The 72,089-nt window shown below is 36.9% G+C and overlaps 2 pseudogenes; one reads left to right on the top strand and one right to left on the bottom strand.

Moving 5' to 3' along the window:
* Positions 1 to 24,442: 24,442 nt before the first annotated feature.
* Positions 24,443 to 26,672, bottom strand: LOC119506826 (annotated as a pseudogene).
* Positions 26,673 to 39,036: 12,364 nt separating this feature from the next.
* LOC119506825 lies at positions 39,037 to 39,686 on the top strand (annotated as a pseudogene).
* Positions 39,687 to 72,089: the final 32,403 nt, after the last annotated feature.

Here is a 72,089-nt window from a genome sequence, read left to right as displayed (position 1 = left end):
TCTCCCTCATTTTTAAAGAACAGTTTTGTTGGATAAGGAATTCTTGGCTGGCAGTTTTTCTCTTTCAGTATCTTACATGTATCATATCACTGCCTTCTCACCTCCATGGTTTCTGATGAGAAATCAGCAATTCACCTTATTGTAGTTCCCTTGTACATTACAAATCACTTTTCTCTTGCTGCTTTCAGGATTCTCTCTTTATCTTTGGCATTTGACATTCTGATTAGTATGTGTCTCAGAGTAAGCCTATTATGATTTATTCTGTTTGGGGTACACTGTGCTTCTTGAACATGTATATTTATGTCTTTCATAAGAGTTGGGAAATTTTCCACCACTATTTTCTCAAACATTTTTTCTGGCCCCTTTCCATTCTCTTCTCGTTCTGGGACACCTATGATGTGCATGTTTGTGTGCCTCATGCTGTCATTCAAATCCCTGACACCTAGCTTAATTTTTCCCATTCTTTTCTCTGTCTGTCCTTCTGTTATAAGATTCTAATTGTCCTGTAATCTAGCACCCTGATTCTTCTGCCTGTTCAAATCTGTTGTTGTGAGCATCTAGTGTATTTTTAATCCTTTCCATTGTGTCTTTCATTCCCATCATTTCTGTTATGGTTCTTTTATACGTCCAAATTCTGCTTTATGCTCACAGTGTCTTCTTATTATCTTTCATCTCTTTAGCCATATTTTCCTTCATCTCCTTGAATTGATTTAGGAGACTTGTTTGAACATCTCTGATTAATTGTTCCAAATTCTGTTTCACCTCTGAAGTTTTGATTTGTTCCTTTGACTGGGCCATATCTTCCTGTTTCTTAGTATAGATGTAACTTTTTGCTGATGTCTAGGCATCTGATTATCTTGATGAGTTTACTCTGGAGGCCCATTTCTCTCTCTTGCTTAGGGTTTTATTGTTGATTGGCTTTGCATTAAGGCCCTTATTTGATACTTGGTTTAAATTATGATAGACCTTTAGAATAGCTCACGTTTAACTGATCATATTCTTTTTTGCTCTTCTTCTGATTCTTGCCCTGGATAAAGAGTATAATTTTTGAGATTGCACTATTTGTGTAGTTGTCTCACCCCTGGAGAAAACTTCTTTGCTCAATTTCCTCTGTTCCTTCTCCAGAAATATTGACCTGTTCTGTTTGCTTTTTATTTGACTCTATAATTTTTAACCCTCCTATTATTGTCTCTAGCTGATTTTTCCTGGAGGGCAAATTCGGGGAGGATGGTTGCTCTGGAGAGGACATTCCCAAGTCAGTATCTCCCAGTCATAACAGGGCCAGGGACCCATGAAGGAGCTTTAGACCAGTTCCAAAGTGCCCTGGGAAGGAGACCAGGAAAGATGCCAAATGTCTCTTTGATGTCTCCCCAATTCTGTGCTTTTCTTTCTGCCCAGCAGATGGTGCTCTTCCTTACAGTCCTAAGCAGGCACTGTGCCTTTAAGGCTCCACTGACTCCACCCCTTTTACAGGTAGGGTAGAAACAGAGGCTGCTGACTGCTTTTGTCTGGGGTCAGGTTCAAACTGTAGCTCAGAACTGGGACCAAGAGATCTGAATTCACTAATCAAAAGCCATGGTCAGTGCTTGGCTATCCTATCCCCTCCTCATCACTATATTTTTAAAGTTAGATATAAATGTAAGTTTTCTCACTCCTTCTTTTTCTCTCCGGCATCATATTCCAATATGAAACTTGCTATTTTGATTCACCATGAGTTAGTGGGCTCTATCTTGTTATTCCATCTTATTTACCACATTTCTGTTCTTCATATTCATAAAAGGAAGTGAATGAAAGATATTCTTCTTGTCTGTTTTAAATAGAAATGTGTCAGGACCTCATATACTGAAGTATTAAATAAGCAAAGCAAATTATACTGTGATAGTAATTTGGTAGAACTGACTTTGTTATTCTTCTTTTCCTGAAGTAATGACCATAAAGAGCTTTTTGGTGATAGTAATTATTTCTCATAAATCTTGGATATAGGAGTACTCCATATGTTTTAAAATGAATTCATAGATGTTTATGACAGTCATATTCCAATATGACTATTTCCAATGCTGTGATATGAAGCTAATGAGGGAGATATCATTCACTGTTCAGGAAATCCTTAATGGATATTGAGGAAACATATTTTGAACATATTACACTTTTTTCAGAAGATGTAATTTGTAATAATTCTGCTATAAACATGCAAGATTAAACTCTATGTGTCAGAGATTGCCAGCTGTTTGAAAAACTCATTTCTTCTCCTTTCTTGACCAGAGCAGACTATATTTTTCAGCCTCCCTTGAAATTAGATATGGCCATGTAACTTCTATTCAATAGAATGTGAATGGAAATGGAGTTGCTACCTCCCGGCATGGCCAAAGAAGTTTCCTGTGTGTTATCCTCCATGCTCTTTCCCCATCTGTTGCTTCAGAGAAAGCAGAACTACAAGATGGAAGGAGCTAGAACCTTGAATGGATAGCCACCCATTTGAAATTGCTATTCAAGATTTCATGTGAGCACTAGATAGTCTTCTATTGTACTGAGAATAATAAAAGAAAAAGTTTCACTTCTGATATATCTAAGCTCCTACTAGAACAACTGTCCCAAAGATAATAACTATAAACCTCTGACAAAATACAAAAAATAATTACCTGAAGGCCTTAGAGAGTGGATAAAAGCAGGCAGATTCTGTACAGGAGTCAAAACTCAGAAGAAACAAAATAACATGAGAAGGGTTTCCTGATGATTTTTAGCCTGAGGATAGAACGCAGTTGGCACTATGCATGGTGGCTGAGATGCCTATAGGAAATCCTGGCCTTTCTGGTCTAAAAAGCCAGAGTACAGATTTCTGGAAAGTGAAAGGCAAATCTCAGAAAAGAGGGAAATAGAGAAGGGGAGCCACAAATTCTGTAAAGCCCACTGGCAGATCCCTGAATTATCCATGCACATGACCGATTCAAAGCATCTCAGGTACAGATAAAAGAACTGAACTGAAATTTAACTACCACCCAATAGACAGTTTTTTCTATCCAAGTTAATTTTCTGCTAAACCAAATATAAATAAATAAACACTCTGAAAGTTAGAATCCAGAGTCTCCATGAACTCTCATAATATCCAGGATACAATCTAAAACTCTTTAATATACAAAAGAGATTGGCAAATAAGACCCATCTCAAGAGAAAAGAATAATAAAAGAATAGCAGTTTTGTTTAAAATAATAATGAATATATATGTTAAGGCAATGCTATCTGCTGACAGATAAAAATCTCCGCATCTAGCATTAGCTCAACTAATGCTCATTGCCCATCTTCATTAAAGACTAAAATTTAATTTCTTTGTAGAGAGACAAATGAGATAAGTTCACCAAAATTTATTTTTGTAACCTAAGCACAGAAATATTTTTAAAACTCTCCCCTCCCGCATATATGCAAAATATGAATAAAGGAAGACCACAGAGGAGAGTAACAGTATAAGTTTTTTATGTAAGACAGGAATAGATTGTATCATGTTAAAACTATCATTTGTTGAATGTATCATATATTCCAGACACTGCTAAGTGGTTTGGGGAAACAATATAATATTATAAATATAGATACAGATACAGATATAGAGATATAGAGATATAGATATATTTTAACCGTGCAGGATTAAAATGGTCTCTTTATCATTTATTAATTGTATTATGTTCTCATATGTAATACCATGAAAACACTGCAATGCCCATTAGGATTCAATGGAGGAAAGCAGAAACCCTTCTAAGTATTTCCATATGAAAAAGATTTATTACAAGGAATCTGATGCTTACAAGCTCATAAGTGCTGGATGAACAGAGTGATGAACCAAAGTCAGAAGGCTCCTACTAAATTTCAAACCATCCAGTCGCAGTTGCAATGGGTCAGAAAATTGCTGCTGGAATCCAGACATGAGAACCTCCAGGCATAGCTGCCAACTTTCCAACTACTGCACAGTCCTAAAGCTTGGGACCAGTTGATGGAACATTGAGTTAAGTTACTGTAATATTTAACTCTGCAGAAGCCACTGCAGGAGAAACACCTCTCTCTCCTTTCACCTTTCAAATCCTGCAAAAGTAAATCTCAATTACTGAACCTAAATCATTTCTAAAACATGGTAGCAAGGGAGTCAGAGTCTGTGAAATATAGTTCCAAGACTTCTATCCCCTGCAATACAGAAGAATATACACAGAGATTCAGAATGGATACTAATAGTCAACAGAGAACAAAATTAAGGACTATAACCTAATTCACAGAACTATGGATATGAAATGAGGTACAATATATAAAGGACCTCATAAATACCAGTTCTGTTTCCCTTGTCATAAACACAGATATCTAGGTTTCCAGATGAATCTTACTGTCTAACCCTAATAATCTGGTTTTATCTGCTAAATAGATGAAACGATATCCTTTCCTAAAAGAAGAAATAGTTCTGAAGTACCTGGAAGGAAATCATGAAAGTCAGTGAGAGAAAGAGGCAATATGGTTTCTCCTCCCCCAACAGGAAGTAGATTTGATTTGTATGGAGAGAAACTAAAAGAGCAGTTTGGGAAAACATGCTATATCCAAGGAACATGTAGCTCGCAAAGCTTTGGGATCCTTTTAACAATACCAGTCTCAGATTTTCAGAGAGAGATATTTTCTCTATTGCTACCAAAATTGGCTCTAACACAATGAAGAATAGAGGAATGTATAACTATTTGGAAACTGACGGGTTTTACATCTAGGGCAGCATCAGGAGACAGGACTCTGGATGGGGACCACCAGCCTGAAGGATCATCTATACAGTAGAAGCTGCTGCAAGGTGCTTTGTTTCAGGTTGCTTCTACAGGAGTAAATATCAGCAGGAAGGAGGCAATGTAGTAACATGAAAAACTGGTGATAGGTTTATGAAATCTCCCAGAGATTCTGAAAAATAATTGTGATGTTTGAGAGGAGGAGATGAGGACTTCCTTTTATTCAGGTGGGAGGACCTAAGTTAGCAATATAAAGACATTAATCTTAGCATGATTATTCTTTGTTAGTCACATAAATGCAAGATCTGGGGACCCCTGGGTTACACACGTATAGACTCAGCTCAGTTTCTGTGTTTTCTATGAGTAGGCATTAGGCACACATCCTTTGTTACCATTTGAACTAAGTCCTGGTGACATGAACCTGTCTAGAACTACAGTATTTAACCTTTCTTAAGAAATTCTTGCTGGAATATTGGACAAATTCCTCTAGCTCCTGAAAAGAAAATATTCTTTCCCAATGGGCTAGGGTAAAGGACCAAACACAAACTGCTATAGAATAATAATTTGTATTTGAATATGTAAAGAAAGAAACAGATTTGGAGTTCTGGAGAGGAGGCAAAGGCCACAACCACAAATAAGCAGTATTTCCTCTGTGTCTCCTTTTCTTCTGGAAGGGCTTTCTTGTTCTAATTCAAAAGTCAGCCCAGTAGTTTCCTTTGACATGGAATTTAGTGCAAGTTGTAATTCTCCCATTTAATTTTACTATCTTTGAGGTAGTTACTCTTATTATCTGCATTTCACAAGTGCGGAAACAGGCATAGAAAGGTTAAGTAACTGTCCAAATAACCTATTTATGTGGGTTACAAATTACATTTTTCTTAGATGCAGAGAACTGAATATATAAGCTCTTCTGGCTCATACATAATAGAAAAATATACTTAATAGTGGATATGATTTTTTCTACAATGTTCTCTAGACATATCAGAAGGTTTTAGTTCACATTGCTTTTAATTATTAATATCATGATGTAATGATCAAACCCTATCAAGGAGAAATTTGTAGAAATTGAAATTACTCCATAACTCTAAACCAAAAGCCACTGTTTAACAATGTGATATATATTCTTCTGGCTAAATGTGTATGTTTTAATTTGCAGAATATTACATATATATATCTGTGCCATTTTTCCCTTAATCAGTCTCCTTTTGAATTGAATTATTTCTAATTTTTTGCTATTGCCAACAATGCTGCAGTTAATTTTGAAATTTCTTTTAAGCAATTGGTTTATGTATGAAATATTTATTGCATTTTTTTCTATTTAATCTTCAATTATTATGAATTCAAACAAGGACATTCTTTGTTTCCCTTAAACTCCAGTAATATGAGTAAACTATTTGCTATTTAGTAACCAGGGATTTGTTTGCATATCACCAATAAGTGGAAACACAAAGCACTATTTACCTTAATGACTGAAATAAAGCAAAAAGCCATAGATGACCTATAGAAAAAGAAAAGGATGGAGAATAAAAGTACTGTAGAAAAAAATCTGTGTGATTGATTATTTCTATGTTTCCAATGGAGCAAAACCCTTTAATTAAATCTGTTAGAAATGGGATTTTAATTATTGTTTCTACTGAAATTCAACTTCTATAGTTATATGACTAATTTTATGGTCCCTATATAAATCTGTAGCAACATCATGATCAATTCTTCCTATCTGGCAATTAAGTTTAGCACATTTCTGTGAATTAAATCTCTGTAATAATTACAGATTTAGAAGAAAGTATGAGATCAAGTAAAATAGATTGACTACCTGAAAACATGTTCTTGAATAGACTAAAAATGATAAAATATTGATTGTGCACTCCCAGAGAGTATTTTCATAGCAATTTTCTTGTCATTCATACCAATCAGGCAATTTTCTGCCTTCTTAGGGAGAATCAATTTTAAGCCACTATGTCTACCCACAAGATATACAAAACTCAAAAACAGCATGTCCAAAGGCATACTGGCATGAATCCAAAGACTTTTTGAATTTTCAGAATAAGTGGAACAGATATGAGAGAAAGAATACATGGATGAATAAATGTACAGTGGGATGAATGGATGGATGGGTGGATCGATAGATAAAATATACACTAGATTACATTAGATAGATGATAGAGAGAGAGGATATTTTAAATAAAATGTTGATTATATTCCATTCACCATAATAAGGGCTTTACATAAGTTTTTTTAACCTTTACAGATATTCTATGAAGTAGACATCTTAAATGAGATGTGGGAATTGAGGCTTAAATCTGAACTGACAATTATCTCATACTTACTTCATGGCACACAGTATTCAAACTTGAAACTTGAAATCACAGCTCCTCACTCATTCATTCAGTGTAATTTAGTTATACTATATTAACAATTGACAACTATGTGCCAAGCACTCTTCTAGGCTTTGTGGATAAAGCAGGGAAGAAATGAGACCAAGCCTCTACCTTCATACAGCTTCTATTCTACTCACAGGAATGGACCATAAAATATAAGGATAAATTTACAGGAGTTAATGAACACTGTGAGAAAAGTAAAAACAAGGTGAGGGAAGAGAGCATGAGGACAGAGAGTCTAAAACTATTTTTCATAGAGATAGACATTTGAGCAGAGACCTGAATGAAGTGCAGCACTGTTGTCAAGCTCTCTGAATGGAGGGTATTTCTTGCAAAAGGAAAAGTTCAAAGGTTTTTCCTTTGGATGTTTGCCAGATGTGTGAAAACAACTGCAAGGAGGTGTTTAAGGAGGGAGAGCGGTAGGAGGTAAGCGGAGAAGTTAGCAGGGAAAGACCATACACATAGGGATTTTATTCTAAATGATATAGAAAGCCATTTGAGAGCTATGAAAAGAGGGGTGACAGGGTACACTGCAGTTTAATATGATAACTTTGGCTACTATGAGGAGGGGGGCAAAGAAGGCTAGACCAGTGCATAGAGCGATTCCCAACCCCATCAAACCTGGTGCATTATTTTTAATTTAAAAAGAAGTCATTAAAAAAGAATTAAAAAGGAAAAAGAAAGAAAGAAATCATGCCTTCCTTACTAGTCTAAATAAATCTAAACAAACTTTACAACTGATTACTAAAAGAAATCAAAATTTTAAATAATTTAAAAATTTAAAAACCCTATTTATAATACAAAAGAAAATTAATGGCAAATAATTTATGTTAAAAGCCATTTTTCAATAGGTCATTTTTGGCAAGAGTACATTAGAAAACAATGATCAGTGATCACAAGTTGACACCCATATGTATGGCTGCTGAAGACATGAAATCTAAAAGGCCAATGAGGCAGGTTTTTGATATTTGAGACTTAAATACCAAGAACAACATGACCAGGGGCATTTTCTGAAATGGTGAAAAAATCCTGGTAAGGTTTCAAACAGCAAGTATAACATTCCCTCAATTTACTCAGCAGTTACATTCTGGAAAATTTCATGCATGTTTAAAAATACACACACATACACACAAAAACACACTTCAATTTATTAAAAAACAAGTGGAATTAGTTTCTAAGCTCAGAAATTGCCATGAATGTGGGTAATTTAAAAGTAGAGCAGGTAGAGTCAGAAGAAGATGGTGGCATACAGAGGAGTGGAAGCTAGTTAGTCCCCCTGGAACAACTAATAAACAACCAGAAACAACTAGTAAATAATCTGGAATAACTGCTGGGGCACAAATGTGACTGTCCACACATCATACACCAACCTGGATTGGAAGGAATGCCTGAGATCACAGCATAAAATCTGTAAGTAAAAACTGCAGACCTAAGCTGAGAGCCCCTCCCACATGGCATCCCAAACTGCAAAGCCTCACTGTGCTAGAGAGCAGAACTCTGAACAAGCAAATATACCTCAGCCCAGCTCCAACTGAGGTTTTAATTAACAAATGTTGACTGCTCAATACAAGCTATGAATCCCCAAAAAGCAGGCAGAGGCTTTTGGTGATGACTGACCTTGGAGAGCTGGAGGACCTCTCTGGGAGTGAGGGGGAACCCAGAGAACTGAGTGTTATCTCTGGCTGATGGGTAAAACTGAGGGTGGCCAAGGACTGGCCCTGAAGGGGGGCTTTCTGTCCCTTATTTGGCTCAGTGGAGAAAGCCACAGCCATTTTCAGTTCCCAGCACTCTGATCCAGATAAGGGTGGAGATAGCAGAGTCAGAGAGACTATTCAAATACAAATGATATCTTCCCAGGAGGTGTATTTTCCCTAAGAGGAGAAAGGTGGTACAAAGATCTACTACCCACCTTCTATTCAGAACCAGACCCCAGAGCCTGGGGAAAACAGCCACAGGCCACACGTCCTTACACCAGTCTAGAGTGACAGGCTGAGAGGCACCACCTGCTGGGCAGAAAAGCACAGTGGCTTGAGGCCTCAAAGGGTGTATCAATCTTCTAAGACACACCTTCAGGGAGACCTGATACTGAATATTGCCCCCTTCTGAGAGCTGAGCCTGTTCTGGCCTGGGAAAACCACATTGGGGTAACCAAGGAAATCAGATGCCTAGACAACAGAAAACTACAACTAAGAAAATCAAAGATATGGCCCAGTCAAAGGAACAAACTTACACTTCAACTGAGATACAGGAATTAAAACAACTAATGCTAAATCAATTCAAAAAGTTTAGGGAAGATATGGAAAAAGAGATGAAGCATATAATGAAAACACCAGGCGAACATAAGGTAGAAATAGAAAGTTCAAAAAAACAATTGGCAGAATCTATGGAGATGAAAGGCGCAATACAAGAGATGCAAGATAAAATGGAGACATACAACAGCAGATCTCAAGAGGCAGAAGAAAACACTCAGGAACTGGAGAACAAGACACCTGAAAGCCTACACACAGAAGAACAGATAGAGAAAAGAATGGGAAAATATGAGCAATGTCTCCGGGAACTTGAAGACAAAACGAAATGCAGGAATGTACATGACATTGGTGTCCCAGAAGGAGAAGAGAAGGGAAAAGGGGCAGAAGCAATAATAGAGGAAATTATCAATGAAAATTTCCCATCTTTTATGAAAGACATAAAATTACAGATCCAAGAATTACAGCGTACCCCAAACAGAATAAATCTGAATAGGCCTATGCCAAGACACTTAATAATCAGATTATCAAATGTCAAAGATAAAGAGAGAATCCTGAAAGCAGTAAGAGAAAAGCAATGCATCACATACAAAGGAAGCTTGATAAGACTATGTGTGGATTTCTCAGCAGAAATCATGGAGGCAAGAAGGAAGTGGTGTGATATATTTAAGATACTGAAAGAGAAAAATCACCAACCAAGGATCCTATATCTGACAAAACTGTCCTTACAAACATGAGGGGGAGCTTAAAATATTCTCTGACAAACTGACAATGACAGAGTTTTTGAACAAGATACCTGCGCTACAGGAAACACTAAAGGGAGAACTACAGACAGAAAGGAAAAGACAGGTGTTCCAGTTTGCTAATGCTGCCAGAATGCATAACACCAGAAATAGATAAGCTTTTATAAAGGGGGTTTATTTGGTTACACAGTTATAGTCTCAAGGCCATAAAGTTCCAAGGTAACGCATCAACAATTGGGTACCTTCACTGGAGGATGGCCAATGGCATCTGGAAAACTTCTGTTAACTGGGAAGGCATGTGGCTGGCATCTGCTGCAGAGTTCTGGTTTCGAAGTGGCTTTCTCCTAGGACATTCCTCTCTAGCCTACAGTTCCTCAAAAAAGTCACTCTTAGTTGCTCTTGGGGTGTTTTTCCTCTCTTAGCTTCTCCAGAGCAAAAGTCTGCTTTCAATGGCCATCTTCAAACTGTCTCTCATCTGCAGCTCCTCTCTTCTCAGCTCCTGTGCATTCTTCACAGTGTCCCTCTTGGCTGTAGCAAGCTTGCTCCTTCTGTCTGAGCTTATAAAGTGCTCCAGTAAACTAATCAAGGCCCATGCTGAATGGGCGGGGCCACACCTCCATGGAAATCATCCAATGCAAGATCTCACCCACAGTTGAGTGATCACATCTCCATGGAAACATCCAATCAAAAGTCTCCAATCCAATCAACACCAATATGTTTCCTGCCCACACAAGACTGCACCAAAGATAATGGCATTTGAGGGGACATAATACATCTAAACCAGCACAAAAAGAATGAGAGGTTTGGAACACAATTTTGGGAGATAGTAGCAGAGCAATGTAAGTACACTGAACAAAGATTACTGTGAGTATGGTTGGAAGAGGAAGGTTAGGAGCATGTGGGAAACCAGAAGGAAAGAGGAAAGATAAAGACTGGAACTGTATAACTCAATGAAGCCTAGGGTGCTCAACAATTGTGATAAAAGGCATAAATATGTTTTTTACATGAGGTAGAACAAATGAATGTCAACATTGCAAGGTGTTAAAAATAGGGTGGGATTGGGGGAAAATTACAATCAATGCCAACTGTAGACTATAATTAACAGAAACACTGTATTACCCTTCCTTTAATGTGACAAAGGCAATATACCAAAGCTAAATGCATATGGGGGGGGGGCATAGGGAAGGGATCTGGGACTCTTGGCCTTGGGGATGTTGTCTGACTCTATTCTACTTTAAGTTAATGCTGTCTTTCCTTTTGTCGCTTCCTAGCTGTCATGTGTTTTTTTGTTGTTGTTGTTTTTTCTTTTTTCTTTCTTTTTTTTCTTTTGTCTCTCTAACTTCTTTGACTCTTCCTCCTCCTTTGTGGAAGAAATGGAGATGTCCTTATATAGATAGTGATGATGGTGGTGAATACATAAATCTGTGACTATACAGAGAACTGATTGTTTATTTAAGATGGAATGTACGGTGTGTGAACAAAACTGTCTTAAAAAAATGGGTTGATGAAGAAACCTTGAGGGCACTATATTGAGTGAAACAGACAGACACATAAGGACAAATGTTGCATGTTCTCACTGATATGAACTAGTTACAATATGTAAATTCATAGTCATGAAAGTTACCAGGATATAGAACAGGCTAAAGAATGTGGAGCAGTTGCTTATTGTGAGTAGAATGTTCAACTGGGGTGAACGTAAACGTTTGGAAATGGACAGAGGTGATGGCAGCACATTGTGAGAATGACTAACAGTGCTAAATGGTGTGTGAATGTGGTGGAAAGGGTAAGCTCAGAGTCATGTATGTCATCAGAAGGAAAGGTGGAGGTTAAAACATGGGAATGTATAAAACAGTGAATCTTGTGGTGGAAAAAAAAAGTAGAGCGGGTGCAGGATAATTATTTATGTTGGAGGACCATCCTGTGCATTGAAGGATTTTTAGCACCCCTGGCTCCTACCCACTAAAGGATTATCCTCTTCTTCAAACCCACTGGCCAATAAATATGTCCCCATAGGTTTTGAAACTGCTACCAAGGGAAGTTATCACCCATACTGGGAATCACTGAACAAGGAAGCAAAAAGAAAAGGCCAGGTGAAAGACGATGATAATGGAGGTGGTATAAGTGGCAGATTCTGGATATGAAGCTAGAATTTACAGAATTTGCCAATGAATGGATGTAGGGCATGACGGAAATGGAGGATTCAAGGATGACTCCAAGTATTCTGGCCTAAGAAACTTGAGAGTGGAGTTGCCACAAACAGAATGGGAGCTCTGAATGGCTGTATCATGCCACCATATATGAGAATTATGAAGCTATTGGGAAGGATGCTCCTGATCAAAACACTTCCTCACCAACTGTATTTAATGCCTAAAAATGCCTAGAACACTTGTTAAATTATGGCAAATATCTTCTACAATAGAGTAAATTTGATTAAAATTCTCCACAATAATATTCCTTTAATACCAAGCAGAAGTAAAGACATTGAAGAAATGACTATTTGGTTGGGGAAAAAATAAGAACTGGATATGTACTTTCAAAACACAGAAATTGTTCTGGTTAGGGTCTGCATGAGGATTGGAAACAGGCACTGAATGTGGGAAGAAAAATATGAAAAGGAATGTAGAAAGGAGAAGTGTTTGAAACAGATTTTGTCAGCTTCACTATTTTGCTTAAGACTGGTCATAATCAATATTCTAGCTATGGTGATTCTGGCACATGGCAGCTAGACTTTACTTAGTGCTAACTCATCCCCAATGCAAAGGAAATTAACTTCAAATCATGAAAAACAGACAGTGTCTCAGTTTCCCACATGAATCCATAACAGAAGGGGCCCTCATCCACCTTCAAAGGACAGCAGGATGTAGGAACAAGCTATTGTAAATCGTGACACAGTGGTCTGTGAGTCTACAATGCATTCTCTTATAGGTCAGGGAAGGTTATTAAATTCTTTCTTTGACCTGCCCCTGGACCAACCATAGGCATAACAAAGGAGAGAAAACAAGTCCAAGAAAGTCTTTCTGGGTTATTACCATTCTCCACCCTCTGAGGTCATATGTCTTGTAAATTTGCATAAGAGAAAAGAATAGAAGTCAACATTTTAATTTCAATATATTGTCTAAATCTTTCCACATATGGATCACTCTCAACTAATATGTGGTTATTATTTCTCAGAACACTTGAAAATAAAATCTGATTTCCCTTCATTTTCACTGGGTCAGTTTGATTTACATAAAAATATTGGCTGTAAAAAGGAATTCCTTGATGGTGAGAGAACTCCAGAAGCTGAAATAAAAAAATAAAAAAATAAAAAACACAGAAGTACAGGATATAAACCACTGCAAAATCCCACATTTTCTCTGTTTGACAGAGGGTAATATCATACTTTTTTCTGTTTGACAAGTGTGATGCTGAACTGCATTAAATATTAATTTGTATAATGCAGTAGTCATATACAACTAGGCATAAAACACAGCAGGGGAAATTGCATTTTCTTACTGTTAAAACTATTGTTACAGTCTTGTGGTACCTCACGCTGTCATCCTACTTAGTAGATTGATGTTTATTTTCCCAGCCACACATTGACTGTCATCAATAGCGTTACTAACTTGTCTACTGTTACATTGCCCTCAGAAGTAGTAAATCTTGCTGACTGCAAAAGGGTCTTTAGATACAAGAGACTACTCATAATCTTCTGACATGAATTTAATCAAAATTCAGAAATGTTGCATGAACGCTTGATTCTAGCAAACACAGTTTATGTTAAACCCAGGCACAGCTTTAATATTGATCTATAACTCATTTCATATTGTAGGAGTAAGATCAGGGATAACTAGACTTCAAAGTACTATTCTCCCTCATTTTCACAAGTGCAGTCCTTATAAATAAATGCCTCAGTTCTTTCCTAAGTACCACTGAAGAAGGGTATCTTTCAAATTGGCTGATTCAACTTTCCCCTATTCATTCTCTGTTTACTCCTTAATCTTGTTCTTGTCATAAGTCATGAAACTATTATTTTGACTCAGTCTTTTTAGAAAACATACAACATTGTTCTACAAAAACTCCAAATATCAAGAACATGATTTAAATACAACTTCTTTCATCATTTATATTTGGCTCCGCTGCTGTCTTCTTTATTCTTGACTCTATATCTATTCACATCCACAAAGCCACCTCTCAACCTCCCCTTTCAGACAAGGCTTGCCTCAGGCATTCTACCATGGGAACACATCTTTAGACTTTCAGCTGCTATAAAGCAAGAAAAAGTCACTCAGAAGGAGATGATTACAAAGCTGATCAGGCTAGCTTTTATTTCTTCACCCTCCCCCATCCACCTTGGTCAAATGTGGCCTTTCTTAATCTTTATTTCTACTTTAGAAGTAATTTAAAGTCTGAGGCTCATTCTTCACTCATATCTAAATAAAGCAGAAGAAAGAACAGGCATGGAATTTCAGAATTGCAGAGAAAAGAGGATATTCTGATGTCCTTGCTTTAAAACATATATTCATATTGCATGGATAGCATAGTGAGATTCAAGAAGTAAGCTCAGGAATTAAGGACCTGGAAAGTAAGTATTCAATTATGAACTCCTGAGGAATTGCCTAATTCCACCTGGATTTTGAAGGATAAAAGGCAGATTCTCTCTTTTGGGCAAAACTACACCCAGACTTTCCAATTAGCTAAGATTTCTTCCTATTTTTAATTTCCCTAAAGAAAAAAAAATCTGCTTTATTCCACCTGTCATTAACATTCTTATCTAGATTTTTGCATTGATTAAAGATGGTGTTCTTTTTTGCTTACTCATCCCATTTATGCAAATACCTTACTTTCTCACAGAAACATTATGTGATACAGAGCAGTGCTCCTCAACTACTGAGCATTCCTAAACAAGAGAAACTTTAGAAATTTAGGCTTGGCAAAGCTCCTTCAATTTCTAAAAGCCACCTTGAGATGTTGAGAATCATTTAATCTGGCAGTTGAAAATCAAACACATATACACATTTCTGTATTCTGCAGGTTTAAAAATTTAAAGCTAGATTAAAATATTTCTGCATTTTATTGCCATTTTATTGCACCCTTTCCTACTAGAAAATCAAGATATCCCAGGTAAAGACTCTTCTTATTTCCCTAAAAAACAAGTCAGCCTGCTAACACTGCTTATTTTAGTATTATTTCAAATAAATTCCTCCTAGATATAAAAATGGAGTTAGAAATGCAAAATCCACATAGGAAGTTTTATCATCTAAACATCTAGAGTTGACTGGTAAATCATCCCATGATACCATGTAAAATATACTAATCCATGGCTTAGTGACATTCAATAAAAACCATCAATGAAAGTCAAAACATGTTGCTCCAAGTTGATTCTAAGTTTTAAATAACCACTTTCAAAATTGCAATTCAAAAGTGTCCTGAACATAAAGAATATTTATGAGTGATGTGTCTCTTTACTCCTTCCAAACAGTGATTGAGTTCTGGTGGACAACACTGGATTTCAATACCATGGTTTTCATTTTTGAAGTCCAACATAAAGAATAATAAAACATATTAAATATACATTAATACTGTCAATCAGAAGTATTGTATTTAAATTTAAAATACACATTTAAAAAATAAGAACACTTCATATGTATATTGGAAAAGATTGAAAGAAGGTGGAAAAAGCAGAAATTCAGAAACATCATCTGGTGATATACTTTAAATAAAGAAAGAAAATTGGAAATACTAAAGTTACCAGCTTAGACAAATGTAAACTCGTTTAGGAGAGTGGCAACAGAGGAGTGTCAAAGCCATGGTATAGTTCTCACAATATCTGATTAAATCTATATACAAATAAACATTAATCAGAAAAAGTTAGGATAGAGAAAAATTTACTTAATTTTGAGATTAATAAAACACTTTAGCACTTTACAAAATCAACAATGGACTCTCCATATTGGAAAGATTTTAAGGATACATTTAAGAATCATCACAATGAAATGGTTTGGCCAGTTTGCTGTGAGCCGGATAGAAACTCCTGCTCCAAATTCTGAGAACCAGATCTCCTCTTCCGTGGGAGCAGTTCATCAATATTTTATATATATATATATATATATATATATATATATATATACATAAAATACTAAAACAATAATTCAAAAGTAAAAATTTTTTAAAATTTTTTTCAAAAATCCCTAAGAGTATTAGCAAGTGTTTTTACTAGATGTGTTTTATGTCAGTTCTAAGCTCAATTCTATAATTATCACAGTGATTGCATTAGAAAATAACCAATCTACTATCATGATGGGGGAAAGGCAATAGATGTTATATGAATATCAATCAATAATAAAATCTCTTAGACTCTCTTCTACTCCTGAATTATTTGTAAATTAAGAGGTATTCATGATGAATTCTCACATTCTAGAAGATGATGCATTTTCAGTGCAATATGGTTTTTTATTCAGATGGATGAAATTCAATACCTTGATAATGTCAATCATTTCTCTTTTGGCATTCCAATATAACTTTTGATGGAATTGCTTCCTCCACATTGAAACTGACTGCACAAAATAGTGTAGTGGCTTCCACTTCACATATAAATAGGAAGCACAAATAGGGAGCATCTAACAAGAGTAAAAACAGTGCTTAGGTCATGAAGTTTAAGCTCCTGGAAAACTTCAGCCATTATTCAAAAGAGAATTGAAATGTACAAGAAAACGGAAGGGGTGTTATTTAGGAAAAATGGAAGTTACTAAGAAAAGACCCATAGAAATTGTTAGCAGACAGAAGGGAATGAATATAATAGAAACTGGTTTGAAAACTGTAACTCTTGGCAGAGAGTTAAGCAATACTATCTCCTAGGGTTAAGAAATAAACTACTAACAAAAACCAAACACAGAATCCCAGAAACCCCCATTATCAATGTTAGCTTTTGGGTTCAAGATATTAATTTTAATAACTGTTCCTAATTTTAAAAATTAAAAATTTCTGTGCTGGACATTAAGAATATTTTTACCATCTTTTTTATTACAGAAATTGTAGGTTTACAGAAAAATCATGCAGAAAATACAGAGCTCCCATATAGCCCCTCTTGCACACAGTTTTCCCTATTATTAACACTGCATTAGCATGGTAAATTTGGGACAGCTAATGAAATAATATTATTATATTTATGCTATTAACTATAGCCCATAGTTTACATTTAGGCTCCCTTTTTCATGTTGTACAGTGCTACAGTTTGTTTATTTTTATTCTAGTTACATATATGCACCCTAAAATTTACCCTTTTAACCATTCAAATGTATAATTCAGCAGTGTTAACTGCATTAACAATGTTGTGCTAACATACCACAATCCATTACCAAAAGTTTCTATCCACCCAACCAGAAGCTCTGTACCAATTAAACATTAACTCCCCATTCCCTATCCACACCCTGGCCCGGGTAACCTATATTCTAATTTCTGACTCTATGGATTTGCTTATTTTAATTATTTCTTATCAGGGAAATCATACAGTATTTATCCTTTTGAGTCTGGCTTATTTCACTCTGTATGATGTCTTCAGGGCACATCCATGTTGTCACAGGTATTAGGACTTCATTCTTTTTATGACTAACTAATATTCCATTATATTTATATTCCACATTTTGTTTACCCATTCATCTGTTAGCGTCCACTTGTGTTGCTGCAATCTTCTGGCAATTATGAATAATGCTGCTATGAACATCAACGTGCAAATATCTGTTTGAGTCCTTGCTTTCAATTATTTTTGGTATATAGAACTGGACTGCTGGATCATATGGTAATTCTATACTTAACTTTATAAGGAAACAGAAAATTGTTTTCCAGAGCAGAGGCAAAATCTTACAGTCCCACTAACAATAGGCAAGTGTTCATATTTCCCCACAACCTCTCCAACACTTTTTATCCATTTTGTTAATAGTAGCCATTCTAGTTTCTAGCAGGTGTGAAATGGTTATCTCATTGAGATTGTGACTTGCATTTTTCTAGTGGCTAATTTGCATGTGCTCATTGGCCATTTGTATATCTTCATTGGAACAATGTCTATTCAAGTCTATTAATTGAGCTGTTTATCTTTTGGTTGTTGAGTTATGGGATTTCTTCATGTATTCTGGATGTTAGACCTTTATAAGAAGTGATTTCAAAATATTTTCTTCCATTCTTTAGGTTGTATTTTTACTTTCATGATGAAGTCCTGGATGCACAAGTTTTTAATTTTGATGAAGTCCCATTTATCTATTTTTTCTTCTGTTGCTTGTGTTTTTAATGTAAAGTACAGAAAACTGATGCCTAAAATAAGACCCTGAAGATGCTCCCTTATGTTTTCTGTTAGGATTTTATAGTTTTGGTTCTTACATTTAGGTCTCTGATCGATGTTGAGTGTATTTTTATATGTGGTGTGAGGTATGGGTCCACCTTCATTCTTTTGCATATTAATATCCAGTATTTCCAGCACCGTTTGTGGAAGACTACTCTTTCCCCATTAAATGGACTTTGCACTATCACAAAAAAATCAATAGGACATAGATGTGAGGGTTTATTTTTCAACTCTGAATTCAATTCCGTTGGTATATATACCTGTCCTTATGCCATTTTCATACTGTTTTGATTACTGTAGCTCTGTAATAAATTTTAAAATCTGAAAGTGTGAGTCTTCCAACTTCCTTCTTTTTCAAGATGGTTTTAGTTGTTCAAGGCCACTTCCCCTCCAATATAGATTTGATAATTGTCTTTTCCATTTCTGCAAAGAAGGTTGTTAGAATTTTAATTGGAATTGTGTTGAATCTGTAAATTATTTTGGGTAGAACTGACATCTTAACAATATTTAGTCTTCCAATTCATGAACACGGAATGTCCTTCCACTTATTTAGGTCTTCTTTGACTTCTTTTAGCATTGAATTGTAGTTTTCTGTGTAGAAGTCCTTTACAGCCTTGGTTAGATTTATTACTAGATATTCAATTCTTCATTTGGATATTGTACACAGAATTTTTTTTTTTGGTTTCTTCTTCAGATTGTTCACTATTCATGTATAGAAATACTACTGATTGTTGATCTTGCACCCTTCCACTTTGCTGATTTTGTTTATGATCTCTGGATTTTTCAGGATCCTGTCATCTTCAAGTAGTGAAAGTTTTACTTCTTCCTTTCGAATCTGGATGCCTTTTATTTCTTTTTCTTGCCCACTTTCTCTGGCCCACAGTAGTGAAAGTGGGCATCCTTCTCTTATACCTGTTCTTAGAGGGAAAGCTTTCAGTGTTTCACCATAAGTATGATGTTAATTGTGGGTTTTTCATATGTCCTTTATTGTGTTGAGGTAGTGTCCTTCTATTCCTAGTTTTCTAAGTGTTCTTTTATTAAGAAGTGGTGCTGGAGTTTGGAAAATTCCTTTTCTGTATCAATTGAAATGATCATGTGGTATTTTTTTCCTTTGTTCTGTTTAAGGTGGTTTATTATACTCACTGATTTTCTTTTGTTGAACCACTCTTGTATACCTGAGATAAATCCTACTTGATCATGTTGTATAATTCTTTTAATGTGCTGTAGGATTTGGTTTGCTAGTATTTTGTTGCATAATTTTGCATCTATATTCATAAAGAATATTCATCTATAATTTTCTTTGCCTGTGTATCTTTATCTAGCTCTGATATTAGGGTGATGTTGGCCTCATAGAATGAGTTACATAGTGTCCTCTCCTCTCAATTTTTTTGGAAGAGTTTGAATGGGGTTGGTGTTAATTTAGGAATGTTTTGGAAAATTCACCAGTGAAGCCAACTTGTCCAGGGTGTTTCTTTTTTGGAAAGATTTTCATGACTGATTCAATCTTTTACTTGTTAATGGTCTGTTGAGATCTTCCATGTCTTTGCAAGTCAGTGTAGGTAGTTTGTGCGTTTCTAGGAATTTGCCCATTTCATATAGGTTATCTAATTTAATAGCATAGTTCATAGTGTCCTCTTAAAATCCCTTTTATTTCTGTGTGATTGGTAGTAATATCCCCCATTCCATTCTGATTTTAGTTATTTGTGTCCTCTCTTTTTTTTCTTTATCAGCCTAGATAAGGTTTGTTGATTTTATTGATTACTTTAAAGCACTAACTTTTGATTTCATTGATTCTGTATATTTTTAATTCTCTATTTTATCTCCACTCTAATCTTTGTTATTTCATTGTTTCTGCTTGCATTGGGTTTACTTTGTTTTTCTTTTTCTAGATCTTCCAGAATTGAGGTTAGGACTTTGAAATCATTCTTCTTTTTAAATATACGCATTTAGATCTATAAATACGCCTCTCAGGACTGCCTTTGCTGCATCCCAAAGTTGTAATATATTGATTTCATTTTTATTTGCCAACATATTGCCTCATATCCCTTATGATTTCTTCTTTGACTCATTGATATTCAAAAGTAGGTTGTTTAATTTCCATGTATCTGTGAATCTTCAATTTCTCCCTCTGTTATTAATTTCTAGCTTCATTGTGGTCAGAGAAGATACACTGTATGATTTCAATACTTTTCAATTTTTTGAGACTTGCTTTGTGACCTAGCATATGGTCTATCCTGAGGAACCACCCACATGCATTAGAGAAAAATGTTCCTTCTCCTCTTGGGTAGTGTTCCATATATGTCTGTTAGGCCTGCTTGGTTTAGAGTATCGAGCAAGCCTTTTATTTTTTTATTTGATATTCTGCCTAGATGTTCTATCCATTTGTGAATGTGGTGTGTTGAAGTCTCCTTTCTCCTCAAATCTGCTAATATTTGCTTTATATATATATATATTTGGGGCTCTGCCATTGGGTGCATATATACCTGTAATTATTATGTCCATTGTTGAATTGACACCTTTATCAGCATATAGTGATTTCTTTATCCCTTGTAATAATTTTTTTATCTTAAATTCTACTTTACCTGATAGTAGTATAGCTACCCTAGCTCTCTTTTGGTTACTATTTGCATAATATACATATGTATATATATATTTTTTCAGCCTTTCAATTTAAACTTACTTTAGGTCTCCTAAAGTTAGTCTCTTATATACATATAATTATGTCATGCTTTGTAAACATTCTGTCAACTCTGCCTTTTGATTGGAGAGATTAATCCATTTACATATAAAATAACTATTGATGAGGCAGCACATTCTTCTGCTATTTTGTTATTTGTTTTTCATGAGCTTTATATCACTTTTGTCCCTCAATTCTTCTATTAATGCCTATCTTCATATTTATTTAACATTTTGTCTAGTACCATTTTGAATCACTTCTCATTTCCTTCCATATATGTTTTTTTTAGATAGTTTATTTGTGGTTACCATAGGGCTTAAATCTAACACCCTACATCTTTCACAATCCTATTTGATTTGATACCAACTTAACTTCAATAACGTATACAAATTGCCCCACTTTTTTGTTGTACTTGTTAGAAGTATATCCTTATACACTGTATGTCAAAATCCATAGATATATCACTTCTAATGTGCATTTGTAGTTTAAAAGCCGTAAGAAGTAAAAAGTGGAATGACACACAAAAAATACAATACAATTGTACTAGCATTTATAATTACCTTTTTGGTTACCATTACCAGAAGTCTTTATTTCTTTATGCCACTTTGATCCACTGTCTAGTGTCCTTTCCTTTCAGTCTCAAGAATGCCCTTTGGTATTGCTTGAAGGGCAGATCTAGTGGTGACAAACTTCCTCAGCTTTTGTGTATCTGGGAATGTTTTAATCTCACCCTCACTTGTGAAAGACAGTCTTGCTGGATATAAAATCCTTGGTTGGCAATTGTTTTCTTTCAGCACTTAAAACATTCTCCCCTGCTGTCTTCTTTCCTCCATGGTTTTGATGAAAAATCATCTTATACATCCCATCTACATAAAGCATTGCTTTTTTGGCAGCTTTCAGAACTCTCTCCTTTTTTATCCTGTTTGTGGGTTTGTCAGTCTTCTTGAATGTGTATATTCACGTCTTTCATTAAATTTGGGAAGTTTTCTGCCATTATTTCTTTGAATATTCCTTCTGCTACTTCTCTTTTTCTTCCTCTTCTGGGACTCCCATGATGTCTATATTGGCATGCTACATGGTGTCCCACAAGTCTCTTAGGCTCTGTTTCAGTTTCCTTGGCTGCTCAAGCAAATGCCATGCAATGGGTCAGCTTGAACAATGGGAATTTATTTTGCCCATGGTTTAGAGCTGAAGAGAAAGCCCATATCAAGGCATAATCAAGGTGATGCTTTCTCCCCAAAGACTGTGGCATTCTGGGTCTGGCTGCTGGAGATTCATGGTCCTTAGCTTGCAACATGTCAAGGTACATGACAGTGTCTCCTGGTCTCTCCTTTCTCTTCCAGGTTTCATTGATGTTCAGTTCTTGGTTGCTCCCTCTGTGGCTTTCTTTCTCTCTCTCTGAATTTCATTTCACTTATAAAGGACTCCAGTAATAGGATTAAGGCCCATCCTGGATGGGCTGAGCCACACCTTAACTAAAGTAAACTCATCAAAAGGCTCTATGTACAATGGGTTCATACCCACACGAATGGATTAAGTTTAAGAACATATTTGTTTCTTTGTTTTTTTCCCTGTGGTACATACTGTTCCAAACTACCACAGACTCTGTTCAATTGTTCATTCTTTTTCTTTATGCTCCTCAGCCAGTATCATTTCAATTTTTTGAGTTCAAGTTCACTGATCCTTTCTTCTGCCAGTTCCAATCTGGCTTTGAAACCCTCTAGGGAATTTTTCATTTCAGTTATTGTGGTCTTCAACTCCAGTATTTCTGTTTGGTTCTGTTTAAAATTTCTAACACGTTATTGAGATTCTCTTATTGTTTATGCATCATTTTCCTGATATCCTTTAGTTCTTTATGTGTTTTCCCTTATCTCCTTGAGCATATTGAGGATTATTTCTTTAAAGTCTTTTTCTGGTATTTCCAAAATCTAGTCTTCTTGGTTGATGGTTTCTGAATTTTTATCTTGTTTCTTGGGATGGGTTGTCATTCCTATTTCTTTGGTTGTCTTGGAATCTTTTATTAAACCATACATTTTAATAACTTAATGTGTTCACTATAGGAGTTAGGACCTGAGCTATTTCACTACAGGAGTTAGGACCTGAGCTATTTGTTCCTTAAGTTTGTATCAACCTATTTATATGATACATATTTCCTTGAGTTCTATGAGCTAATAAAACAAACAAACCAAAGCAGAAATCACTTTTCATATTCTTTAAAAATTGACTCTGCTTTGGCTGGTATCTCTTTCAGAGTTTAGCTCTCCTATCAAGCAGATCAGCCTGAGGCAAAATGACATGCAGGGTCCTCTCTGATTTTTTTGTGCCTTCCTCTTGTCTTGGGTTTGAGCTTGCTCATGGCCTTAAGAAGTCCCTTATTTACAGGAATCTGAATGTCCCCTCAATTCTCTATGAAATAGGCTTTCCTCCAGTCCTAGTAGCTCTATTTTATGTCTTGAAGCCAGTAATTCTTTGCCTTTTTATGCTTTGTCTTAGTTGTTTCTTATACTGCTTTTGTGTTAAATACTTGATTTTGCAAGTTCTGAGAGGGTGAGACTAAGACAAGTTTCCTGGTTCAGTCTTTCAGGCTGCCATCCAATAGACTGGCTCCAACCAAGAGGGGTTATTCTACTCCCTCTGAAACATGGCCAGGGACCCAAAATGGGAGCACATGCTGGTTAGCTCCACAGCATGCCAGGTAGGGTTGGTGATGGGGCCAAACAGGGCACCAAAGCTTCTCCTACAATTTTTAAAGCTGTGCTTTCTTGAATCAGCACTTACCCTGATACTGCGACAATTGAACTTTTTTCTGAAGTTTTGAAGAAGATGGTCCTGCCAGTTTTTGTTTGTTCAAAGGTTCTGTTGAGAAACACCACTGTGGAACATTTTATGCCACCATCTTTTCGAATGGAGGTCCTGGACCATGAGTTTTTGTGAAGTAATATATTGCTATTCTTATGGCATCTGATTATGTTTCCAATGACAATATTTTCTTATGTGAAAATCAAAGATTGTCTAGTTAAATATCATTTTATCATTTCTTTTGTGTGTGTGAGCACACCATCTTATTTATTCAGATTGTAATACTGTCTACTTCCTTTGTAAGACCTGAAAATGATCAAAATAGGATAAATGCACAGTTAATACTAAAGATAATTCAGATTCTTAGACAGAATTTCCCTCTTAACCCTTTCACAAGGGTCAGAAGAATAAAGCATCAAAACTGATGAGTGTTACAAATTCAAAGAAAATTTTTTTCTATTGAAAAAGAGGGCATGGGCTCACAGAAATAATGGCTCCGCTGCAGGAAAGGCATTTCCAGTTTTCTTTTAGACCTGGACAGATTGTTCATTTCCTCAAGTCACAGTAGAGTTGTTTTTTTTCCAGGCTTTTCAAAGCATCTTTCAGTTTCCCTTTCAGGTCTTGTAATTCTTCCATTGTTGCAACTAAAACTAATCTTCGGGTGGAATCTGAATCAGTGTTCTCTACATTTCAGATTACCAGATATGCAGGTCTCTACATCCTATGAAGTTGACTGATTTTTATCTGATATTCCAAATGCCAAGAAACATCAGTTATGTGAGGGAAAGATCTGCCTATACTTCCCAGTAGGATTTCTAGGGAATTCTTTTTATACTGATACTATGTGCAAAACAGGTTTATTCATTCTCTGTCAAATTTGCAATCTTCTAGTTAAGTGCTTAGAGTTGATTCGTCAGCTCTTTGTTTTCCTGCCTTCAGTACACAAGTGGCAGCTTCTGCATGACAATATTTTAACACCACTGGGTTGATATGGTTTAAGTCTAGGTGATGTAACACAGCCGCATTGGCCTGCACATCCGACAGGCTCTGGAAAGGCTACCCACAGGACAAGTGTGAAGGTGCTGGGCCCAAAGGCACAAGAGGGGCCAACAGCTGGAAGCCATTTCTGTACACCTTAAATATTCTTCTAGGGACTGATTTCTGAAATCTCAGACAAAAATTTAAATTGATATATTGCCCACTATCATTAATATTAAGCTATCCTACTACACACACACACACAAAACCACACAGAAATTAGAGCCTCTACTATGCTATCTATGCTTTTGTGATGCCTCTTCCCTGTCCCTCCAATGTCATCATCTCTTCTCTATAATTGTGCATTTAACTGAAAAATTCTCCACCTATCCCTTGTCCACATGGCAGACTTATAGCCATTCTTCAAGATTCAACTGAAGTGATTGTTTATCTATGAGCAAAATCTAACCCCTTCAACACCATAGGCAGGATCATGATCACCTTCAGTCATATTTTTACAGTGATCTGTATTCCTGTAGTGTTTCCTGTAGCATACTGAAATTTGTTATAGAAGCCATATGGAGACTATTGCAAAAATGGTTACCAGCAGAGAGGCATATGTGAGTTAGAATCCCAGATTTACAACTTACAAACTTACCAGCTGTCTAACTTTAAGCAAATTGTTTAACTTCTCTGAGCCTCAATTGCTTCATCTTTAAGGTGGAACCAAGTAAGCCTATCATACAGGGTTGCACTAAAGGTTCAATGAGTTCACAGATGTAAAACACATCACACAGCATCTGCCTCCTGTAAACTATAAAGGATAGTTACCATGACAAGGAGGAGGATGAAGATGAGGTTGTTGATGTTCCCGCACTAGATTGTGAGCTCCTTGAAGGCTTAAAGTAAACCTTAGTCATCTTAACATCTCCAGGGCCCGGTACCTGCTATTTCATAGAATATCAACAAATCTTTGTTTAATAAAATAAAATGAACCAACTATAAGGAGCTGTCTAGGATAGGATGTGTGGAAATAAAATAAAAAGTATAAGAAGATAAATAATTAAAAACTACATATTGAAGATAAATGTATATTTTATCTAGCAGTTGATAGGTAACCACTGACATATTTAAAGCAAGGAAGCAACATGATAAAAATTATCATTTCAGAAATACAGGCAGCAGCCTGTAAAACAGATTGAACATATTTTTATTCTATATATATAGATGGAAATTTTTATTGGCTTTAGCCATGAGTTCTCATTTCTCTTTTGTAAATTTAGAAAAAGAATGAAATTTTAAATTATTTTAGTGACATTATTGTTTATATTGTTCAATTTTTTAAATATTACCAAAACTAAGATTTGCATCTTTCCCTCTTGTATCCTTTATATCCTTCACTGTATGTACATAATTTTTGTGTATGTGAAAGATGAAGAGAATATATTTAAGGTTGACCATTCACTGAAATGCTTATGAACAAATTTTAAAGCTAAGTAACTAAAGAAAAATAATATAGAATTACAGTAACTTTCTAGTTGTTATTCATAGGGGAAGAAAACTTGACAAGAATAGAAGGGTACCTTGGTAGATTAGTAGGGCATTAAACAACATTTAATTCACATTTCTGCATTAGGAGATAAGAGTTATTAACTTTCATGATTTTTGATGCACTTAATATTCTGAAGAAATATCCTTGAGCCTCAGAGACTATTTACCTTTCTCTGCAACGTACGCATGTGTCAATCTTTAAAGACTTAGAAAACTTGAACAACAAATCCTCTAAAGTAAACGGCATGGTGTTCTTTAGTGTATCAATTTGCTAACATGTATTTAGTCTCTCTCATTACCATTATTACTACAATAAAAGCAAAATGTCAGCTCAGAGTTGGCCTTTCAGTAGTTTTTAAAAATAGAAAAGAAAAGCCAGTGATTCTCATACATAAAATGCCAATTTGATTAAATATATAGAGCATGAAATTTTGGATTACTCTTCTTTAAGGTGGAATTATATCTTTGCCTAATTAGCACTATTTTAATCAATTATCAACTAAATTTTAACCAAAAGGAGGTCTTATATTGATGTACAGTTCAACAAATATCAGTTATATAGCTTCACTTGGAAAATATGGGACTAACAGTAAGAAAATATGTCCTTACCTAGTTATAATGTAACCATGATAATTAAAATAATTATTTTATTATAATTACTTATTAGCTAAGAAGTTACTTCCCCAAGAATACAGAAATCAAAGAAATAGATTGCTCTCTGGAAGTCAATGGAAAGGTGAAGATGGATCTAGGGCACAGGAATAATATCCTACATTTTCAATATACAAGCACTGTGCCAATTAGAAGGAGGGCTGGTCAGTCAAGAGCCAAGAGAAATAGTCACCAAGACAAATGTGACTGCCTATGTATTTCATTTTTCTAGGCTACTCAAAGTAGATACCATAAAATGAGTTGTCTTAAACAATGAGAATTTATTAGTTTACAGTTATTTCCTAATTCTGTCCTCTAATTGGTTATTTTTAAACTATGAGACCCCATTGAACTAGTAGGGATAGTGAATGCTTTACTAATTGAACCTATCTTTAAAACCAAGAGTTAAATAGATTCTGAAGGTATCTGGATGTTTAAATCAAGGCATCAAGGTGATGTTTTCTTCCCAAAGACCAGCTGCCAGAGATCCTTGGCTCCTCTGCCACATGGCAAGACACATGATGTCATCTGCTGGTGTCTCTCTTCTCTTCTAGATTTTGTTGCTTTCAGCTTCTTGCTTCCATGACTTTCATCTCTCTTTCTCTGTGTTCATTCTGTTTATAAAGGATTCCAGTAATAGGATTAAGACCCATCCTGAATAAGATGGATCACAACTTAACTGAAGTACCTTCATCAAAACATCCTACTTACAATGGGTTTACACCCACAGGAATGGATTAACATTAAGAACATATTTTTCTGGGGCACATACAGCTTCAAACCACCACACCATTTGTACACTGCTTAGAAGAGATAAAGTTTGAAATATCCTGGAGCCGCTGATAGAGATGAATACAGGTGACTATACCCAATGGGTTTTAAATAGTGTGATCCCAAAATGAACAATCAAATAAAGATTTAAAAATTATATTTCAATAAAATGGAAAAATTTGCTCTTCAAAAGTTAACATTAAGAAAATGAAAAGAAAAGCCAAAGACTGTGAGAAAATAAGTGCAATACATATATATAGGGTAACGGACTCTTATTATCCAGAATATATAAAGAACGTATAACTCAATTATAAGAAGATAAAGAATCCAACTTAGGTAAAGAACTAAATAGACATTTCACCAAAAGAAGTTATATGAATGGATATATGCACATGAAAAGATGTTTAACATCACTATTCATAGAAAATATAAAATAAAATCACAAGACTAGAATGGCTAATATCAAAAAGACTGACAGGATTCTGGGAAGATGGCGGCATAGAAAGAAGTGGAAGACTTAGTCTCTCCCAAAACAATTCATAAATGAACAAAAAACCAGTAAATAACCTGGAATGGTAGCGGGGAGATGAACGTGACAGTACACTCAACTTCCACCGACATGAATTAGGAGGAATTCCCGAGATCACAGCATAAAATCTGTAAGTAAAATTGCGGACCTGTGCTGAGAGCCGAGAACCTAGAGCCGGGAGCCCCTCCCTCACGGAAGCCGCGCTGTGCACTCTCTCAGCCCAGCTCCAAGTGAGGTTTTAATAATAACTGCTCAATACAGACAGCGAATCCTCAACAAGCAAACAGAGCTTTTGTTGACAACTGACCTTGGGAGAATCGGGGGAAATATTCTGTCTCTCATTCTCTCTCTGTGGAGAAAACCTCAGCTGCTCTCAGCCCACAAGGCATTGCAGTAAAGACAGCCTCACACATTCTGCATTCTGAAATGAGCTGAGAGCCCTGCAGCACAGCCAAGTGGCCCAGGGCTTCCCTAGAGGGACGGCGCACACTGATGACATAGCATGGCATCCCCCTCGGCTGAGGGAGGATCGTGGCTGAGGGGGGATCCGCTCGGAGAACCCAGGGGCGCTACACCAAGTCCAGTGGTTTATGGGACACCAAGAGAGACCTGCCCTTCCTCCATGGCCACCCGTGCGCACACCCCACATTCAGGGCGGGCGACTCCAGTGGCGCACCCAGGCTTAGCTCTCCAACTGAACACACAAGAATCATTTCCCCTCACTATGCAAGGACTGACTGGAGGGATACAGGTGGCTCACAGACGCCATCTGCTGGTTACTTAGAGAAAGTGTAAGTCACCAAACTGTGTCTCTGAAAAATTAGATCGATATCCCTTTTTTTTGATACAACTTGAAAGAACCCTATCAAGCAAAACAAATGCCAAGAGGCCAAAAACAACAGAAAACCTTAATGCATATGATAAAACCAGATGATATGGAGAATCCAGCTCCAAACACACAAATCAAGATTTTGGAAGAAACGTTATACCTTGCAAATTTAATTAAAGAACTACAATCAAAGAACGAAAACATGGCAAAGGATTTAAAGGACATCAAGAGGACCATGGCCCAGGAAATAAGCGCCATAAAAAAGACCCTAGAAGAGCATAAAGAAGACATTGCAAGAGTAAATAAAAAAATAGAAGATCTTATGGAAATATAAGAAACTGTTGGCCAAATTAAAAAGACTCTGGATATTCACAATACAAGACTAGAGGAAGCTGAACAACATCTCAGTGTCCTAGAAATCCACAGAACAGAAAATGAAAGAACAAAAGAAAGGATGGAGAAAAAAATTGAAAAAATCGCAATGGATCTCAGGGATACGATAGATAAAATAAAACGTCCAAACTTAAGACTCATTGGTTTCCCAGAAGGGGAAGATAAGGGTAAAGGTCTAGAAGAGTATTCAAAGAAATTGTTGGGGAAAACTTCCCCAACCTTCTACACAATATAAACATACAAAGCATAAATGCCCAGCAAACTCCAAATAGAATAAATCCAAATAAACCCACCCCAAGACATATTCTGATCGGACTCTCAAATACTGAAGAGAAGGAGCAAGTTCTGAAAGCAGCAAGAGAAAAGCAATTCACCACATACAAAGGAAACAATATAAGACTAAGTAGTGACTACTCAGTGGCCATTATGGAGACGAGAAGACAGCGGCATGACATATTTAAAATTCTGAGAGAGAAAAATTTCCAGCCAAGAATACTTTATCCAGCAAAACTCTCCTTCAAATTTGAGGGAGAGCTTAAATTTTTCACAGACAAACAAATGCTGAGAGACTTTGCCAATAAAAGACCTGCCCTACTTCAGATTCTAAAGGGAGCCCTACCAACAAAGAGACAAAGAAAGGAGAAAGAGATATAGAGAATTTTAACAGACATATATAGTACCTTACATCCCAAATCACCAGGACACTCATTTTTCTCTAGTGATCACAGATGTTTCTCCAGAAGGGACCATAAGCTGAGACATAAAACAAGCCTCAAGAAATTTAAAAAAAAAAAAAATTGAATATACTCAAAGAACATTCTCCAAACACAATGGAATGCAAATAGAAGTCAATAATTTTTGAACTATAACTCCACTATTTACTTCCCATATGATAAAAAATACACAAACTCTAAGGACAGATCAGTAGTTTTGAACTCAATGTAAAATATGTAATTTTAGACAACTATATAAAGGTGGGGGAATGAAGGAGTATAGGAACACAGTTTATGTGCCCTATTGAAGTGAAGGTGGTATCAAAGAAAAACAAGATTGATAGGGATTTAAGAGGTTAATTTTAAGCCCCACAGTAAACACAAAGAAATTATCAGAGAATATAACCATAGAGATGAAATTAGAGTTTGGGTTAAGAGAAATGGGGGGAAGGGGCAATGGGAAGTGAAGAAAGGAGTGTAGGGTTGCTGTTTGAGGTAAAGGGAAATTTCTATCAATGGATGGTGGAAAAGAGCATAACATCATTCTAAATGTGATTAATCCCACTAATGGAAGGCTAGGGAGGGGGTGGAATGGGAAGATTTAGGCTGTATATATGTTTCCACAATTGAAAAAAGGAAAAAAAAAAAAAAAAAGACAGTCTAACTAGATGACAATTGAATGCTAAGGATGAACTTGGATGGGATTGGAGGGTGGAGGACAGGTGGCTCAAAGGAACACTGTTGAGACATAAGGAAAAGGAAACATAGAATGTAAGCATTTTATCATTGTTGAATCTCTTATACTTCTTAGCTGTGCTTAATGGAATTATATAAAACAATGTTCTTGTTCATGGGAAGTACATACGTGAATTATAGTGTATGTTCAAGATGTGTGCACCTAACTCTCATATGTTCAGAAGACAGAGAAATAAATGATGGATGATAGACAGGGAGGGAAAGAAATAGTGATGTGACAGCATGTTAAAGTTGGTGGATTGAGCTATCGGGGGAGGGGGTTCAGGGTATGATGGCATTCTCTGTATGGGGCTAGTATTGTTTTTGCAACTATTTATGTAACTTTGAATTTATTTCAAAATAAAATAAAATAAAATAAAGACTGACAATACCAAGTGTGGACAAGGATATGGAAAAATCAGAACCTTCATATATTGCTGATGAGAATGTAAAAATATAACTGATTTGGTAAACAGTTTAGCAGCCTCTCAAAAAGTTTAATATACACTTACCATGTGGCCTACAAGAAATGAATACATATGTTTACCAAAAGATTTAAAACAAATGTTTATAGCAGCTTTATTCATAATGGCCAAAAAATGAAAGCAACAAAAATGGAAGCAACAAAATCAACAAATTGTAGCACATCCATACATTGGAGTAGTACTCAGAAATAAAAAGGAACAAGCTACTGCTATATCCCAGTGTGTACTGGGAGAGAGAGATTGGAATGAGGTTTGACAAATGGGCAGGAGGAAACTTTTTTGGAATGATAGAAGTTTTCTAACACTAGATTGAAATGATGGTTGCACAATTGAACAAACTGAGTGAAACTCATCAAACTACACACTTAATATGGGTGAATTTATGATATATAAATTATCCCTCAATAAAGCTGTTAGAAATAATATTAATAAAAAAAGCCAAGTAAATCTCTTTGTTTCCTAATATGAAAGAAAGAAACATTATGTAAAAACTCACAGGTCATAAATTAACTTTAGAAAATGAGGAAACTCAAATGATACGAGTGAAACATCAAACCATAATATCAATCAATAGTTGTTTATTTCCTAATTCTATTTTCTAATTGGTTATTTTTAAACTAAAAGAGACCCCATTGAACTAGTAGGGATAGTGAATGCTTTACTAACTGAACCTATCTTTAAAACCAAGGGTTAAACAGATTCTGAAGGTATCTGGAAGGAGATTTTTAGATTACATGGTGAAGATTTAACAGAAACAATCACCTGAGGGTAATACGTTAAGAATCATCTATTACATCTCAGAGCCATGTTTTCAACCTTGACTTCTATCACAGCATAGAGTATAGAGGTTAGAGTACCATTTAACTCATAGGGTCTGAAGTAAGATATGACCATTCAAAATGTTTGCGGACAATAGTGTTCAAGTACTATCTCTGACAAATAAAATAAAAATCATTAGTCTAAAATCCTATAAACTTGAATGAAGTCACCATAATGAGATTTTTAGATTCCTCATTCATGTTCCTATAACCCTATAAGAAGAGCTTTTATTATATAAGTTATTTCACCATAATTGCTGATTTGTCTCTCTACTTTATCAGTTAACTTCTTGAGGATATCACTAATATTTGTATGCCAATATGTATCATAGTGAAAACATCTGTCATATCATAGGATAATAAATGAAAGACTATGGAAAAGAGGGGCAAACTGCCAGTACAAATTCTTGGCACTACTAACATCCTTCTCTGGATCCCAGTAAATAATTTACCAATTAAAAATCGGACTAATGAGGGATTGATGCATCCGTTTCTCAACCTGATCCAGACTCTCAAGGGATTCTATTATTTCACAAAAACATCAGTACAACTTATTTTGACACACAGTACACATAGTAACTCTTATGTGTAAACCAGTTTGTGAGGAGCAATGCTCCAGAGGTCTCTCAGGTTTCTATACACCTGGCAGAGGGGCACTGCTGTCCTTTGGTTACAGACGATCTTACCAAGTATGCTTGGATGGTGAACAGCCTTGGGAGATAGATATAGTGTTTGCTTACTATGCCAGTTTGTATATATTATGTCCTCCAGAAAAAGTCATATTCTTTGATGCAATCTTGTGGGGGCAGACGTATCAGTGTTGATTAGACTGTAATTCTTTGATTGAGTGTTTCCATGGAGATGTGACCCACCAAACTGTAGGTGATAACTCTGATTGAATAATTTCCATGGAGGTGTGGCCGTGCCCATTCAGTGTGGGCCTTGATTAGTTTACTAGAGCACTATATAAGCTCAGACAGAAGGAGTAAGCTTGCTACAGCCAAGAGGGACACTTTGAAGAATGAACAGAACATGAGAGAGTAGCTACAGATGAGAGACAGTTTGAAGATGGCTGTTGAAAGCAGACTTGTGCTCCAGAGAAGCTAAGAGAGGAAAAAACACCCCAAGAGCAACTAAGAGTGACATTTTTGAGGAACTGCAGCCTAGAGAGGAACGTCCTGGGAGAAAGCCATTTTGAAACCAGAACTTTGGAGCAGATGCCAGCCACATGCCTTCCCAGCTAAGAGAGGTTTTCCAGACACCATTGGCCAATCGCCAGTGAAGGTACCCACTTGTTGATGACTTACCTTGGACAATTTATGGCCTTAAGTCTGTAACTTTGTAACCAAATAAACCCCCTTTATAAAAGCCGATCTATTTCTGGTGTTTTGCATTCTGGCAGCATTAGCAAACTAGAACCCTTACTGACCGTAAGAAAAGATTCTGGTTGCCTCTCCTGTGTGTACATGTAATACCCTGTGCACTTTATGGTATTTGGGACATGGAGATTGAGAGCAAATGCTAACATTCTGGCTACTGCTAAGCTGGAAGTAAAATCTTTGGCGGTTGATGCAGGAGTCAAGTATCTGGCATCCATGAAGTTATGGCAGCTTAACTTGTTAGCTTACAGTTATGGCAACATCTCAGACCCTTCATAGTCTTGACACAAATGGATTTTAAACCTTTTAAATAGGCAGAAAACCCTAAATTTGTTTTGGAAATAGTTAAAATTGTAACTGCGCAATACCATATATTTTAGTCAACTTAATAACAGCACAACTTAGTAAATTCATCCTCAATTTTTACTTGACCTTCTATTTTTGGTATTATTTCCCTAAATAAAAGTTTAGCATGGAAAACATTAGTTAATACAAAAATTTTATATAGTTAAAACATGAAAGATGAAAATACACAAAGAATGTCAGTGCGATTACACATTTACTTAAATTTTTAAAATCTTTTTACATTACTAGATTAATTTCTTAGGTGTGTGACTTAAAAATCAAGCACTGCATTAAAAAAAAAAATCCAGAGTATACATACCAGCTTAAATTCTAAAAAAAAGCTAATGTTCATTAAACTAATATTCATCATCACAACAGTATAGATTTTGAGGTATGACAAAAATGAGTATTACAAATAATGTAATAATATTAGCACAATTTATCTTTTGTCAATTTTAAAAAAAATATTTTGATAAGCTAAAAGTCTTAAGGCATAGTCTTAAGAATACTCATGTTATTAAAAATTAATAGCATTTTATTATGGATACATGCATGGCATTGCCATAAGATATACAGAATAGAGGCCATGGATTTGGATAATTATTACCAAATGACTGGCACTAGATGATCTTTGCTCAACCCTATTATGGCCCAAGCACAGATCTGAATCCCATTAATGTGAGAAACATAGAATGTTGCCCTAGAATATTGATTGAAATTAGATTTTTGGAGGAGTCAGTTGTTTTTCCTTTACAAGTTTTTTGGGGAAGGTGATTACCATATATACTAAGAGGATGTGATAAGGCTAAAACTGATAGAGGTGTCTGAAATACATGTGTGATTATTTGGTCTCTTTTAACAAAATATATTTTCATGTTAGTACTGATTTTTAATGTTCTCCATTTTCATAGGACTGGAGTTTTAAATAATACTGCTTTACTCTCCTAATCAGTTTACACTTCATCCTATGTACATTGCAAGATATGTAACTTACAGGTTACCCTTGTGTTAGTTTGAGAAAACACTTGGGGCTGTAATAAGATGCGACCTCAAACTTATCAAAAGTTGCCTATGAGTAAAAACTCAACAATATTTGTGGTTCTGTATGTGTGATTTTCTTAACTAAATTCTTATGTGTACTGCCTTTTTCTGTTTTTTGTTTTGTTTTGTTTTGTTTTGTTTTCCTTTTAAGCTGCTTGGATATGAAGAAAAAATAAAGAAAAGTTGTTTTGATTAAAGAAACATGTTTTAAGAAGAAAAAAAAAAGAATACATGTGTACCATCAATGCCGGTACAGCCTACTTATATGAAGATTGCTGGTCCAGCGACTTATCTTGGCAAGTACTTTAGCGAAGCAGTCATTTTTAAATCTTGTTTCTGAGTTGAATCAATAGTCATTGATAAAATGCCTTCAAAAAAGCATGTATCATTTGCTGCAATTTTGAAAGTGCTACTTTTGGTAACGTAACAGTGTTCTTAACCTTTTTGGAAGAAAAACTAAGTGCATTATTGTTGCTATAATGACAGAAATGACAATTATTAAACTGTATGTCTAGAAAACCAAATCTATTTTTTTCCATTGATGCCTCAATATCAACACAATTACTTTGCTTTGGAGAAAAGAAACGTAGAGTTTGGAATGTCAGAACCTATATACAGTTAATCTCAAAAGGCAAGGGCTTTTGCTTTTGGGGGCTTAATTTTAAGGACTTTGATTTGGAACATTTTGAAAAATTCTCTCAGAAAATTATATATATGAATGGAGAGGTGCTCATTTATACAGCTGGATGAGCTAGCCAAATATACCAATATTTAAAGACACAAATTATATGAGAAAACACACCTAAAGAATATTAAGTTTCAAGTCAACAGCAATATGTGAATCAGTACCATTCTTTTAAGTTCTTCAATAAACATATGTGATAAGATGAAACAAAAGAGTAAAGATAATTCAGAAATGTTTAATTATATAATAATAATATCACTTAAATTTCTTTTCTGAAAATATCAATATTGTATTCTCCTTATTATATTTGTGTTTTATACATAACTATATATTCCATAGTACAAATTTTACAATGTTTTGGCTTCTCATTTGTCAATCAGTATGCTAAAACACAGGAATATGAAATAAAATACAAAGTTTACTAAACAGTTTATAACTTTATATAAGTTTTCTGTCCTAGAAACTGTTTTTAATACCAGAAAACCAAAGGACTTTAAATTCAGTCAATCCATCAGTCCTTTTATACATAAATATGTTTGTGCATATGCGAAATTGCAAAGTTCGATATACAAAATCAACTGGAGGAGAAGGACTAGAAACAATGACAACTTAGAGAATTGTCAGAAGATGATGGAAAAGGAAGCTAAAGGAATCACTCCTTCAACTGAAAAAGCTATGGAACTGGCAAGAACTGCCTGAATCAAATATTTTGAGACTGTAGTCTAGTGGAACACTGTGTAGCATCCAAGGAAGAGCTGGAGGAAGAGGCTGGTAAATTGTGGTAAATACCAGTGAATTTCACCCTCACAGAAGTGGCTACCATGCCCCTTCCCCCAGCCTGATGACTGGCAGCAGTAGGGACTTCAGCCTGCACTCCTGGTGCAGCTTGCTGGTGCTAGGGGAGATATAAAGACTGAGTCTTCCAAACTCTGGAGATGTGCGGTCTCATGGCTGATCACATCTTTTGATCAACTACTTTGGATAGCTGGGGGCTGGCTCTGAGGGCAGCCATTGTTCCAACATCCCTTAGGCAAAAGCAAGAGAGAAATCTTAAAGACATTACCAATCCTTAAAACAATAGGAAAAGTGTTAAAGGGCTGCAATAACTGGGCAAGGGCCAAATCAAGAAAACACAGCTTCAGCAACCATGGGAGTAGCTCCCAGCACCCTTGCTGGTACCCCTGTCACCCATCTCCTGTACAGGTCAGTGTAGCATAGAGCCAGCCTCCATTCTCATTGTGGAGCCCTGGCCCTGTTCCAGAAAGGGAAGAGTAGGCCCTATGTGCATACTGGGGTTTCAGTATGTCAAGGCCAATCATTTGGGTGGAATTCTGAAAAATTTAACCAGGAAACTTGACTTGGGCTCACCCTCCCAAATTTGTCCTGAAGACAGAGAAGCACCTTGCAAACAGATAAAGCAGTAGGAAAAAAAGTTAAATTGAAGAGGACTGGGGAAAAGGACTACTTGCATTAACTAACACAGTAGACCACCCAGGAGGGGGTGATAGTCTATTTCAAAGGGAGTAGAGGGGACATTCACACTCCTATAAACTAAACAAGGAAAATCCTAAGGTCATGAGCAAATACAGGCCCAAGAAAGGAAGCAAACTCCAGGGCTCCCCAGGCTCAGATAAGACAAAGAGGACATTGCACTTCACATTTACCTTGAGCTGATCTTCTTGATAGGAGGGCTAAATTCTAAAGGAAATCCACCAGCAGAAGCAGAACCAAGATGCAAAGACTGTGAGAAATGCTTTTTGCTTTGGTTTTGGCTAGGTCCTGACACCAAAGAAAGTGTGTTATATCACTAGATGGATACAAACTTAAGGAACAAACAGATCGGGGACTAAATCCCAGAATTAACACTTCAAAATTTAAAGTGCACAATGTGCAAAAAAGATTACAAGACAAACAAAGAAATAGGAAATGATGGCCTATCCATAGGACCAAGATAAAAATCCAGAAACTATCAAGGAAGAGAACCAGACTTTTGATATAATGGACAAAGACTTTTGAAAGATGATCCCCAATATGCTCAAGGAGATAAAGGAAAATACAGAAGAGAAATAAAGTACATGATGAAAATAATGAATGAACAATGTGGTAATCACTTTGAGATTTTCAACAGGAACCTAATAGAAATACTGGAGTTGAAGATGATGATAACTGAAATGAAAAATTCTCCAGAGGGTTTCATCAGCAGATTGGAACTAATCAATGATATCAAAGACAAAAAAAAAAATTGAAATGATTCAAGCTGAGGAGCAAAAGAAAAAATATTTTTTAAAAAGCAAACAGAATCCAAAAGACATGTGGGACACCAGAAGGAAAAGAAAGACAGAAAGAGTCATAAGGAATATTCAAAGAAATAATGGTAGAAAACTTAACCAAATGTAATGAAAGACATGAATATGCACATTCAAGAAGCCCAGCCAATGCCAAACAGGATAAACTCAAAGAGAACCATACACAGACACATAGTAATCAAACTGTCCAATACCTACCACAAGGAGAGAGTTCTGAAAGCTGCAAAAGAAAAGCAACCAGTCATGTACAGGGAATACTAATACAATTAAGTGCTGATTTCTCATCAGAAACTAGGGAGGTAAGAAAAAAGTACAGGAAAATATTTATAGTGCTGAAAAAAAAAAATAAATTGTCAACCAAGGATTTTATATACAGCAAGACTGTCTCAAAAATGAGGGAGAGATTAAGATATTCCCAGAAAAACAGAAGCTGAGGGAGTTTGTCACCACTAGACCTTCCCTACTAGCAATGCTAAAAGGAGTTCTTCAGACTGAAAGGAAAGGACACTAGACAGTGAATCAAAATGGCATAAACAAATAAAGACCTTGGGTAAAGGTAACCATATGGGTTTTAGAAATACTAGGACCATTATACTATATTTTTTGGTATGTACTACCATGTCTTCATTCTTACAGCTTCTAAAATACAAATGCATAAAAAGTAATGGCTAAATTTATGTTTTTGAACATACAATGTACAAAGACAAAATTTGTACAAGTAAAACAATAAGGTGGGGGGATGAAGATATTTAGGAACAGAGTATGGGTATTCCATCAAAGTTAAGTTGTTATCAAGTCAAAAATAGTTGTAACTGATTTAGGATGTTAAATTTTAGTCCATGGTAACCGCAAAGAAAATATATTAAAATTATATACAGGCCTCAGCTGGTCATGGCCACCTCTTTGTGTGGAGCTGGTGGCCGGCCTGGTCATGTGGAAAGCCAAGGTGGGCAATGGCAGCCATGCCAGTGACAAGGGGCCAAGAGGCAACTGCAAGCCACACGGAAGCACCATGGTGTGGAGCCCTGAGGTGGAGGTGTGTCTTCATGCTGGGCCACAAGCCAGCGGCAGCAGGAGCCAACACTTCTGCATGATTTGCATCTGGAACAAGTTCAGCCGGAACATCAGGGGGTAGGAATGAGTCTGAGATTCTTCCAATCCCAAAACCAGAGAAGAACTTCGTCCTACCAGTAGAGATCAATCAAGAGGTCTGAGAAGAAGTGATCACTGAAAAGGTAATGAAGGAAGGTATGGACCCCCACAATGGGGTTGACAATGTTTTTTCATCTTCAGGAAGCTTGGGGAAAGCAACTGAAAATCCCAGCAAAGAGAAACACAAGAGCTCCAAAGAAGAGGTCGATTAAGTGCAAGCTCAGCTGCATCACCAGTAAGGTCCTGAGGGCCAACAGCAATCCCTCCAGCTCCAGCCGTGCCAAATCTAGACCCTGGTCCCCAGGTGGGGGGCAGGACAGTGAGGGGAGGGCTCAGCCAGGTCCAGTCACCGGGGACACAGAGCCGTCCTTAGCCAGCAGTGGTAGTGATGTCCAGGTAGTGCCCAGCCTGCACCTAGGCTGCAGCTGAATGCAGCTATTGAGCTGAGGGAGGGGGTTGTGGATCTGAGTTCCATCTTCTCAGAGGACACATTGCTTCCCTTGGGCCAGTGATGAGCTGCTGGGGTGAGCTGCCGGTAGCATCTGGGAAGCCAGCTTCCTGAAGTCAGCACTAAAGATCCTCAGAAGTGACCAACTGGTCTTCTCTAGCCCAACTGTCAGCCTCTTTCTAAACCAAAAGCACCATGAGGAGAATGGGGTCCAGAATGCTACACCAGACCTGCCATGCACCTGGTGGACCCTCATCACTGGAGACTGAAAACTGAACACTTTGCTTCATTCACTTGTACTGTAATGATGTATATGATTTGGTTGGTATTTCACTATTTAATTTTTAAGACTACTTTATTAGTGTTTTATATTAAAACATACTGCAGAAATTAAACCTACATTGTATTTTTTCTGAAATGGTTTTCAGGTAATGAATGCTGAATACTTTTTGCTCATTTTTTTATATGCCAGATATTGAGAATTTGTAACAGTTATTTTTGTATTATCCCGTAGCTTTCAAAGAGACCAAGTGAGTGAGCGAGGAGGCCACACACCCACTGAGGAGAGAGGTGGCTGCAGTGATTGTGGAAACGGACTTCTACTTGATTGCTACAAACATTAAAGCACAAAAAATGATCCTGGAGTTGGGTGAGTTTGATACCAAAATAGGTTGGTTTTATTTCTACTATAGAAAGTTTTTATTTTTAGTTTTCTGATATTTATAACTAAAAAGTAACCTAGATGACTTCCTAATGTTACTTTGATACACTGAATATATGAAGTAGAAGCAGATGCAGAGAGTGCTTTGTGGTCTGGAACAAGCACTTCATATACGATTCATGAGGGGAGCAGAGTGTGCTTACCCTGCCACTTTGGCATCAATGATGAGCTCACTCCTTTGAGCTCAGTTTGTTTTTCTAAACGTTAGTCCAGCCATGCCAAGTGGAGAGGAGCAGGATGCACTCTCTCCCCTGACCTGCCAACAAAACCCCTGTCTCTTTACCTTGCAAACTACAGTGAAACTACAGTTCCTGTCAACCCAGAGCTCCTCCACCCACCATCTGGGAACTTCTCTGGCCATCTGTGGAGTCCACCTAGTGCACCAGACTTACCCACTGCAGCTGACAAGGCAGAGCCAGGGGTCCAAGCAATGGGACCTCATGCAGCATGAGATTGGGAGCTGGTTGCACCCAAACCCACCCCCCACTGCCAGGGCTGGATGACTCAATGGACTTGTCCATACTAATAGCTCCCAGCTTCCCCAGCAGAGCCAACACCATCCAGTCCATCCTGAGAAGCAGCTTTCCCCTTCCCCCTGACTGTCCTCTGTCCTGTGTACCCCCAAGCACATACAGCATCCCATCCTACATGCTGGGACCTGGGGCAGGAGCTTTCACTCTGTGGTGAGACCCACTGCTTGGGGAGATCCCATAGGTCTCCAGCTAAAGGTCAGTTCTCTTTCTGTAGGGTGATCAGTTGACTGCAGATTCTACAAAAGGATGGCTAGCTCAGCCAGTGACTGAGCCAGTGTTTCCCCCTGCCTCCCAGAGGAGGATGTGGCTGAGAGAAAGGTGGAGACTCTCCCCTGTGTGTCCTCTCCCTTGAAGCCAGCAGCATGGTGTGACAGCCCATTTTCCACCAGGTACAGCAGTTGGAGTCATGATCTGTAAGGGGGAAACTTGGGATAGATGTCAATTCTACCCAAAATGATTTACAGATTCAATGCCATCCCAATCAAAATTCCAACAGCCTTCTAGGCAGAAATGGAAAAGCCATTAATCAAATTTGTATGGAAGGGTCAGGGATCTCAAATAGCCAAATCCATTTTGAAAAAGAAAAATGAAGTTAGAGGACTCACATTTCCAAATTTTAAAACTTATTACAAAGACAGAGTGATAAAAATAGCATGGTACTGGCACAAGGACAGATATATAGACCAATGGAATTGAACTCTTACTTCTACGGTAAATAGATAAAATATATAAAATACAGAGTTACCATATACCATCCTATTGTTAATACCTTGCATTAGTGTGGTACGTTTGTTATAATTCATGAAAGAACATTTTTATAATCGTACTATTAACTATAGTCCATTGTTTACAATAGGGTTCATTATGTTGTACAGTCCCGTTTTTTTCTTTTAATTTTTATTCTAGTAACATAAATCTGAACTAAAATTTCCCCTTTTGACAAGAGTCACATAATTCAGTGCTGCTAATAACATTGGCAACATTGTGCTACCATCACCACCAATGGATTTTTGATAAGGGTGCCACATCCACTTAACTGGGAAAGAATAATATCTTCAACAAGTGGTGCCTTGAAAACTGCATACTCATATGCAAAAGAATGAATATGAACCCTTACCTCACATTATACACAATAAACTCAATGTGGATCAAAGACCTAAATATAAGGACCAGAGCTGTAAATCTCCTAACAGAAAACATAGGGAAGCACCTTGAGGACCTTGTGTTAGGCAATGGTTTCTTAGATATTACAGTCAAAGAATGAGCAACAAAAGAAAAAATAGATAAATGGGACCTCATCAAAATTAAAAACTTTGTGCATCAAAAGACTTTACCATGAAAGTAGAAGACAAACTACAGAATGGGAGAAAATATTTGGAAACCACGTAGCCAATAAGGGTTTACATCCAGGATATATAAGAAATCATAAAACTCAACAATAGAAAGACAAACAGAGGCAGGGCAAGATGGCGAACTGGTGAGCTGTATGTTTTAGTTACTCCTCCAGGAAAGTAGGTAGAAAGCCAGGAACTGCATGGACTGGACACCACAGAGCAATCTGACTTTGGGCATACTTCCTACAACACTCATGAAAACGTGGAACTGCTGAGATCAGCGAAATCTGTAAGTTTTTGTGGCCAGGGGACCCGCACCCCTCCCTGCCAGGCTCAGACCTGTGGGAGGAGGGGCTGTCAGCACCAGGAAGGAGAAGGGAGAACTGCAGTGGCAGCCCTTATCAGAAACTCATTCTACTGATCCAAACTCCAACCATAGATAGACTGAGACCAGACACCAGAGAATCTGAGAGCAGCCAGCCCAGCAGAGAGGAGACAGGCATACAAAAAAACAACACAAAAAACTCCAAAATAAAAGTGGAGGATTTTTGGAGTACTGGTGAACATAGAAAGGGGAAGGGCAGAGCTCAGGCCCTGAGGCTCATATGCAAATCCCGAAGAAAAGTTGATCTCTCTGCCCTGTGGACCTTTCCTTAATAGCCCTAATTGCTTTGTCTCTTAGCATTTCAATAACCCATTAAATCTCTGAGGAGGGCCCCTTTTTTTTTTTTAATCCTTTTTTCTTTTTCTAAAACAATTACTCTAAGAAGCCCAATACAGAAAGCTTCAAAGACTTGCAATTTGGGCAGGTCAAGACAAGAGCAGAACTAAGAGAGCTCTGAGACAAAAGGCAATAATCCAGTGGCTGAGAAAATTCACTAAACACCACAACTTCCCAAGAAAAGGGGGGTGTCCGCTCACAGCCACCATCCTGGTGGACAGGAAACACTATTGCCCATCACCAGCCCCATAGCCCAGAGCTGCCCCAAACAACCCAGTGTGACGGAAGTGCTTCAAATAACAGGCACACACCACAAAACTGGGCTTGGACATTAGCCTTCCCTGCAACATCAGCTGATTGTCCCACAGTTGGGAAGGTGGAGCAGTGTGAATTAACAAAGCCCCATTCAGCCATTATTTCAGCAGACTGGGAGCCTCCCCACACAGCCCAGCAGCCCAGAACTGCCCTGGGGGGGACAGCACTTACCTGTGACATAGCAGAGTCATCCCTCAACAGAGGACCAGGGGGTGCATAGCCTGGAAGAGGGGCCCACTTGCAAGTCTCAGGAGCCATACGCCAATACCAAGGACTTGTGGGTCAGTGGTAGAGACAAACTGTGGTAGGACTGAACTGAAGGATTAGACTATTGCAGCAGCTTTAAAACTCTAGGATCACCAGGGAGATTTGATTGTTAGAGCCACCCCTCCTCCCGGACTGCCCAGAAACACACCCCATATACAGGGCAGGCAACACCAACTACACAGGCAAGCTTGGTACACCAATTGGACCCCACAAGACTCACTCCCCCACTCACCACAAAAGCTAAGCAGGGGAGAACTGGCTTGTGGAGAACAGGTGGCTCATGGACACCACCTGCTGGTTAGTTAGAGAAAGTGTACTCCACGAAGCTGTAGATCTGATAAATTAGAGATAAGGACTTCAATTGGTCTACAAATCCTAGAAGAACCCTATCAAGTTCAGCAAATGCCAAGAGGCCAAAAACAACAGAAAATTATAAAGCATATGAAAAACCAGACGATATGGATAACCCAAGCCCAAGCACCCAAAACAAAAGATCGGAAGAGACACAGCACCTAGAGCAGCTACTCAAAGAACTAAAGATGAACAATGAGACCATAATACAGGATACAAAGGATATCAAGAAGACCCTAGAAGAGCATAAAGAAGACATTGCAAGACTAAATAAAAAAATAGATGATCTTACGGAAATTAAAGAAACTGTTGACCAAATTAAAAAGATTCTGGACACTCACAGTACAAGACTAGAGGAAGTTGAACAACAAATCAGTGACCTGGAAGATGACAGAATGGAAAATGAAAGCATAAAAGAAAGAATGGGGAAAAAAATTGAAAAAATTGAAACAGACCTCAGGGATATGATAGATGATATAAAACGTCCAAATATAAGACTCATTGGTGTTCCAGAAGGGGAAGAAAAGAGTAAAGGTCTAGGAAGAGTATTCAAAGAAATGGTTGGGGAAAACTTCCCAAATCTTCTAAACACAATAAATACAATAAATGCTCAGTGAACTCCAAATAGAATAAATCCAAATAAACCCACTCCGAGACATATTCTGATCACACTGTCAGACACGGAAGAGAAGGAGCAAGTTCTGAAAGCAGCAAGAGAAAAGCAATTCACCACATACAAAGGAAACAGCAGAAGACTAAGTAATGACTACTCAGCAGCCACCATGGAGGCGAGAAGGCAGTGGCACGATATATTTAAAATTCTAAGTGAGAAAAATTTCCAAGCAAGAATACTTTATCCAGCAAAGCTCTCCTTCAAATTTGAGGGAGAGCTTAAATTTTTCACAGACAAACAAATGCTGAGAGAATTTGCTAACAAGAGACCTGCCCTACTGGAGATACTAAAGGGAGCCCTACAGACAGAGAAACAAAGACAGGACAGAGAGACTTGGAGAAAGGTTCAGTACTAAAGAGATTCAGTATGGGTACAATAAAGGATATTAATAGAGAGAGGGGAAAAATATGACAAACAAAAACCAAAGGATAAGATGGCTGATTCAAGAAATGCCTTCACGGTTATAACGTTGAATGTAAATGGATTATACTCCCCAATTAAAAGATATAGATTCGCAGAATGGATCAAAAAAAATGAACCATCAATATGTTGCATACAAGAGACTCATCTTAGACACAGGGACACAAGTAAATTGAAAGTGAAAGGATGGAAAAAAATATTTCATGCAAGCTACAGCCAAAAGAAAGCAGGTGTAGCAATATTAATCTCAGATAAAATAGACTTTAAATGCAGGGATGTTTTGAGAGACAAAGAAGGCCACTACATACTAGTAAAAGGGGCAATTCAACAAGAAGAAACAACAATCATAAATGTCTATGCACCCAATCAAGGTGCCACAAAATACATGAGAGAAACACTGGCAAAACTAAAGGAAGCAATTGATGTTTCCACAATAATTGTGGGAGACTTCAACACATCACTCTCTCCTATAGATAGATCAACCAGACAGAAGACCAATAAGGAAATTGAAAACCTAAACAATCTGATAAATGAATTAGATTTAACAGACATATACAGGACATTACATCCCAAATCACGAGGATACACATACTTTTCTAGTGCTCATGGAACATTTTCCAGAATAGATCATATGCTGGGACATAAAACAAGCCTCAATAAATTTAAAAAGATTGAAATTATTCAAAGCACATTCTCTGACCACAATGAAATACAATTAGAAGTCAATAACCATCAGAGACTTAGAAAATTCACAAATACCTGGAGGTTAAACAACACACTCCTAAACAATCAGTGGGTTAACGAAGAAATAGCAAGAGAAATTGCTAAATATATAGAGACGAATGAAAATGAGAACACAACATACCAAAACCTATGGGATGCAGCAAAAGCAGTGCTAAGGGGGAAATTTATAGCACTAAACGCATATATTAAAAAGGAAGAAAGAGCCAAAATCAAAGAACTAATGGATCAACTGAAGAAGCTAGAAAATGAACAGCAAACTAATCCTAAACCAAGTACAAGAAAAGAAATAACAAGGATTAAAGCAGAAATAAATGACATAGAGAACAAAAGAACAATAGAGAGGATAAATATCACCAAAAGTTGGTTCTTTGAGAAGATCAACAAGATTGACCGGCCCCTAGCTAGACTGACAAAATCAAAAAGAGAGAAGACCCATATAAACAAAATAATGAATGAAAAAGGTGACATAACTGCAGATCCTGAAGAAATTAAAAAAATTATAAGAGGATATTATGAACAACTGTATGGCAACAAACTGGATAACGTAGAAGAAATGGACAATTTCCTGGAAACATATGAACAACCTAGACTGAACAGAGAAGAAATAAAAGACCTCAACCAACCCATCACAAGAAAACAGATCCAATCAGTCATCAAAAAATCTTCCCACAAATAAATGCCCAGGGCCAGATGGCTTCACAGGGGAATTCTACCAAACTTTCCAGAAAGAACTGATTCCAATGTTACTCAAACACTTTCAAAACATTGAAGAAAATGGAACACTACCTAACTCATTTTATGAAGCTAACATCAATCTAATACCAAAACCAGGCAAAGATGCTACAAAAAAGGAAAACTACCGGCCAATCTCCCTAATGAATATGGATGCAAAAATCCTCAACAAAATACTTGCAAATCGAATCCAAAGACACATTAAAAAAATCATACACCATGACCAAGTGGGGTTCATTCCAGGCATGCAAGGATGGTTCAACATAAGAAAATCAATCAGTGTATTACAACACATTAACAATTCAAAAGGGAAAAATCAAATGATCATCCCAATAGATGCTGAAAAAGCATTTGACAAAATCCAACATCCGTTTTTGATAACAACACTTCAAAAGGTAGGAATTGAAGGAAACTTCCTCAATATGATAAAGAGCATATATGAAAAACCCACAGCCAGCATAGTACTCAATGGTGAGAGACTGAAAGCCTTCCCTCTAAGATCAGGAACAAGACAAGGATGCCCGCTGTCACCACTGTTATTCAACATTGTGCTGGAAGTGCTAGCCAGGGCAATCCGGCAAGACAAAGAAATAAAAGGCATCCAAATTGGAAAAGAAGAAGTAAAACTGTCATTGTTTGCAGATGATATGATCTTATATCTAGAAAACCCTGAGAAATTGACGGTACAGCTACTAGAGCTAATAAACAAATTTAGCAAAGTAGCGGGATACAAGATTAATGCACATAAGTCAGTAATGTTTCTATATGCTAGAAATGAACAAACTGAAGAGACACTCAAGAAAAAGATACCATTTTCAATAGCAACTAAAAAAGTCAACTACCTAGGAATAAACTTAACCAAAGATGTAAAAGACCTATACAAAGAAAACTACATAACTCTACTAAAAGAAATAGAAGGGGACCTTAAAAGATGGAAAAATATTCCATGTTCATGGCTAGGAAGGCTAAATGTCATTAAGATGTCAATTCTACCCAAACTCATCTACAGATTCAATGCAATCCCAATCAAAATTCCAACAACCTACTTTGCAGACTTGGAAAAGCTAGGTATCAAATTTATTTAGAAAGGGAAGATGCCTCGAATTGCTAAAGACACTCTAAAAAAGAAAAACCAAGTGGGAGGACTTACACTCCCTGACTTTGAAGCTTAATATAAAGCCACAGTTGTCAAAACAGCATGGTACTGGCACAAAGATAGACATATAGATCAATGGAATCAAATTGAGAATTCAGAGATAGACCCTCAGATCTATGGCCGACTGATCTTTGATAAGGCACCCAAAGTCACTGAACTGAGTAATAATGGTCTTTTCAACAAATGGGGCTGGGAGAGTTGGATATCCATATCCAAAAGAATGAAAGAGGACCCCTCCTCACCCCCTACACAAAAATTAACTCAAAATGGACCAAAGATCTCAATATAAAAGAAAGTACCATAAAACTCCTAGAAGATAATGTAGGAAAACATCTTCAAGACCTTGTATTAGGTGGCCACTTCCTAGACTTTACACCCAAAGCACAAGCAACAAAAGAAAAAATAGATAAATGGGAACTCCTCAAGCTTAGAAGTTTCTGCACCTCAAAGGAATTTCTCAAAAAGGTAAAGAGGCAGCCAACTCAATGGGAAAAAATTTTTGGAAACCATGTATCTGACAAAAGACTGATATCTTGCATATATAAAAGAAATCCTACAACTCAATGACAATACTACATACAGCCCAATTATAAAATGGGCAAAAGATATGAAAAGACAGTTCTCTGAAGAGCAAATACAAATGGCCAAGAAACACATGAAAAAATGTTCAGCTTCACTAGCTATTAGAGAGATGCAAATTAAGACCATAATGAGATACCATCTCACACCGATTAGAATGGTTGCCATTAAACAAACAGGAAACTGCAAATGCTGGAGCGGATGTGGAGAAAATGGAACTCTTATTCATTGTTGGTGGGACTGTATAATGGTTCAGCCACTCTGGAAGTCAGTCTCGCAGTTCCTTAGAAAACTGGATATAGAGTTACCATTCAATCCAGCGATTGCACTTCTCGGTATATACCCGGAAGATCGGAAAGCAGTGACACGAACAGATATCTGCATGCCAATGTTCATAGCAGCATTATTCACAATTGCCAAGAGATGGAAACAACCCAAATGTCCTTCAACAGATGAGTGGATAAATAAAATGTGGCATATACAAACGATGGAATACTACACGGCAGTAAGAAGGAACAATGTCGTGAAACATATGACAACATGGATGAACCTTGAAGACATAATGCTGAGTGAAATAAGCCAGGCACAAAAAGAGAAATATTATATGCTACCACTAATGTGAACTTTGAAAAATGTAAAACAAATGGTTTATAATGTAGAATGTAGGGGAACTAGCAATAGAGAGCAATTAAGGAAGGGGGAACAGTAATCCAAGAAGAACAGATATGCTATTTAATGTTCTGGGGATGCCCAGGAATGACTATGGTCTGTTAATTTCTGATGGATATAGTAGGAGCAAGTTCACAGAAATGTTGCTATGTTATGTAACTTTCCTGGGGTAAAGTAGGAATAGGTTGGAAGTAAAGCAGTTATCTTAGGTTAGTTGTCTTTTTCTTACTCCCGTGTTATGGTCTCTTTGAAATGTTCTTTTATTATATGTTTCTCTTTTTTGTTTTTTTTGTTTTTATTTTTTTTTTCCATACATTTGATTTAAAAAGGAAAAAAAGGTTAGGAAAAAAAAAAAAGAAAAGAAAAACAAGGAAAAAAATATGTAGTGCCCCCTTGAGGAGCCTGTGGAGAAGGCAGGGGTATTGGCCTACCCCACCTCGATGGTTGCTAACATGACCACAGACATAGGGGACTGGTGGTTTGATGGGTTGAGCCCTCTACCATAGGTTTTACCCTTGGGAAGATGGTTGCTGCAAAGGAGAGGCTAGGCCTCCCTATAATTGTGCCTAAGAGCCCCGTCCCGAATGCCTCTTTGTTGCTCAGATGTGGCCCTCTCTCTCCAGCTAAGCCAACTTGAAAGGTGAAATCACTGCCCTCCCCCCTACGTGGGATCAGACACCCAGGGGAGTGAATCTCCCTAGCAACGTGGAATATGACTCCCGGGGAGGAATGTAGACCTGGCATCATGGGATGGAGAACATCTTCTTGACCAAAAGGGGGATGTGAAAGGAAATGAAATAAGCTTCAGTGGCAGAGAGATTCCAAAAGGAGCCGAGAGGTCACTCTGGTGGGCACTCTTACGCACACTTTAGACAACCCTTTTTAGGTTCTAAAGAATTGGGGTAGCTGGTGGTGGATACCTGAAACTATCAAACTACAACCCGGAACCCATGAATCTCGAAGACAATTGTATAAAAATGTAGCTTATGAGGGGTGACAATGGGATTTGGAAAGCCATAAGGACCACACTCCACTTTGTCTAGTTTATGGATGGATGAGTAGAAAAATAGGGGAAGGAAACAAACAGACAAAGGTACCCAGTGTTCTTTTTTTACTTCAATTGCTCTTTTTCACTTTAATTATTATTCTTGTTATTTTTGTGTGTGTGCTAATGAAGGTGTCAGAGATTGATTTAGGTGATGAATGTACAACTATGTAATGGTACTGTGAAAATCAAACGTATGATTTGTTTTGTATGACTGCATGGTATGTGAATATATCTCAATAAAATGAAGATAAAAAAAAAGCAAAGCAGAGTTTAAGAAAAGCAAATAACCTAAAAAAAAAAAAAAAAAAAGAAAGACAAACAACCCAATTTAAAAATGGGCAAGGGAAGAAGATGGCAGCACAGATATGAGTGGAAGCTAGTTTGTCCCCCCTGGAACAACTAATAAACAACCAGGAACCACAAGTAAATAATCTGAGATAACTGTGGGGGGACAAACATGACTCCACTGATCATACACCAGCCTGAATTGGGAGCAATGCCTGAGATTGCAGCATAAATAATGTAACTAAAGATTGTGGATTCGAACCAGGAGGCCCCACCCCCATGGCCCAAACTGCAAAGCCTCACAGTGCTAGAGAGCAGCACTCTCCCAACAAGTAAATATAGCTCAGCTAAGATCCAACTGAGATTTTAATTAACAAGTGTGGACTGCTCAATACAAGCTATGAATCCCCAAAAAGTAGACAGAGGCTTTTGGTGATGACTGACCTTGGAGAGCCAGAGAGTGGCTGCAGGCTGGCCCTGAAGGGGGCTTTCTGTCCCTTTTTTGGCTCAGTGGAGAAAGCCTCAGCCATTTTCAGTTCCCAGAACTCTGATCCAGACAAGGGTGGAGATAGCACAGGCAGAGAGTCTATTCAAATGATAATGACTTCTCTCTCAGGGGTTTATCTTCCCTAAGGGGAAAGAGGTGGGGTCCAGCTCTACTACCTGCCCTCCATTCAGAACTGGACCCCAGAGCCTGGGGGAAAACAGCCACAGGCCACACCTCCTTACACCAGTCTGGAGTTACAGGCTGACAGGTGCCACCTGTTGGGCAGTGGAGCACAGTGACTTGAGGCCTCACAGGGTGTACCAATCTTCTAAGACACAACCTGAGGGAGACATGATACTATTACCTTCTTCTAAGGCCTTTGCCCTTTCTGGTTTGGAAAAATCTGATTGGGGTAGCCAAGGAAATCAGATGCCTACACAAAAGAAAACTACAACCTACAGTAAGAAAAACAAAGTTATGGCCCAGTCAAAGGAACAAACTTACACTTCAACTGAGATACAGGAATGGAAACAACAAATCCTAAATCAATTCAAAAAGTTTAGGGAAGATATGGCAAAAGAGATGAAGCATATAATGAAAACACTGGGCATTAATATGGTAGACATTGAAAGATTGAAAAAACAACAGGCAGAATCTATGGAAATGAAAGGCACAACACAAGAGATGAAAGACACAATGGAGACATACAACAGCAGATCTCAAGAGGCAGAAGAAAACACTCAGGAACTGGAGAATAAGGCACCTGAAAGCCTACACACAGAAGAACAGATAGAGAAAAGAACGGAAAAATATGAGTAACATCGCCAGGAAGTTAAGGACAAAACAAAATGCAGGAATGTACATGTCATTGGTGTCCCAGAAGGAGAAGAGAAGGGAAAAGGGGCAGAAGCAATAATAGAGGAAATTATCAATGAAAATTTCCCATCTCTTATGAAAGACATAAAATTATGGATCCAAAAAGCGCAGCATACCCCAAACAGAATAGATCTGAATAGACCTGAATAGACCTAAACCAAGACACTTAATAATCAGATTATCAAATGTCAAAGATAAAGAGAGAATCCCGAAAGCAGCAAAAGAAAAGCAATCCATCACATACAAAGGAAGCTTAATAAGACTATGCGTGAATTTCTCAGTAGAAACCATGGAGGCAAGAAGGAAGTGGTGTGATATATTTAACATACTGAAAGAGAAAAACAACCAACCAAGAATCTTATATCTGGCAAAACTTCCTTCAAATATGAGGGAGAGTTTAAAATATTCTCTGACAAACAGACAATGAAAGAGTTTGTGAACAAGATACCTGCTTTACAGGAAACATTGAAGGAAACACTGCAGACAGAAAGGAAAAGACAGGAGTTAGAGGTTTGGAAAACAGTTTTGGGAGATAGTAGCACAACAATGTAAGGACACTGAACAAAGATGACTATAAGCATGGTTAAAAGAGGAAGGTTAGGACCATGTGGGACACCAGAATAAAAGAGGAAAGATAAAGACTGGAATGGTATAACTCAGTGAAACCTAGGGTGCTCAATGATTGTAATAAAAGGTACAAATATGTTTTTACATGAGGTAGAACAAATGAATGTTAAAATTGCAAGATGTTAAAAATAGGGTGGGATTGTGGGGAAAATATAATCAATGCAAACTAGAGACTATAATTAACAAATATTGTATTATGCTTCCTTTAATATAACAAAGGCAATATACCAAAGCTAAATGCATGGGGTGGGGGGGACATGGGAGAAGGGTATGGGACACCTGGCATTGGTGATGTTGTCTGACTCTTTATTCCACTTTGGTTTAATGCTATCTTTTCTTTGGTTGCTTTCTAGCTGTCATTTTTTTTTCTCTCTCTCTCTCTTTCTTTTTTCTTTTTCTTTTGTCCCTCTACCTTCTTTGACTCTTCCTCCTTCTTTTGGAAGAAATGGCGATGTCCTTATATAGTTAGTAGCGATGGTGCTGAATACATAAATACGTGACTATACAGGCAACCAACGAATGTTTACTTAGGATGGAATGCATGGTGTGTGAACAAAGCCATCTTAAAAAAAAAAATGGGTTGATGAAGAAACCTTGAGGGCACTATATTGAGTGAAATAAGACAAACACATAAGGACGAATACTACAGGGTCTCATTGATATGAACTAATTATAATATATAAACTCATAGACATGAAATATAAGTTACCAGGGTATAGAATGAGGCTAAAGAATGGGGAATGGGTTGCTTATTATGAGTAGAATGTTCAACTAGGGTGAACTTAAACATTTGGAAAGGGACAGAGGTGATGTCTTTCCCATCTCTTATGAAAGACATAAGATTATGGATCCAAGAAGTACAGCGTACCCCAAACAGAATACATCTGAATAGACCTGAATAGACCTAAGCCAAGACACTTAATAATCAGATTATCAAATGTTAGATTGCCTATTTCACTCAACATGATATTTTCAAGGGGTTCATCCATGTTGTTGCATGTGTTAGAACTTTATTCTTTGCTATGGCTGAATCATATTCCATTTGTATGTACCACATTTCGTGTATCCAGTCAATGGTTGATGGACACTTGAGGTGTTTTCATCTTTTGGCAGCTGTGAACAATGCCACATTCAATTCTTTTGGGTATATACAAAGAAGTCAGGTTTCGATCAAATCAGATTATCAAAAATCAGATTATCAAAAATCTCACCATAGGCAGTTATTGTGAGAATAGCTAACAGTGCTGAATGGTATGTGAAGATGGTGGAAAGGGTAAGCTCAGAGTCACGTATGTCATCAGAAAGAAAGTTGGAGGTTGAAAGATGGAATGTATAAAACAGTGAATCCTGTGGTGGGCAATGTCTGTGATTAACTGTACAAATATTAGAAGTCTTTTTCATGAACGAGAACAAATGTATGACACTATAACTAGAAGTTAATAATAGAGGGGCATATACAGAAAAAAATACATACCTATTACAAACTATATACTACAGTTAGTAGTGTTTTAACATTCTTTCATCAACAGTAACAAATGTACTATACCAAAACTATGAATCAATAATGGAGGGGGGGTGATTAGGGATATGGGAGGATTTGAGTCTCCTTTTTTTTCTTTATTCTTTTCTGGAGTAATTAAACTGTTCTAAAAACTGAAAAAAATTAATTTTGGTGATGGATGCACAGCTGTATGATGGTACCAAGGGCAACTGATTGTACAACTGGGATCTTTGGATAATTGTATGGTTTGAGAACAATCTCAATAAAAACAAACAAACAGAAATTTTTGAATGGGCAAAAGACTTGAATGGACATTTCTCCAAAGAAGATACATTAATGGCCAAAAAGCACGTTAAAAGATGCTTAACCAAAAGATGCTCAAATCAAAGCCACAGCAAGATGCCATTTCAACACACTAGCAAGGCTACTATTATCAAAAAATAAATAAATAAATAAATAAGAACACTCATTCATTGTTGATGAGACTGCTACATGGTGTCACCACTGTGGAGGACAGTTCAGTGGTTCCTCAGAAAAGTAGGTATAGAATTACCATATGACCCAGAAACCTGAGTTCTATGCATATACCCAAAAGAATTGAATGTGGCATTGTTCACAGCTGCCAAAAGATGAAAACACCCCAAGTGTCCGTCAACCAATGAATGGGTACACAAAATGTGGTGCATACAGATGGAATATGATTCAGCCGTAGAAAAGAATAAAGTTCTAATACGTGCAACAACATGGATGAACCCCTTGAAAATATCATGTTGAGTGAAATAGGCAAGGCACAAAAGGACAAATATTTTGATCTCACTGATATGAAATAACTAGAGTAAGCAAATTCATAGAGTCAGAAACTAGAATATAGGTTACCATATGTCAGGTTAGGCGTAGGGAACGGGGCATTAATGCTTAAATTGGACAATGTTTCTATTTGTGGTGACAGAAAATTTTGGTAATAGATGGTGATGATGGTAACATAACGTGAACATAATTAACAACACTGAATATATATTTGAATGTGGTTAAAAGGGGAAATTTTAGATTGCATATGTTACTATAATAAAAATTAAAAAAACAAAACTATAGGACTGTATAACACATACAGTGAACCCTACTGTAAACCATGGATAATACTACAAATTTTTATAATTTTTTATTAATTATAATAAATATACCATACTAATGCAAGGGATTAATAATGGGGGAATCTGTATTTTCTCTGATTTTTCTGTAAACCTACAACTTCACTAAAAAAAACAAGAAAAAGAAAAACACGTGTACCTGTCCTGTTTACTATTCCACAATGTCACTGACAGATTGGGTATATTGAAATGTCAGGACTTTAATAAAATTCTATAGTATTTTTTTAAATATTTAAAATATTTATTTTGTATTCTCAAAAAAAAAAAAGATCGCTTGAATTTGTAACAGGAAGTTGAAGAGAAATTATGCTAAAGATCCACACATAATGTTAATGTTTTACATTCCATGTTATTTTTGAAAATGAGTGTATTCAATCTAAATGTGCACAGATCCTTGAAATGACTCCTTCTCTGTAGTTTAGGAATCTTACTGAAGTTTTTCCTGGTATTCCATTTTCCCAGCATCGAAAACAAGCAAACTGTAGCCGAATTCTTACTGAGGTGATATAAAGCAATTGATAACTCAGCTATGAAAAGTAAAGTTTCCCTCAGTCTCAAGATATTTAATTTGATAATTAGCTAAACTGGGTTTATTCACAGAATTATACTTTTCTGTCTTCGACTAAGAGCTTTCCAACCAGTCCTAACAAGGGGCTAAATGTTCCACTAAATATTAGCCTTTCACCATTTGTTTAAAAAGGCAATATGATGCAATAGTTACATATTTGGTGTGAGACTTTGGTGTAAAAGATACATGTATGGACCTGAATCCCAGTGCAGACACACTATCTGTGTGAGCTGAAAGTTACTTAAATTCTCTGAGCTTTAGAGAAAAAATAAACTAAAATCTGTACTGCCTATAGGCCCTTCTGCCAATAGGAAGGTGTCAGGCTGGGAATGGAGGCATCATTCACATTAGAGGGAAAATAAATTTCAAAATTTCTCCTCTCAACTAACTGAGGCAGAAAGGGACGGGATAAGAAAAGACTGATGCTTCAAATTCTTAGGCAGTTCTCTGACGCTCATGGGTGAGACTCAGCTTAGATGATGATTTCTTCAACAAAAGCATAAATAAATTTTTGAATTTGCAAATGTTAGTCCAGATTCAGATAGAAGAGGAACATTAAATTGTTCTTCCTGATAATATAGGACATTTAATTTCAAGGGAAAGCCCTAGTGGAAGGTACCCAAAGAGAGAGAAACACGAGAAGTAGAGAGTTAACTCATTTAGATGGGTCTGGAGCCTACAAAATAAGATGTCTTGTAAGATATTTGGGATCATCAAAAGCTTTTAGAAATAGGGATGTCTGATATTTAAGTTTAATTTGACATCCTAAGCTTTCTGCAATGAAAACACCCTCAAAAACCAGGATAGATCCATGTTTTGAAAGTGCCTTGTGAATATGTACCTGTTGCCTTCATCATATTCCCTTAGCCCATCTCCAATTTCAAGCATAGCTGTGGAGGACAGTTCTGGACAAACCTAGACATCCAGACCAATGCCCATCTGCATGCCTGCACACACTTCGTAGGGCATTGTGACCCAGGGGCTTCTCAAATGCCTGTTTGTTCTTTTACAACACAGCCCTGAAGTGCAGGTGAGTATACACCAAGGAGTCTCTCAACCAATGGGTCTGGGAGATAATGGCCAATAGATTATCAGATTCCTGTCTTAAAGCCTTAAAGGTGGACAACTCTGGGAGGCATTCTGCATACTTCGCCGTTGGCTCAGTAGTGTGGAGCCCTCACCGCCCACAACAGCAACCTCAGTAGCACACTTCATATGGGCTTCTCCTCCTTCCCTGCCTTATTTCCTATAACCCCTCGCTCTTAACTTCCTGGGAATGCTCCCCCCCCCCCCACAAAGAACTACCCTAGGCCTTATCAATGACTCTGCTTTCAACAGACCCCAAACCAAGACACTTTGTGGAAACTGTTTTATGGTGTGACCAAGGGAAAAAGAGGGTAAGTTCTCAGAGCCCGTGCAAAGCTGAAAGAGCCAGCAGGTTGAGGGAAAGAGAAGGTCTAGCAGAAACAGGGACTCTAGGCCAGGATCTTGAGGAGCACGGGCATTGCTATGGGAAGTGTGACAGGAGGCTTAAGTCAATTTTACATCTCAAATGTCCAGGTGACCTCAACTAGCATATTTTTACATAGTGGGCGCACAAAAAGTGAAGAAAATTAATTAAAGTGAGCAGATCAGGAAGCAGGAATTTACATTCTAAACCAGATTATCATTGCCATAGCCTCCCCTTTCAGATTCAGCTGATGCTTATCCAAACATCAGTTTCCATTGTTATCAGGCATTACTTTTAGTGAGGTATCCACCAGTTAGCAGGTGGCACATTTTGAATCTCAGAGGATTACTATGACTTGGTGACAAGCTGTCTTCAAAACATGATTTCCTGAAACTCCCACTCATGTATTATGTTTCAGCCAAATTATCACCTACATGTACCTTGCATTTTACCATTCCCTATATTTAGAGTATCTTTCATTCTCCTCTATATTTGTTAAATACCTATCCATCTTTCCAGTCCTACCTGAAATGGTACCTGGTCCATGTAATCTTCCCAGACTATACAACTAGAAATAATTTATCTCTCTTAACAGGTACGTTATTGTTTCTGTAAGTTTCATGCCATACGTCTTGGTGTAATTATTTATAGATTTGATTTTCTCCCATATCACAGGACAATATATATGCATGATTAATCTCTTATTATTTGGGATTTATGCATATTGAACATTAGACTTTATCACCTTCCTAATCCTATTCAATATACTGAGTATTTTTTTATACTACAGAGAGTGTTATTATTAGCCTCCTTTTGGCTGCAAAATCTTTATGTGCCCCAGTCTACAATCTACATTCTACAATTTCAACTACTACCCCACATTCTGTTCTGAAACCTAATTCTTACTCTTGTCTCTTAAACAAATATCCACCTGTCACTAATAACATTTTGCTTTCACCTGGATTCTCTTATCTGCCCTTACACAGAGGGTAGCCATACAGCGGTTTACCCAAGACAGTTTAAGCATGTTGTACAGGTGTACTCATAGCTTTTACTCTTAAAAGCTTCTAGGTTTGATGATAAATTACATTAGTCACCTTATTTATACATCACCAAATGATTTTTTTTTAATTTGCTTTTCCTACTCATCTGTGCTTAACCCAGCCCCACATTGCATATTATATACTTCCACTACATCAGAATGTATAGTATTTTTTAAGTGAGGGAGTCTATCACTTAAAATGATGTAACACAATCAGTTTGCTCTGGGCATGGGGAAAGACTTTCCTGTGACCAACATTATAAATGTCTGAGCAATATTAAGTCAGAAAAGCAGACACAAACCAGAATAGGTAGAGAGAGAGATTGCTTTTGACATACCCTCAAAAACATCATTTCAGGAAGAAAAATCCAATTCAATTTTCAGAATGACTGGTTAAACCAATCCATGACAGGTCTATATAATCAATATCTACTGCCACTTACCTTGGCAGCATTCCTGGAGAGATCGTTTTCCAAAATTGTCCTCTTCTCAGCCACTTTCTATTGTGTTTTATGTAAATTGTTTTGGTGTGTCTACTATATTCCATTTTTTTTCTTTTTGCTTCAACTACATTGAAGAACTTAACCAATGTATTGCATATTGCATTATATATGAAAGAACAGGTATTTTTCAATTATTGTATGCATTTCATTTATGTGTTCAGTCAGTTTTAGTGTTATTCTAAGATATCAGAGATGGATCAAAATATTTTCCTGTTTTCAAAGTACCTGTAGATAATTTTAACCGAACATCAAAAGCCAAGAATTTCTAACTCTGTTATCTACCCCTACTTTTACAAATTGACATGCAACATCTTGCCCTACAGCACGAAGGAGCAGCCCCAGACCTCCCCCTTCAAGAAATTAGTGTTTTCCTGACATCAAAGTCCTTGGTACTGGATGTAGTCATTGGATAAAGGACTGTTGGCCTTTTCCAAAAGACCCATCTGGCAAGTGTCTTCTTGAGTTAACTTGAAAGAGGAGTGGGTCGTGAACTGAACTGCTGTCTCTCTCTCTCACTTAAATACCCCTCAGCACCTTCTCATTACTACAGAATAAGATCTACATCAAGAACTGTGATGGACAAGTCTCTGCATGGTCTGGCTGCTGCCCATATCCTCTCCAACCCCATCTCATCGGCTCTCCCCCTTGTTCACCAGGTTCCGGCTGCACTGACCTCCTTTGTGTGTTTCTCTGCCTGGAAGGCACTTTCATCAGCTCTTCAGGTAACAGACTCATTCTCATCCTCCAGGTCTCAGCTCAAGCATCATCTCCCCAGAGGGGCCTCCCCTGACCACACTATTTAAGTGCTCCTCCAGTTACAGTTACCCCCACTGCCCTCTTAATCTCTCTATAGCTCTTACCACAGTCTGTAATTATTTATATGTTTGCTTACTTGGTTGATGTCTCTCCATCCATTAGGGGACACGTCTGTCTTGTTTACCCCAGCCTTCCCAGTGCCTAGCACATAATTGGTGATCCATGAATGTTTTTCTTAAGACTTATACAATATTCCTTCACCGGCTTCCCTTTATGATAGTCTCTAGCACCTCTCCAGGTAGCTATCAATGGCCACTAAATGACTTGATGTTAATGTGGGCTGCTGGGAACAGGGAGTTAAAGAGTTGACCTATGATCCTTTGAGGGGGAAAGTGAGAAGGGGCACACCTAGGGGAAAGAAAAAGAAGGCAGGTAACATTGCACAACCTTTGTGTCAATGGTACCTCCAGGTAAATAGGGCAATTGTAATTACAAAGAAGAACAGTCTTTATCTCTGAAATGCCCCTAGGTAAGGATTACCTATAGTAAAAAGAAACTAGGATCTGTAACTCATGGTTCCCTGGATAATGTTACATGTGCTATCCCAAACTCTACAGTCTTAAAATGGATCTATCTGATAATTTGAATGCCCCTCCACATGTGAGGTGATTTCCACAACTCTCACAGAGAGGTCTCATCTCTTATTTTGTGTAAGAGGTGCAAGTCCAGTGATAAGACCGGGGGATCTACTTTTAATGCCTGTAACTCTCTCTTTTTCATGTGAGCCTCCTGATATTCTGCATACTTGAAATTACATAGGAAAGTTGTTACTGGATACAATCTCTGATTTGTGGGAATCTGATTTGACAATCCAACTGTGGGACCCCTGGGCCCAGGGCATTCCCCAAGGGCCTTGAAGACTTCACACAGCAGTTTTCCTGACCTAAGACAGTTAATGTTTGACCTATTCTCCTTGTAAAATCAGGTCTCTGCTGCTAAATGTAATCTATAACTACCTCCTTCCTGAGAATCCCTTGGATACTGTTATCTAAAAGATAATCTATAATCTTCCCCTCCTCCCTATTGATTACAATCAATCCCTCCCTACGTTGCAAGAACCCCACCCCCACTCCCACCTTATGCTCTCACATCCATTGGAATGTAGAGCCCTTGTAACCAGTTTATTCAGCACTCCTCCCCCAAAGTGCAGAGTATCTTCACGTTGAGCTCTGAACCCACCACCATTCAGAGCAGCTCCTGAATCCATTCAGAGACGCTCCTAAATTCAGGGCAACGTAACCGACTCCCCACCCTGTAGGTAAGCCCCCAAAATAAAAGCTCATGTCTCAGAATGTGTTTGGTGCTTTTTTTAGTCCTTTGGTTACAAAAGCCCTCTTGGGCCGTGACACCAATCATGTGCATTTGCTCAGTTATATATTTGAATCACATGGGGAGTTAAAGCAAGCAAACTAACAACACCAATGCCCTTGTTCCACCCTAAACCAATTAAATCAGAATCTTCTAAAAGTGAGGCTCTGGCACTGCTACAGTTGAAAGCTCCTCGGGTAGTAACTACTACGCAATCAATGTTGAGAGCCACTACAGTAAAGTGTTATCCCTTCCAGGGATATTTTCAGTTTAATAACAGTTTCTTCATTCTGAATGACCAAATTTATTCTTGACCTTCTACAAAAATAATGTCCAAAGACACTTGATGAACTGGGGAGTGTAATGGAAGCTAAAGGTAGTGACAATATAAGTTAGCTGCATCTTTTGTTAAGTCACTTCTATTATGACAGGAAATATATAAAAATTAGAGGAATTTTGAAAAATAGGATGAGGGCACTATGAAACACTAAAGCATTTTGATTTATTTTATGCTAAACGGTGATTCGAAATTAGACTGTAAAGTCAAAAAGCTATGTTTTTTCTTTCTTTTCTATTGTGATTTCTTATATATTTTTCTTTCCCAATTTATCATCCTGATCAAATATTGAATAAATCTAGCTATACAAAGTGAAATAAAAAAAGCAAAATAATTGTAAAATTACAGAAAGTAGAGATAGTCCATCTAACCCCAATCCTTCCACTTAAACCTGCCATCAAAAGGAAATGCAGGAGATTGCCTCTTCATCTCTATTTCTTAAGAAAAGAATTAGTCATACATATTGTTAAATTGGCTTCATCCCCAAAGAATAAATGAGAGATGAACTACATTGAACCAAGGCACATCACTACACTCAAAAATCCATTTGCTTACAACAGGAAATCAATGTAAAGCAGTCTTACAATATTGCATGACATTAAATGTCCATAATCACTTTACTCTGCTTAAGTTGTATAGATGCATTCAGCCAGCATTCTCCCTCTGTAATCTCTCCCTAGAAAACTCATCTCTTTTCACAACCTCAGGGATCACTTATAAACTAATAGCTCTCAAATCCTCATTTCTATCCCTGACATCCAGCCTAAGCACCAGAGGCTATACAGTGCAATGGCTATATAGATGTGTGTGTGTGTGCATGTGTGTGTGCTTACACACAAACACATAGGCTTTGGAGTCTGAAGTCTGAGTGTGTATGCTCAACTCTCAGAAGCCACACAGATAAGCCAAATTATTTATCTTAAGCTTCACTTCCATTGTTCTTAAATTGAGAAAAATACATTCAGCCCAGTGCCTCACAACAAGTACTACAATTATTATCATTAGGCCTATCCATGTATATGTCCCAGGGATACTTCAAATGCAAAATTTTCTAAAACTGAAGTCATTATTTCCCCCAAATGTTTGATTCATCTCTGTGAATGCTACCATAAATCAATAACACCATCATCCTACCAACTATGTGGTCCCCAGGAGGTATTTTTCATTCCTGCTGCTCCACAACTCACTTTTAGTTGCCACATGCTGTTGCTCTACCTCTGCAGTGATACATCAGTCCATCTTCTTCCATCCCCACTCATGTTCTGGATTCAACTCATCATCACTTCATTTTGCAATAGCCTTGTAACTGGTCTCCTAGAATCCAATCTGTTGCCCTCATTTTGCTACCTGATTTCCTCCAGCAACACAGTTCTAAAACAGAAAGAACATTCAAATGCACATAAATGCCTTCCTGAATATGTTGCTCAAGGACTTTCAACGTGTCCAGGTTTATCTTCCCAACAATCTTCTTAGGAAGCTCTCCATCTTGCTCTATTCATCATAAATAATATTAATAAGAACCACACATTCCTATGGGCTTTTTCAGAGAGATACGCAGTTACCTCAACAATGTCTGTAAATCTGTCCCTCAAGCAAACAGGATAGATGGCAAGTGAGAGCAAAGTTACTATATATGTAACTTAATGCGATTCAAATTCATATCTTTTAAAGCAAATTATGTGTAATATGAAGTTTAATTAAAAGGATTTTAAAAAAGGATTACTGAATTTGTCTCTCATAATCAGTCTCAATGAACCTTTGAGTGGCTATGTGATGGATGAGAAATGCTGGCCAACAGCTTGAAATTCAAGTAATCCTAAAAGGCCATTGTGATACATCCTAGTATTTCCTAGGTACACTTAATTCTGAGCACTCTTGCCAAAAGTCCTTATACCATACTACCTTCCTTTTCTTGAACACATAAGCTTTTGTAGCACCCTCTAACTCTTGTGCCCAATTTCCTCTATCAACCTGGTGGACACCTACTCATCCTCCCAGTCTCTGCTTAATTAATATCTCCTCTTTGAATATTTATTTCCATTCTGGAAGATTAGGTGCCATTCCTCCATATATCTGAATGCAGGCTCTGCAGCATGTGCTGAAATTGTAAGGTAGAGATCTGGGTTCATGTTGGACTCATCTCTACACTGCAGATTGCAGCAACAAGGTTAGTCTAAGAGAAAGAATCCAGGAAAGAAAGCCAGGAAAACATAAAAACAAATGACTGTTTGCAGAGAAGTGTCTAGGTATAAGGCAACTGGATTTAAATCATGATATCAAATCAGAGAAATATTGCACAGATTATAGGTAGGAAGGCTGAGCCTAAAGAAATTATCTAAAGTGCTGGATTTTACCTATCAGCTCTTCTTACAGTGCATGTGGGCCCTCAGCCAAGGATGGTGAGGGAGCTCATAGAGGCCACATTGGCCCACCACTACAATTTATACATTCCCTATTTTAAGGGAACTTATTTTATGATTTTTTTTTTCTGAGATAAACAGATACATGGAGAAAAAAATTTCTAGATGAAGGAATTATGTCCATATGTATCAGAGTGAAAAGAAAAAAATAAAACTTTAATATACTAGAATAGAAAGAGATTGGGATAAAAAGGAATGGGCTTTTTAAATACAATTTAGGCATTGCTTTAGTTTCCTAGACTGCTTAAAGCAAATACCATAAAACCATTTTCACTTAAACAATGGGAATTTATTCGCTCACAATTAGAGTCCTGGAAAATGTCATATCAAAACATCATCAAGGTAGTGCTTTATTCCAGAAGACCAGTTGTCAGAGATCCTTGGCTCCTTTGCCACATGGCCAGGTACATGGCAGCATCTGCTGGTCTCTCCCTTCTCTCCCAGGTTTCACTGCTTTCAGCTTCTAGCTTCCATGGCTTTCTCTCTCTGCCTGAATTTCATTCTCTTATAAAGGCCTCCAGTAATATGATTAAGAGCTATCCTGATTGAAGTGGGATACTCCTTAACTGAAGTAACCTCATCAAAAGGCCCTATCGCAATGGGTTCACACCCACAGGAATGAATTAGATTTAAGAAAATGTTTTTCTGGGGTACATGTAGCTTCAAACCACCACAGCCATTAAAATGTGTGCAAATTTCCAAACAGAATCAGGACTACAATATTTCTATGCTGAGGTCATAAAACATTGTTCTTAAACTCTTCCAGGTAGAAGGTTTTTATCCTAGTAGAGAAGTTTCCCAACTTTTCCTTGGTGATTCAAAATAGAGTTAAAGTAAAAATTTCAAAACCAGGCCAAAATGAGGCAATTTTGAATCAAAATACACAAAACATCAACTCTACTCTCCTCCAGCAAAAATTTCTTTCCCTTTGAAAGTGAAATTCCCAGCAAATTTTCATTGACTTAAAAGCAGTGATTTTTGTTGAAATTATTCTTTAAGAAATTTTAAATGAAGTTAAAATGTTTAAACTGCAGACTGTCAAATAAATAATATCCTCATCAGAATAGGTGAAGAAATTGGAACTATAGTTTTGATATGTATATATTAGTATTAGTATATATTTGTATTCATACTGATATATACTAACCAAATTTTAGTTTGCTCTTTTTTAAAAAGAACTTCAATTAATTGCGGTCATGCTGTTGACCCTCTTACTAAAAAGGAAAATGCACTTCAAGCAAGTATAATGAGGTCAGCAAGTAGGGGCTGAAATCTGTCCTGTGCTTCCCTAGTCAAGTCACATATCCTAGCTCAGGACCACATCTTGGAGGAAGCAGCATCTTTTTCTAATTCACCCCAAGGCTAGGAGCACACTTTATAGCTCTATAAAACCTCAGGCATCTGTACCGTTTTACTACAAAATCTAAAAGATCACATTACACATTGATATTACATTGAGGGGAAATATTCGTCCATTTGTTCATGCATGCATGCTTGTAAAAAATATTTATTAAGAACCTACTATATGCTAGAGCTTTTCCAGGTGCTGGGGACACAGCTCAGAACGAGACAAACAGAAACCCCAGGAGAGACAGATTCTAAACAGGATAAATAAGTAAAACACAAAGCAGACCGTGAGAAGTGCTAAGGAGAAATATAAATGAAAAGAAAAAATATATAACATATATAAAGTAGGAAGGTTCTGGAAAGAATTGCAATTTCAGATATGGTAGCCAGGGAAGGCCAACATTAAAAACAGAATTCAGTAAAAACCTAAAGGCAATGAGGAAAGAGATATGTGGATATCTGGAGAGAAGAGTGGTACAGGCAGAAAATGGAGCACATGCAAAGGCTCTGAGGTGGGATCATACCTGGCAAGCTGGAGAGTTAGTACCACCTGATACATACAGTACTTAACAATATGCATGGCACTGTTTTAACTATTTTATATTAAAAAGTCCATTTAGCCCTCACAATAATCCTATGAGATAGAGGTATTATTTCCATTTCATAGATGAGTATAGTGAGGTATATATCATTAGGTAACTTGCCCCAAATCACACAACTGGTAAGCAGATTCAAATTCAGGCAGTTAGTCTCTAGGACTGATGCGCATAACCACCTACTGTATCGTACCTGAAGAATTAAAAAGTTTTAATTATCAGTGATTTCAGACTATAGCTATATGGACATAGAAAAGAAGAAAGTATTAAAATGCATAACAATCCAGTAAAGTTGATCAACCCAGAAAATCCATAGCATAGTAGACATACATCCACCTACACCTGCACACCAAGCATTTCTGCTTCCAGAGCATAAGATTTTCTCATTAATTCAAATATTATAAATACTGTAAAATTTAAAAAAAGCAACCTTAACCAACCACTCAAGTTCAATTTTGTTATGATTCTGTAACAATGCTGAAATAATGATCCAGTTTAATGAAATTCAACAGATACATCGAATGTTTAAGCACAGATTCTGGAACCAGGTTTTCTGGATTTGATTGCAGCTCCACCATTTATTAGCTTTTAGCTGTGTTGTTAAGCAAGTCACTTAACTTTGTCTGAGTCTCAGTCTTCCTCTGATAAATATGGACAATAAAAGTCCCTACCTCATAGAGTTTTGTCAAGGATTAATGGAGTTATCAGTGCCCAGGGCAAGGAAGGGATGATTGGGTTGTTGGTGCCATTACTTTAGTGGCAGTGTAGCACATTATGTAAATGCAGGGATGCCAGTCCTAGCTTGTCTGTACTGAAATCCCCAATAAACCACTTTCCAGCTCTGTGATTTGAGCAAGTTACTTAATCTCTCTTTGCCTCAGTTTCTCATCTGTAAAATGGGGATAATAGGTTCAAGTTCACAAAGTTATTTAAAGGGTTAAATGAGTTGATACATATAAAATGCTTAGACCAGTACCTGGCCCATAATAAATATTACATTTCTGCTGACGTTAACATTATCATATATGTCATTTACATCTATTAAGAAAATTATTTGTTTTCGTCTAGGGCCAAGAAGACATGAACACGCTGTGTTTCTCAGATACCTTTCTTTTTATTATGTTCGAATATCAAAATGCTTATAATATGTTTGCTTTTGTCACATTAGAGGTACCCAACTAATTGAAAGGCATGCCGTAAAAGTTAATGCTACTTAAATTAATTCAGAGAAAATGTTGAGTGTGTGTTTTTTACCTACTTCCCTGAAAACTATGTTCCTGCAAAATTCCCTCTCTCCATTCACTACTATCATGAAAATTCAGAAAGATTTAATTTCATTTTCCCCAATTGCAATTACCATCATCTTACTGGTGTTTTCACGTGTTCATTCAGGTTTGAAAGCAAAACCCTGATACCATATAAAGATTTATGACACCTGTAATTTTTTTCTTCAGTGTAGGATAATTTGGGACCCCCTTCTTAACTACATACAAGGGAAAAGAAATTCAACCATAGCTGTAGTTAGTCATGCTGATTTCTGTTCCTCAACATCTAAACTGCAATGCACTGCTTTAGATCTCCTCAGATGTATCAGGTTAGCAGATTTTTTTTACAGAGAATATTTGCCTTTATCCTTATTCAAGTGGCAGAAAAAGCTGCCAAAAACCTAAACTGCTGTGTAATCAGCTTGGTTGGCACACTCAGCAGAGTTGGCAAGACAGAATAAATGTTACAACAAATATCCACTCCTGATGCTGCTACATAAAAGAAACAAGTTGGCATTATGCCATGCTTACTGCAAGCCTGGAGGGATGGGGGGAGGTACCATGCAGAAAATACCCAATAAATTCAAAATACCCTGAATGTTGCTGTAAGGCTATTGTAATAAGGAATTCTGAATATGGGAATTTCATCTCAGATCACATAAGAGCTTTAGTTACCATAATGACCTCATTATGAGTGGTTTTACCCAAAAAGTAATTCTAGTATATGATTCCAAAATTGATGTATTTATTTTGCCTCATTTTGAAAGCTTCAATAAAAATTGTCATTGTCTGTTCCTACAGGTAACTTTTTAAATCTGTAATTCAACTATTCTAAGTTAAAGGATGAAGCAGAAATGAGCAATTGACATATCTAAAAATAGATTGAACAACACTCTTGATAAAAGTATGAAAGTATAAAATCTATTTCTGGTATTTGAAAGAGAAGACTATTTTTTATAATCAGAAAAGCACAGTTTTTAATAAATTATCATAACTGGTTTCTGATCAATGTTTTTCAAACACTTTCTACTTCATATTCCCCTGCAGGACAGATTCTCTGCAGAATCTACTTAGAGCAGTGGTTCTTAGCCTTCTTTCGTCTTTCAAAACATCAAGAATCTTAAAACTATAGGCTCAAGGTATGGATAATATAGGTACAGGTTTATTTCAGGGAGCCATGAATTTTCCTTCCCTTATTCAGTATTTTTAAAACATTACTCAGAAGACATACAGTGTGGGCTCCCTTTTGTCAGATTATGGAGCCAAAATGTGACATCCCTGACTACAACTGAAAACGATTCAATCATCCATCATTTCTGAGATTCCACAGATTACAAAAAGACATTTTCTGACACTTTATGTGTTTAGGATTACAGATTCACTGCGACAATATTGTCATGCAAAAGGTTTGAGGTTTCTGAAACCATCCTAGAAAAAGTTCGTCTCCTCTCAACTCACTCCCTTCACCTTCATCTCTAGTAACTGTTACCAGGAAATTAACAGCACTGTATTTAAAGCAGAGACCCAAATTACAGCATGTCTGGAAGCACTGCCAAAATCCAGAAGACACACCACACTCCAGGCTATCACCAATATATTAAATATATATATATACTCATTCATCTAGAAACTCAAAAATTATATAAATAACTTTAATTGCAATCCTATATAATAGTGCTAAGAAGAAAAAAAAAAATTCAAACTTCTGCATTGACTTAGGGAATTCTGTAAGAATGTCCCCTCTGAAAGGTCTATATAGAAATTAGGATACAAGTTGGTTCTGCTCAGGGATCTTCAAAGTTATTGGGGGACTGCTAACACCCTTTTCACCAAGGATTCAGTTTCAGGAGAGTTCAGGGACAAGGTCCTATTAGAAACATTTATTTTTAATTCTTATTTTCTCTTCTCCATTTCTTCTCCTTAAAGCAAACCGATTAGAAAGTTACACCACTTGAGTCTGAAAAACTGCTTTCATACTGATTCCTGCATACATCCTAAAACTTGGACTCCTCTAAATTCTAGTTTTTGACATTCATAGAGTAGACTTTGAAATTAAGAGAGCCTTTCTGTCCAGAGCCTAACTCTTATAAATGAAAGTTGGATGTTCAAGACTGCTCTTTGTACTGTTCTTTAAACATGGAAATTTTGAAAGTCAAAACTGAGCAATGCCTACAATTTTTTTTAACTGTGTTACCACCAGACTGCCCTTCTATTCCTATCCCAAGGATGGACACTTCAACATCAATAAATAAAGTAATGAGTATTACTTAAAATGGAAAATATATCCAATAAAATTTCAAAAATATTAAAATATCTAAATATTTTTTAGCCTAAAGACATTTTTCCCTTACAAAGAAAACAATATTATTGTAAAATCAGGGATGGGACAACCAATTCAAATATTTCAACTTGAATACTTCTGCTATATGGCTGCTAAAATAATTCCATAAAAACAATTCTGGAAATACTGATGTTTTACTTTAAGCCACCATACCATAAACCAGTTTTCAACTCAAAATTCATGCATTCATTCATTCCCTTTTCAACCTATTTATTACTGTACAAACAGGAAAAGAGACATGGCTCCTACCATCAAGGCATTTACACTTCTGTGAACAGACAGTTATTAACCAATAACCACACATATCTCAGAGGTTCAAGTGGGTTTGGTGATCAACATTTATTGGTACCAGGTTGACGCCTGAAGACAAATAGAAGTGTCACATGCAAGTTCCTTTTTTTCAAAAAAGGAAGAGAAATATACTAATATTGTCAGAGGTATATTATGTTTCAGAAATGTTGAGATACATTGTTTTTTTTAAATAGTATTTGATTTGAGAATTTAAGAATGAGCAATAAAAAAGGCTAGTAGACCAAAAACAATTATGAGGAAAGATTAAAAAGAGTAATTGCTTACAGCTTGACCAAATAAAAACTGAAAAGGATTATGGAAAATAGAAATAAACTCAAAAACTTTAGAAAAGAAAGAAATATATTTTGCATCACAGAAAATGAGCACTAGCTTTATTATTAAACTAGAGATGCAGTTTAAAGCGCTTTAAAATGATGGATGCACTCTAAGTTGAGGAAAAAACTCCAAGGGCAATATATTTGGTCACTAAAAGCAAGGTATCCATGGAGCATTTTATCCATTAATGGTTGTCATCACTCTAAGAATTTAAGATAATAAGGACATTGGGAGAATTTTCTAATAGTTCAGGAAAGAATTTACAAAACAAAAAATTTAATTGCAGGGAGGTTTAGGTTGAGAACTTCTCAAGGCCAAGAAGTGTCTGTTCATGCTTTGATCTTTCGTTCTTTCTTAGAAAATTCAGGGGAAAATGAAGTGTTTTCCTTCTGCTGTGAAAATCACTCTCAGGACTCTACTAATGATGGTGCCAGAAATGGCACAAAGGCACCTTTATGTCCCATGTAAAACTGTCCTTTTGCTACTTGATACTGGAAAACGTAAAGAGCTAACTTTTCCATAAAGTTCTAAGGAATACCTCCCCAAGGAGTCCCCAATCCACTCACCGCTCCCAAACAAATAAAGTGGATACACCTAGAAGTAAGAACTGTTGGGGTGAGTTCAAATTTTCTAAAATTTTTTCATTCTTTTAATTACAAGATTTTAAATTAATTCTTTTAGGTCTATTGAATCAGTTAAGAAAGACGATGACCTTTTAAAATTACAGATAAGATAGAAAAATAACCTAATAAATATTTTAAATAGCAGTCAAATATTAATAACAGTACAGTGTAATGTTTGATTTTCCCTGGAATAAGCTCATTTTTAAAGATGCCTCAAAGAGAAAAGATAATAGAAGTAGCTAGCAAAGCACACTGTTCTAGCTCAATTCTTACTCAGGGCTTTATGCATAAAGTAGTCTATGCCTAAACAACAAAGGAAAGACAACTACCTTTTGCCTATGTTTATAACAGGAATTTCCTGTGAATATGAATTAATACAGTCAAGCAAAATATTTACTAATAATGCCAAAGTTATTTCCTGACATCTTCAAATATCAATATGAACACTGCACCTGTGAACTGCAAATTATAGCTTTTCATCCCCTATGGAAGTTTCTACTTTGTCAGCGTTTGTCCAAATGGAACATCCCTTGGATTTTTAAAATTCTCCCACCATGTCATCACCACTGTCTTTTAAGCAAGAAGACCACCTGAAAGAAGGCTTTGATCTAAAGATAACGGTGTACTTAAAAAAACTGAAGAATAGGCAATCATGGTAAAAGTCAAAGCCTTTGATCCTTTCAAATGAATCACTTCAGGATCTCCAAAAATTAGGAAGTAGAATCCAAAACTCAAGTGGGAAAAAAAAATGCAAGAATTTTGAGTCATAGGATCATCAAAGTTTATGATTTTATGTTTCCTTTTCTCCACTGTGAATTTCTAAATTAATATGAGGATTCTTTTAGTTTAAAAAGCCCTTCTGAATTGTCATTAAAATAGAAAAATTATATTGTAATTTGGAAAGCTAATTTTCTTCCACCTTTGTTAATCATTTGATTAATTTTTAATTGAAAAATGTTTCTTTAAATAAAGGCATATTCAAAATAAACAATATCCCAGAACATGCTGAACATCATTAATAGTAATAGGTATCCAGAATTAGACAAAAGAAAGTCAAAATTTGTGGGTTGATTTTTCTTTAGGTGATTCTTAGGAATGCATAGACTGGTCTTGGTTCTTTCCAACTTATGTCAGAAATGGTGCTTAAAAGTTTGAACTCTGCAGTAACTTTTAAACCATGTTCTAAGAAACCATTTTACAGAAATACCTCATGGATTCCACAAGCATTGGATGTTAATAAGAATTTTAAAATTTAGATTCAACTATTTTAAAACCAACTAACCATCCCTCCCCCAACCACACACACACAATCCATGAAATTGAATATAGGCAGATAGCCATGGGTTCAAACACTGAATCTACTATTACTAACTGTACGACTTTGAGTAATATAATTAATCTTTCTCATTCTCAAATTTTCTATCTAGAAATGGAGGTAATGATAGTATATGCAACGAGTGTTGACAGGATTGAATGAGATGCTTCAGAGAGATGACAGAGCACAGAGCACAGGTCTTACAACAATGGCCCTCAAGTGTGGTCCCTGGACCAGCTGCATCAGCTTCACCTGGGAATCTAGTAGAATGCAAATTCTTAGGCCCAACGCCAGAACTACTGAAGGTGGACTCAGCAATCTGCGTGTTAAACAGCCCTACAGGTGATTATGATACATGCCAAAGTTGAGAAGTATTACCCTGGAGTAAGACTCGTTGGGTTTGAATCCTTCTTTTCCCAGTTAATGGTTTCATAATCATGGGCATGTAACTAAATTTCTAGAATCCTTATAAAGTACTTGAAACATAGTATCAAAGTTTAGCTATTATTAAAGTGCTTAGCACAGTATGGGTCTTTATTAAGCATCTCGGTAAACATTAACCACAAGTATCACAATTATTATTTTAATCATTATTTAGCCATTTTTTAAATTATTTTGTCATGTCACCATGAAACAGGA

The sequence above is a fragment of the Choloepus didactylus genome, chromosome 12 (genome assembly GCF_015220235.1).
Source record: "Choloepus didactylus isolate mChoDid1 chromosome 12, mChoDid1.pri, whole genome shotgun sequence".
NCBI lineage: Eukaryota > Metazoa > Chordata > Mammalia > Pilosa > Megalonychidae > Choloepus > Choloepus didactylus.
This window is presented reverse-complemented; position numbering and strand designations above follow the sequence as displayed.